The sequence below is a fragment of the Chenopodium album genome, chromosome 17 (assembly GCF_948465745.1).
Source record: "Chenopodium album chromosome 17, dcCheAlbu1.1, whole genome shotgun sequence".
NCBI lineage: Eukaryota > Viridiplantae > Streptophyta > Magnoliopsida > Caryophyllales > Amaranthaceae > Chenopodium > Chenopodium album.
In genome coordinates this window covers 29,411,101-29,483,189 of record NC_137850.1, presented here as the reverse complement: position 1 = coordinate 29,483,189, position 72,089 = coordinate 29,411,101, and the positions used below count along the sequence as shown (strand labels likewise).

General features: G+C 38.8%; 4 protein-coding genes across 5 annotated transcripts in view; 3 read left to right on the top strand and 1 right to left on the bottom strand.

Annotated features, from left to right (window-relative positions):
- Positions 1–1,065, top strand: part of LOC145589558 (aspartic proteinase A1-like) — a 9,360-nt gene extending 8,295 nt beyond the window's left edge. Inside the window, exon 14 of the mRNA XM_081646178.1 lies at positions 564–1,065. Within this exon, the coding sequence (XP_081502304.1) occupies positions 564–648 (85 nt within the window). The 3' untranslated portion in view covers positions 649–1,065. The remainder of the gene's footprint in view (positions 1–563) is intronic.
- A 7,198-nt stretch (positions 1,066–8,263) lies between these two features.
- Positions 8,264–10,406, bottom strand: LOC145588798 (F-box/LRR-repeat protein At3g03360-like). The gene is made up of 3 exons (XM_081645401.1): positions 9,552–10,406; positions 9,049–9,237; positions 8,264–8,512 (listed from the first exon to the last, which is right to left on the bottom strand). Exons 1-3 carry the CDS (start codon positions 10,404–10,406, stop codon positions 8,264–8,266), a joined length of 1,293 nt encoding a protein of 430 aa, XP_081501527.1.
- Positions 10,407–24,348: 13,942 nt separating this feature from the next.
- On the top strand, positions 24,349–44,558 carry LOC145589557 (protein trichome birefringence-like 39). Of its 2 annotated transcripts, none has more exons than XM_081646177.1 (5): positions 24,349–24,730; positions 24,931–25,102; positions 41,821–41,993; positions 42,612–42,770; positions 44,081–44,558. In XM_081646177.1, exons 1-5 carry the CDS (start codon positions 24,417–24,419, stop codon positions 44,364–44,366), a joined length of 1,104 nt encoding a protein of 367 aa, XP_081502303.1. In that variant the 5' UTR covers positions 24,349–24,416; the 3' UTR covers positions 44,367–44,558. The 2 variants fall into 2 exon arrangements, with proteins under 2 accessions (XP_081502303.1, XP_081502302.1); XM_081646176.1 differs by lacking the exons at positions 24,349–24,730; positions 24,931–25,102 and adding exons at positions 32,240–32,594; positions 32,687–33,436.
- Positions 44,559–51,387: 6,829 nt separating this feature from the next.
- LOC145588796 (uncharacterized) lies at positions 51,388–52,032 on the top strand. The gene has a single exon (XM_081645400.1). The coding sequence runs from the start codon at positions 51,388–51,390 to the stop codon at positions 52,030–52,032; it is 645 nt and encodes a 214-aa protein (XP_081501526.1).
- Positions 52,033–72,089: the final 20,057 nt, after the last annotated feature.

Genomic DNA, 72,089 nt, shown 5'->3' with positions numbered 1-72,089 from the left:
CCCTTTTCGACTAACTGCTTCTAGTTCATGTCTTCCTATTCTTGTTGCTTATGGTTAGTATCAAGGCCGCAATCTTTCTTGTTGACAAATCAGTTGTAGATCTAGTGATTTCAGGAGTTGTTTTAGTAGGTTTAATTCAAGACTAGGTTTAGTTCAAGGTAAATTAGTTATTAGATTTTTATGTATTAGTTCAGCATTAGCTCACTTTAGAGTTGAAGTAAAATTCTGATAAGCTTACATAAGTTAACTTGGCACGAGACACCGTACGATGCACAGAAGAAGCTCAGTGCTAAAACTGATGATTAAATATTTGTAGTTCAGAGCTCCAACGAGTTCAATTGAGAAAAATGTAAGTGTTTCCTGGCGTAAAGAACAAGTTGTGGCATTTTGTTTCACCTTTTCATAGCTGTTGAACCTTGCTTATGCTCTTCATGCATAGATGAAATTAATACCACACCATCTTAAAGACTTGAAAGGAGATTATTGTAGTGAATGGTATCTGTTTGATTAACGTTTCCTGTAGTCATGTCCAAAGTTAACTTATGTCAACATAATGTATGCAGGATCTTGGGAGATATTTTCATGGGTCGATACCACACTGTGTTTGACTATGGAAACCTGAGAGTCGGATTTGCTGAAGCTGCTTAAAACCTTTTAGGATACAACTACACGTGTACAACTTCTAACCTTTTTATAGGGTCACATGTGTTGAAGTTCTGTGAATGTTTGCTAAAATGACGTTGCCTGTATATATCGAAGGATCGCTGTAACTTTTAAATTCCAGAGATGGATGATGCCAGTACGAAATCAGACTAAAGAAACGACGATGACACTTTGATCACTGTAACTTTTCCGATTTCTGTGTTAGGTTCAGTGCTTGCCCAATACCAAATGATCTCTTGGTGTCTGGATTTGTTTGTTGTCCGTTAATCATGGAAATAGTCAAGTGTGTTTAGTTTGCATTTACTTCCACTGTTTGTTAAATATTGCAATAATTCTGAAATCTCAAGATAGTTTCACATATATTGCATGGTCTCTTTTCAAGGAAATGCAATATCTTTCAAATGCAATTGTCGAATCAGTTGATTTGCATAGTATGTACTTGCACAGTAATACCATTTTACATGTCAACAAGTATTTCCATGTTCCCTTTTAAGGAAATTCAACTTCTATTCTAATAATTTAAATATCTAATATTTCTCTTTTCTAGTACTTCCGCCATTCCATTTTAATTGTAATGTATGGAAGTTCCAATGGTTAGCTATTACCTAATTTTCTTGGCCTAGCTAATTGTATTTTCAAGGTCCAATGGTCAAGTTAGTAGCTGCTAGCTAGGAATTATTTATTAAATAGCAAGTAAGTCCCTAGCGGCTTTAATGGTCAAATTGTACTCTCGTACCATTGTTGAGGCTCGTAACACCAACTCCATAATATCAGTTTGCTTCCTCTCAAAGCCTCAAGAATTCCGTTTTATCCAAATACCTCATTAAAGGCACCAGAATGGAATCCACAATTTATCTCATCTTTTTTTTGTTCCCACCATCTTTATCACCCATCCAAAAAAGAACATTACAGTCTTCAAAGTTCAGCCTTAGTGGGGAGAAATAACACACCTTTTTTTACTCCTCACAAAGGAAAGCACCGTGCTCAGTCGTCTCAACACACAGGATATGTAGAATCAATTTGCACTCCTCTTTTAACAAGGTTTCGCCGCACAGGTACACCTCCATAGCACAAGTTTTTAATTTTGGGAGGAACATTCGCATACCACAATTTCTTCCACACCTGTTATTGTGAAGACGAGCGGCCGAAAATATTAAACAGCCTTGAGCTACATAAGCACTCCTACGTGAAGCGCCAACTCCAAGCATCAGGAGTGACAAATCTAGGAAGCGGAGTTTCGAGAATTGTAGCAGCACAAGATTCCTCAAGAGAATTAATCCTTAGCAAAATATTTTGTAAAGTAAAATAATTTAGTTTAAACAACGGCTGAGAAGTTTGGATATACGAGATATAGTTATATTATCAAGTCAAAGTGTCAGCTTCAAGTTTAGAGGATTATCATTTCTGGTGAAATGCTTCATTATAACCTCTTCACATTGAAAAGATGTATATCAAAGAAGTCTGATAACTTTTCAAAACCAATTCAGGCAAATAACAGCATCAAAGAGAAAAAGGATTGATCCAACCTAATACAAGTGTACGACTAGTCCTACCTAGCATTCCCAGATAGACAAATGGCTAGAACAATCAGAACATTTTTCCAGTTACAACTGATGAAAAAGAACAGACAATGAACATGAGAGACTAAAACTGAATCCATCCAAATGTTTTGTTACATTTCATAAGCAAAAGCAGCATGCTTCCTCCAAGATCGATATCCAACAGACATTTACCGTGCCAAGATCAAACCGCACAGCCAGGGTAAAGCGTCCAATTCCTTTTGTCTGTCAATATATATGAATCAAGTACCCTGAATTAAAAGTTCATCATTAAAAGTGTGTTCTTTCACCTGAAATGACTCATCCAACTAACTAACTTATTAGAACATGCTTGATCTTTATCTATGTTTATCTGAATTTTTCTGAACCTATATGAAGCAGGTATTTTTAAGGTGAAGACAGCAAAGCCGAAACAAGGGATCTACAGAACAAGCGAGGCTGAATTAACTGGAAAAAAATGGATGGACCTATACAATCAATGAACACTATCCAAAAAAATAATACAAACAATAATCAAGCAAACTCTAATTCCTGCACTGCAAATTCCCTTGATTAGACGATAATCATGTCATAGTTAGCCTCCCCTTTAAAAGATGATAACAATGATAAAAATTAGAAGTGAGGACAGTCACCAGAAAGGTGGCGAATAAGCTAAAGGGACAAAGCCACAAGCAATAGATTGTAAATTGAGCAAGTAAATGGACTTAAGTGGAAGTAAAACATGATAATTATTATCCTAATTAAACTTTGATTCTTGCTTTTTAACTTACTTTAGGCTTTTGTAGTGTCTGAATACAAAAGGTTAAGATGCATGCTTTCCCTTTGGAAAGCTTGCAACTTATTTGAAATTTCAAACAATTCTCGGCCAGTAAATCCAATTGCTTCTTGAGATTGAGCATTACAATCTGCAAAAATGGTTAGCTTATCCAAAACTAACGCGTTTTTTGAGAATAATTCTAGCAAGGTCAATCTGTGCATCACATGAACTCCGGAGCAAACCATACATGGTAACATTTTTCAAACTTTGATTCAAGCACTGAAAACTCCACTTGTCCTCTTCATATGGTCTGTATTCACCATTCTCAAGCTCGACCAGTTCAACACACTGCAGATAAAAGAAAGGGTGAAAATCCTAACCTCGCAATATTAAGACTACATGACATTGACAAAGTAACACCTATAAAGTTATAGACTAACTACTTCAATGTAATGCAAGCACAATTTAACACACTCAAGCATAGAGAAGGACTGCTTCTTCATTAACAGGATAATGGACGGATACAAGTAGCAACTTTAGGCTGCCAATCTCCAAGCAACTTTAGGTTGCTACTCTCCAAGTGTTTCCCCACAATTTTCTGAATACCCTCCTCATTACACATACTAAATTACTTATACTAATGGTCAAGGATGACTTTAAGGTTTACATGTGATTACATTAACGAAAATGGAAAAACCATATTAGAACATACTAAAAGTTGCTTGCTTTCCTTCCCTCTCTTCTTCTTAATTAAACTTGTCTTCTAGTTAATTGGAATTGCCCCACCTTTGCTGCTGCCTGTTGATGCCCGTGTTTGACCCTCCTAGTGTAGACTTGCATAGGCTGACCGGAGTCCATCACATTACTCCCCGCCACGAGTTTCACCTTGTCCTCAAGGTGGAAGGACGGGAAATGATCATTCATGGCATGGAACTCCTCCCATGTTGCTTCGAAATCTGGCAGATTGGACCACTTAATTAGGACTTCCAAAAGCACCACATTCCCTTCTCGTTTCTTGCGAACATCCAAAACCGCCTCTGGTTCCGCCACGAACACGAATTCCTCTGTTATCTGAGCTGGGATGGTCGGGCTAGTGTGGCGGTCTCCCACTTCCTTCTTTAATTGGGACACATGGAAGGTCGGATGCAGCTTACATCCGACCGGTAAGTCGAGCTTGTAGGCTACCTCACCAATGCGTTGGACGATCTTAAAAGGGCCCATAGAAGCGGGCTGCCAGCTTCTCAAATGGCCGTCGAGCCAAGGACTTTTGTCGATACGGTTGCAGCTTTAGATATACCTCCTCTCCTATCGCTAATTGTTCATCTCGTCGGCTTTTATCCGCATTTCCTTTCATAACTTGCTGGGCTCTGAGCAAATTCAACCTCAACTTGTCTAGCATATAATCACGCTCCAGCAGATGCTCTTCCAAGGACCCTACCGGAGTTTGACCCCGGCTAACCCGCCATAGCCTAGGTGGATCGCGACCATAGACCACCTTAAAGGGAGTGGTTCTGGTGGCTGAATGCGGGGAGGTATCGTAGGCATATTCGGCCCACGACAACCACTGAGCCCACCGCCGCGGCTGAGTAGAGGCAAAACACCGGAAATAAATCTCCAAACCTTTGTTCACAATCTCCGATTGACCGTCGGTTTGGGATGATAAGCCGTACTTCTCTTCAATTGCGTGCCCTGAATTCGGAACAATTCCTTCCAGAAATTACTGACGAAAATTCGATCTCGATCGAAGACGGAAATCCGTGCAGTCTCACAATCCCCGTTACGAATTGATCGGCCACTTTCTTGGCGGTGAAGGGGTGTTTAAGTCCGATGAAATGCCCATATTTTGAAAACCTATCCACCACCACCATTATGGTGTCCGTACCTTGGGAAAGCGGTAACCCTCGATGAAATCCATCGAGATCTCCTCCCAGATCGCCGCAGGCACTGGAAGCGGTTGCAGGAGGCCGGCCGGTTGCTTTTGTGACCTCTTGTTGCGTTGGCAAACATCACATTGACCCACATATTCCCCAATCGCTTTCCTCATCCCCGGCCAATACCACTCGGCCGCGCGGAGGTACGTCTTCACTTCACCGTCGTGCCCACCGGTCGGAGAATCGTGGTATTCATGAAGTAATTTTGGAATAACACTGGCCGACTTAGGCAGCACAATCCTGCCTTTGTATTAATACCCGTCCATCCTCCAAGGAGAATCCATTGGGCCTGGAATTTGTGGACTCAAGGCCCTTCTTAATTTCAGCCAACTAACCATCTCTTGACAGCTCCTGATCCAATTTGTCCCACTTAATTCCTTGGGTGGAACACATGGATTTTAACTCACAACCCATCCTTGAGAGTGCATCCGCCACGCGGTTCGAAGCTCCCGGCCGATATTGAACCTCAAAGTCGAAACCCACAAGCTTGCACATCCACTTTTGATATTCGTTACCCACCTCACGTTGTTGAGTTATGTAACGTAAGCTTTGTTGGTCGGTTCGAACTATGAATCGCCTCCCCAAAAGATAATGCCGCCACTTGAGAATAGCCAAGCATATGGCCATTAGTTCTTTCTCGTATATTGACTTAGCTTGGGCCCGGACCCCGAGGAGCTTGCTATAATATGCAACGGGTCGATTCTCTTGCATTAGTACGGCTCCAAGGCCATACCCGGAGATGTCGGTCTCAACAACAAATATTTTGTGGAAGTCGAGCATTGCCAAAACCGAAGCGGTAGTCATGGCCACCTTCAATTTCTCGAACGCAAGTGCTGCTTCATTCGTCCACCCGAACGCATTTTTTTTAAGCTAAGAAGTTAATGGCCCAGCAACTTGGGCATAATGGGCTACGAATTTTCTGTAGTAGCCCATTAAGCCTAAGAAGCCTCTTAACTCCCTCAAATTTCTTGGGTTGGCCCAATCAAGGATGGCTTTCACTTTCTTGTTGTCCATAGCTACTCCTTGCCTTGAGATGACATGGCCCAAATAAGCCACTTCATATTTGCCAAATTCACACTTTTTATAGTTGGCATATAATTCATGGTCTGCCAATTTCTCGAGGACTTGTCGTACATGATCACAATGATCTTCTTCATTCTTACTATACACTAGTATGTCGTCAAAGAACACTAGTACAAACTTCCTTAGAAATGGCCTAAAAATGTCATTCATAAGTGATTGAAATGTTGCCGGGGCGTTGGTCAACCCGAATGGCATAAAAACTCATAGTGGCCCTCGTAAGTATGCAAAGCCAACTTATGAGTGTCTTCGGCCTTCACGCGGATTTGGTGGTAACCGGACTTTAAGTCATTTGAGAAAATTGCCGACCCATGTAGCTCATCCAATAATTCATCGATCACCGGAATGGGGTATTTATCCGGCACCGTTTCTTTATTGAGAGCCCTATAGTCCACACAAAACCGCCATGAACCATCTTTCTTTTCAACTAGCAACACCAGACTTGAGAAGGGGCTCATCGAAGGCTTGATAATTTCGGCCTCCAACATCTCCCTAATTAATTTTTGATCTTGTCTTTTTGTATTTGCGGGTAGCGGTATGGCCTTACGCTCACCGGGTCGCTGCCTTCCCTCAAAGTGATGGTGTGCTCGTGTCCTCGAGATGGTGGTAGTCCGTGAGGTAGATGAAAGACAGTGGCAAACTCCTCCAATATCCCCTTCAAAAATTCTGGTGGCCCATCCTCTTTATTGGGCCCAGATTGCATTTCTGGCTAAACCTCTTGTTACCCCATTTGATTAATCTCAACCCAAACTTCTTCTCTTTGCTTACTGAGGGTTCTAAGCATTGCCTTGAGGGATATTTTTGCCGAATCCAAGGACGCATCACCGGTCAATGTGATCGGCACTCCGGCCACCGTAAACTTCATTTCGTGTGTCTTCCAATTGGTGGATACAGTTCCCAACTTCTCCAACCATTGGACTCTAAGGATAAGATAGGTGTTCCCTAGCCCAAGTGGTAAGAAATCCTCCACGACCGTTATCCCTCCACCTAACTTCACCTTCATACCTTGACACACTCCTTTTCCCCGCACCGTTTCTCCATTCCCTAGTGACACCCCAAATTTGCCTCCCTCCGTTAAGATAAGCTAAACCGCTTCTACTATCGCCGTCGAGATAAAATTGTGTGTGGCTCTCGGGTCTATCATCACCACTACGGTTCTCCCTTTTATCTCCCCCTTCAATATCATGGTTTTTGGGTTCGATATTCCCACAACCGAACAAAGAGACACCTCTACGGGTGGTTCGGGTTCATCATTTTCGAGCCCCCCCATCATTTCCCACGTCTATCTCCTCCACCTCATCATCGGCCCCTGCCAACAAGACACTCAATTCCTTCCGTTTACACTGATAACCAATCCACCACCGTTCATCGCACCGAAAACAAAGCCCTTTGGCTCTCTTCTCTCGCAACTCACTCTCGGTGAGACGTCTTATTCCACTTCCTGTCTTCTAAGGGGTGTGATACGAAGTGGATTGGCCCACTTCCACTAGGTAACCCATACGTCTGAACCAACCCACCCTTGTTGAAGGGTTGGGTGTTTTGAGTTGGGCTTGAATTGGAAGGCCCAAAACTCAAGCCCCCTTACCAGCCACCCCCAACCTTCTTACTCTGCTGCACTCGATTCTTTTCCTCAATTCTTCCTGCCATTCCCATGGCCTTCTCCAAGCTTGTTGGGTTGAGCAACCTCAAATCGGTTTTAATATCCACTCTTAAGTCATTGATAAATTGACCAAGCATGAGACTCTCGGGGATGTCTTCTAGTGGGGCCGCCAATTCGATGTAACACTGGAGAAATTCCGCCACCGAGCCCCCCTCTTGAGACGTCGCCAGCCATTGCTCGTGCAAGCTCCTTGAGTGTGACGGTCGGAACTCGTTCAAGATTCTTTGCTTGATATCCGGCCACCCATAAAATGGCCGCCGTTTCTGCTCCCACTGGAACCACTTAAGGGCTGCGCCATCCATTGCGACCACTGTGGCCTCCATTTTCTCTCTCTCCGACAAATGGTAAAATTCAAAAAAACATCTCAGCTCTTGTGGTCCAACTGTCGGGGTCAGTTCCTTCAAAGATCGGCATTTCTAATTTCCTGTGCTTCCACAGGCTTCGCCGCCACGCCATCCACTTGGTCAGGTGGTGGCCATTCTTGTTCATCGTACAGCCGGTCTCCGATTGGTGTGCGGATTCTGTCCATCTCAAGCCGTGGACTATTTTCCCCCGTCAACGGAATCGGTTGGTTGATGGGTTGTGGAATGGGTTGAGGATGAGTTTGCTTCACCTATTCTAACTCTTCTTGTAGCTTGGTGATTTTTCCTCGGTCAATTGCGGCTTGTGTATCCACGGTGACTCGGAACCGATCGATGCGATCCTCCAATTTGTTGATAGTGGCTGCGACTGCCTCCTCTGTTTTCTTTCGCTCTTCCTCTATCTTCCGCCGTTCTTCCTCCATGGCTGCCCTGATAGCCGCTGTTACAACCTGGGTAAGGTCGTCGTCTGGCGTTTGTAGTTTCTCTACTATAGTCGTCATCTGAGTTTTCAAATCGGTAAGAGTCTCTTCCATGGTGTCCTGCCTCTGTGACGTGCTAGCCTCCATATATATATATATATATAATTAGTGTCGGGGTGGTGGTTTCCGGCACCAGTCGGCCAGGAACACCGCTCTGATACCAAGTTTGTTATAGATTAACTAATTCAATGTAATGTAAGCACAATTTAACACACTCAAGCATCTCCAAGCAACTTTAGGTTGCTACTCTCTAAGTGTTTCCCCACAATTTTCTGAATACCCTCCTCATTACACATACTAAATTACTTATACTAATTGTCAAGGATGACCTTAAGGTTTACATGTGATTACATTAACGAAAATGGAAAAACCATATTAGAACATACTAAAAGTTTCTTGCTTTCCTTCCCTCTCTTCTTCTTAATTAAACTTGTCTTCTAGTTAATTGGAATTTCCTCACCTTTGCTGCTGCCTGTTGATGCCCGTGTTTGACCCTCCTAGTGTAGACTCGCATAGGCTGACCGGAGTCCATCACATATAAACACTTCGGAACATACCTTCGGTGGATACCCTGATGGATCATTGATGTTAATGATGTATATTATTAGTTCTTCTAGCCATGGTGAGTATCTTAGTAAACTACTAACTCCTTCAATAAAGGCCCTACTCAACCATGTGTGTAGTACGACACGTTTCCACTTGTTCCGTGGACACGGATGATTTTCCATCACAAGGTAAGTTAGCACCTGAAACATGAAGTCACTAGAACTTAATTTTCAGAATCGACAGAACATATAATCATCCTAACAAATTTTAAAATTTGAATCATAGGCATTGAACCTCTTATAATCCTTTTCTAACCAGAAGCATCTAATTACACTGATCATAGCCATGAAATTTCTTATGCACTTTATAGTTTATACCAAGCTCAAAGCAGTTACAGTTCGCAAATGCAAATTTTGGACATGTTACATGTACAACAATTTATTATATAGGGCTAAAAGTGCATTCAAAATACAAAAGATTAGGAACATACTAAAAATCGAGGAGAATTACTTACTGTAAATGGCACACTGCCAAGCATCAAAATTTCAGCATGTTGAACTTGTTCCAAAAATCTTTTAAATTGACGAAGACCTTTGTACCAAAAGAATTTTACTATTAGGTTTAACTTGTGATCAAAGGATACCTTCTTCACCGAAAAAAGGTTAATCAATTCTATAAACTCCACACATCCTGAAAAGCAAAATAACTTTACATTTGGACAGTTAACAGTTAGCTTCCAGTGCCTATAATTCATACAAACTCGTAAATTTCTAATGTTAGGAGCAGTAAAACTCAACTCACTCAGCTCATTACAATCAGTTATTCCCAAATCTTGAAGCAAAGGATAACAACCTATAACCAAACAAAGCGACTCTTTGTTGATGCTTACCTTATTAAGTGTCAAAATCTTTAGTAAACTCGTGCAAACCTTCTTGGGAGGTTTTACTTTACAGTTTAACAGTCTTAGTTCAGCAAGAGAATCACTAGCCCAAACAAAATCAGGAATCTTAAACTTCCCTTCCACTTGGCGTAATACCCCGAAATTCAAATCAAGCACTTCAACCCCTCTAGTTAAGGCGAATTTGATCCACATTTCAACTTCGCTAACTAGTTTATAATCCATGCACTCATGGTATACAATAGAGTATCTTGCACTCAAATATTTTAGCGAGTACTTGAAACTCACTCTGAATTTTCGAATTTTAAAGCACTTATGGAGCATAATATAATATCTAACAAAGCGAATGAACTTTAGGGTGACACAACCTTCGTCTCTAGTACTTTCTTCATGGAAAGGATGATCGTCAAAATCTAGTAAATCGACTGTAGTCCATAGATTAGCAAGTGAATTGCTATTCGTCGCTCCCATTTTACATAGTAACGCTCCCATTTTGACTTGAATGGACAAAGATGCCCTTTATGCAAGTTATACTATTTAAAAAGGACTTTGTTCCTTTCATGGACATTTTATATACTAAAGGTCCCCTCAAAGTAGTACACCGTGAATCCCGAGCCCACCACATCGGTCCCCACGTCCTTCAAACCAAATTGGTCCCCACGACCACCTTCAATCGTTTTTTTTTTAAAATTTAATCATCAAGTTTTTTCCGACGGGTCTTGGATGATGGATGACTGGGACATCCGTACGCCGGAGAATGCGTCGGAACATTCTGTAAGTTTTTTTTTTATTTTTTTTATTTTCTGAAAACGGTACATCCGCCTAAAAATTCCGGATGCCCCATGGTGGATCCGCCTGAAATTTCCGGATCTACCATGGAACATCCGGAATTTTTGGGCGGATGTCCCATTTTTCAGTTTTTTTTTTTTTTTTTTTTAAAGTTAATTATTATTATTTTTTTTAATTGTTGTTGTGATTTAGTTTTTAATAATGTTATTATTGTTTTGTAATTGTTGTTGTTATTAGTAGTAATATTATTATTATTATTATTATTAGTAGTAGTAATTTTATTTTTTGAAACCTTATTATTACTATTATTATTATTATTATATTAATTAGTAATTATGTTAGGCTATTAATTGTTTTGTTATTTATATTATTAATATTGTTATTGTTGTTGGTGGTGTTTATGATTATTGTTGTTGCTATCATGATTGTTGTTATTATTAGTATTAGTTATTAATGTTGATAATATTATTAGCTGTAATATTGTTTTATAAATATTATTATTAATATTATAAAAAAGAACATAATGACATAAACCGTTGTTTTGTTTAATTTGTATAGGATATAGAATCTGAAGACAGTGGTGACGATGTGAATTATAGTGGAAATTTCGTCACGAATACGTTATTTCCAACGTTTGAGGATGCGGTTACATGGGCGGATGCTGTTTCCATAAATCTGGGATTTATTTTGGTGAAATCGTCTTATAACAAAACCAGAGATGGTTGGCCGTATCGATATTTGAGATGTGATCGGTCACGGAGGAACAAGCCGAGAGATTTGGAGAACGCGATACGGAAAGACACAAAAACCAAAGCTAATAGTTGTCCTTTCTACATCAAGATATATTATGAAATCAGCACTGATAGTTGGAAGATCCGTGCGAAAAATGATCACACCGGGACACATAACCACCTAATGATTGTGTATGAAGAGGGTCATCGTAAAGTGAGCGGATTGAGGCCGGGTGCAAAACAGGTTGTGCGTGACATGACAAAGTCTAAGGTTGCGCCCCGTAACATCATGGCAACTATTGCAGAGCAATTTCCTGATGATCATCCAAACATTAGGCACATTTACAACTGTCGGAATGACTTCAGGATGGAGATGTCCGAAGGAAGAGGAGTTGTTCAATAATTTCTTCATTTGACGAGAGAGAGAGTAAGTACATTTACTGGGTCATGTCCGATGATCTCGACGTCTTGCAACATGCATTTATGGTGCACCCGATCACAGTCAACATACTCCGCACATACCCACACGTCATAGGGATGGATTCTACTTACAAGACCAATCGATATGGCATGCCGTTCTTTGAGATAGTAGGCGTGACACTGACAAACCAGAATTTTCTAGTTGGTTATGTTTTCATGCGCAACGAGTGCACGGCTAGCTATCGGTGGGTGTTGCAGAGATTAAGGGAATTAATTGGGTTTGATAAAGAGCCATCGGTATTTTTGTCAGACCGTGAACTTGGGCTATGTGCGGCTTTGAGAGAAGTGTTTCCAGGGACGTCGCATTTACTATGTCGATGGCACATTAACAAAGATGTGGAGGCTAGGGTGACGAAGATGTTCAAAAACAAGAAGATTGGTGCCAGTTTTAAAAATGGAAAATGGAAACGTATTATGGATGCATCAACTAAGGCGGAGTATAATCATGCTCTGGCTACCATGAAAGCAAGGTGGGCAAGTTTTCCGACAGTGATTGAGTACGTTGAGGGAACATGGCTGTGTCATAAAACCAAATTTGTGACGTATTGGACGAACCAAATTCTTCACTTTGGTAACACCACCAACTGTAGAGTTGAGAGCCAACATTCAGCAGTGAAAACGTGGTTTGAATCATCCACAGGTTAGTTGTTTTACTATATTAGTTGTTGTCTTTATTTCGTAACTGTAATTATAATAAATAATAGCAAAATGTTTTTACTAATTGGAATCAATGGCAGGTTCTTTAGATACCGTATGGGCCCGAGTCCATTGTCATATCGGTAATCGAATTATTGAAATTCATAATAGTTTGGAGGCATCAAGGTCTAAAATTGGAGAGATGTACAAACAATTGCCACTGTCACGTATAAATGGCAAAGTGTCTCAACATTGCTTGAAATTACTTCATGCGGAGACCAAAAGGATGCGGGATTTGAGTTACCAGGTTTATGAACGCTGTGGATGTGCTATGTGTGACTCATGGTGTACCGTGTGCCTGCCAGATACATGATTCGCTAGTTGCACAGACAGGCTTGTATAGCAGCCAAATTCATTCTTTCTGGAAGACTTTGGTTATTGGTGATGGTGTTAACATTCCAGAATTTGTTAACGATTCGACCGAGGAGCCTGCACATTTTCGTTCCCTAGTTGATGAAATCATGGAAAGTGATCCTGCTGTACGTTGAAATTTATCGCGCATCATTGAAGAGGAGCTGCACCCGAATCATACACAACTTGAAGAACCACATGTGAACCTCAACGTTTGTGGTCGACGGAGGAACAATGACACCAGGCATGATCGAAGTTATTTCGAGCATGTGAATCGTCAATACAGTCAACGTGGTGGTGACCAAGAAACAGGTAACATTAAAAGTCCAGTGATTTTAAAAATTATATGTATTTCATCTTGTAGCTTTGCTAATAATTAATCTTTGTAATTATGTGCAGCAGATCCGTGTGACATTAGTCAGTGCAGGTATTTGAACCAGCTTCCGGGCCCGATGTTACCGTACATTACGTCTTGGAAGGATGTCATTGGTGATGGGAACTGTGGCTTTCGTTGTGTCGCCGACTTCTTCTTTGGTGATCGGGGACTATGGTTTGATGCTCGGGAAACAATAGCGAACGACATCGCCGGTCATCTTGATTTGTACGAACGGATTTACGGGCTTGGACGACTATAGATGAACATAGAGCGTATTCGATGGGATGGTGGGGCTGTTGAGGAGCGGCATTGGATGGTAACTATTCAAGATTTATTTCCTATTGCTACGTGGTTCAACGCAAGGGTGATTTGTCTCGGGGTAGGCCTAGTACCAACTTGCTACTACCCATGCATCACAGTGTTACCGCTGAGGGCACAAAATGGGGTCCTGTCACCAAGTCAGGAGTTCGTAATTGCTACAGTTGGTGGATCACATTTCATCCGTCTTGACCTTGCACCTGATTCACCTCTCCCGCCGATCGCCGGTTGGTGGACTGAGCACCGCGAGGCTAGTGTTAATGGATGGGATCAACAACATGAAGCTAGAAGGAACATGTGGGATGCATTAGTTAGATAGTAGGTGCAACAAAAACTAAGAAATATACACTGTCCAGTTCTTATTGTACATGACTAATAAAAAAGAAATATAAAGCAATTCAAACAAGTTCACATAAAAACCACTAACACGACCAAAAAAAGCAATTTAGAGTCCCATTTTTTACTTCCAATCAAATACAAGCTGCTCCGTGATTGTCCTAGTCTCACTAGACATGTGAGGATACTCAGCCAGTGCTCTTTGGTGAATCTCCATGGACCGACTCATCCACTGCAAATCACATAATAACATATTATATAAACAACAACTATTATAAGTCATTCTAAATAGTAAAATAAACGCAAAAACTTACATAATCAGTGTTAGTCCGCTCTGGTAGATTGCTTGTAACTGCTGGACCTGGAGATACCCGAGGGTGAGAAAACCTGTACAGCCACTACATGTAACCAGGCATAACAGAAGGAGCTCCAGCACTAAGTCTGGTGAGGGCACCTAAAACTACACTCTGAGATACCCCAGGGACAAACCTCCTCCACATCACATCTATCATCTCGGTCGGGAAGTCTCCCCGGTACATCTTCAAGTTAGTCGGCCTCTTGGTCTTCTCTGGCCTGATAATGTCACGTGGAATGCCTTGCACGAAACCAAGCCGTCGAACCACTCTATCAGGCATGTACGGCTCTATGATGTTACGGTATTGGATGCAGCCAATGAATAAAGTGGGGGGCACTCCAAATCCAGGATCAACTCCGTATGGTAGCCAGTTCACCTCACGATCAGTCAGCGCATCAATTCTAGTACGGAAAGATATCAGGCGCTCCAAGTTCTTACTAGGACATCCCGCTCCAACATCCCAAGCAGACGCACGAGGGATATTAAGGTCCCCCGTCAAGGTACCTTGCTGAGGCCGAAAGCACGGAAAGTACTCGTAAATCCACGCTTGCAGAAGCGTGAGACAACCCGCGATGGAATCAGCACCTTTCCGTGATGTCGTGCCCAATTGCCTAAACAAGTAAGCCAGTGCAGCTGTGCCCCAAGCGTACTCGTTAATAGGGACATCCATATAACATAGCTCGTAGAGGAAGGAAGGATGCGTACGGTTACCACTCTTGTCTATAAACAGTGAACCTCCAAGCACTAACCACAAGTACGCAGTATACTGAGCACTAAACTGCCTCTCAACCTCCAATGTCGACTCAAAAATCTTATCAGTCAACACCCCACTATCCTGCCAAATCGTCTTTGTGCCGCAAATCTCAAACAAATCATCCGGAGTCATATCCATGGTAATCGAGCACGCGTCCCGTAAGTAGTCCGTGCTAGGTGTATTGGTGACCATCTTGCCATGTACACGTAGCCCAAGAATGTTGTACACATCGTGCAACATGATCGTGATCTCCCCAAATGGCATATGAAAAGTGTTTGTATCTGGCTGTCATCTCTCAACAAAAGTAGAAATCAACGGCCAATCAAGTTTTTTAAACATCAGGCCGAGCAAGTGAGACAACCAACTACCATCAATCAATTGGAGGTTCTCCGCTGATTGACTACCTCGCCACGTAACCAAGTCAGAACACAGCTTTGACCTACTCAAACACCGCAAAACACCTCGCTCCTGCTCGATCCATATATATCGTGCCACGTGACCACCAAAACTAGGGATAACAGTCCCATCCTCAAGACCACCCGGCATCGGCTCCTGCACTAATCATGCCTCTGCAGAGCTGGTAGTAGGCTGACTCGATCCACTACCAACAAATCTCCGATACTGACCCCTATATACCATATGATAATCCTGAGGGGGGCTCGATTCTTCATCCCGGTCACCAGCATGACTAGCCGAGACTTCCTCCTCATCAGATGTAGGTACTCCACCTGGCGAATACATAGGCCGACTACTTCCTGACTGTTGGTCTCCCGACCAACCACTAGTAGACCCGTATTGCTACTCGGGCTGAAACGGTGCTGAACGAGATGATTGTCTCCTAACAGACGCATTCAAACGTCGTGATATTGCATGTCGAGCACCAGAACCCTCGATCTACATAAAATAAGTACAAAATCCAATTTCAGTAATAATTACAAAAAATACTACTTGTTTAAAGTTGGACTACAAAAAATACTATTCAAATTAATTAATTTCATACCAACACACCATTAACAACAACAACAACAACAACAACAATAATAATAATAATCATACTCAAAAAAATAATCATACCAACCACAAATTTTAAAATATAATCATAATCATAATAATCACAATAGCAAAAACAATAATCATAATCACAAAAATAAACTAACAATAACATAATACTACTAATAATAATAAGAATAATAAGGTTTCAACAAAAAAAAAAATAAGAAAAAATAAGAATAATAATAAGAATAATAATATTAATAATCATAATAACAACAATAAGAATAATAATAATCATAATCACAAAAATAAACTAACAATAACATACTACTACTAATAATAATAAGAATAATAAGGTTTCAACAAAAAAAAAACAAAAAAAAAGGAAAGAAAGAATAATAATAATATAAATAATCATAATAACAAAAATAATCATAATAATATAAATAATCATAATAAAAATCATAAAAATAACAACAATCATAATAATAACAATAATAATAATAATACTATTACTAAATATAACAATAACATTACAAATAATGTACTACTAACATAATAATCACAATAACAACAACAACAACAATCATAATCAGAACAACAATAATCATAATCACAAAAATCATGCTAACAGTAACATATTATTACTACTACTACTAATAATAATAATAATAACAATAATCATAATAAAAATCATAAAAATAACAATAATCATAATAATAATAAGATTTATTCACGAAAAAAAATAAAAAATAAAAAATAAAAAATAAAAAAAGAAAATTGGGACTTCCGCCCAGAAATTCCGGAAGTCCCTTGGAGGATCCGCCTGAAATTTCCGGATCCTCCAAGGAATTTCCGGAAATTTCAAGCGGATATGAACTTCCGCCCAGAAATTCCGGAAATCCCATGGAGGATCCGGAATTTTCAGGCGGATCCTCCATGGGACTTCCGGAATTTCTGGGCGGAAGTCCCAATTTCCGTTTTTTTTTTTAAAAAAAAAAATTTACATGTTCGCCGCCGCCGCCTAATCCACGACCACCGTAAGTCACCCTAATTCGCCTCGGATCAGTCATCCCTTTGCCTTGTTTTTCAAGTGGTGGTTGTAAGGTGGTTGTTGGTGATGTTTTTTTTTTTTTTTTTTTTTTTAGAAGTTAAATTTCAGATTTTTATAAAATTTTCAGATTTAAATTTTTAGAGAGAGAAAATGAGTGTGAATGAGGTTAGAGAGTGAAATATGTGACTCGTTGAGTAGAAACTCCGTAATTATATGCTAGGGGTAGAAAAGGAAATTTCTTATAAAAATGGGAGCGATACTATGTAATTTACGAGCGACGTTTAACAACACCCATTAGCAAATCTACGAAGCTGGACAGTTCTAATGACGTCGCGAGTCGGCAAAAAAGAAATAATCCGAGCAAGAATTGTATCAGGTAAGGTGTTCAACCATTTATAATCGACACTTGACACAATATTCGATCAACAACTTTATTTTCAATGAAAAATATGATAAGAGCACCAAAACCAATAAATGAATAGATGTTAACTTAGGAAATGTGGAAAAGGCAACAAACAATTGATTACGAGTACATAAAATGAAAGAGGAGATGCTGATTATTATACTTGGATCTAATTTAATTATCTCATGCTCGTATTCTCTAAATATTAGAGGAGATGATGTTATTAGTTATCTTCTTCTTGTTTCTATCTCTTGTAAGGGATTGATATGAATTGACCTCCTTAATGTTTATAAATTTCTATCTTTTCAAGGGAAGTTAAATCTCCTATATCCTATTTTGCATTTAAAAAAAATAAATAAAAAAAGCGCTCCTGATTATTATACCTTTTAAAATGATTAGTCTTGACCATTTATTTTTAATATTTAATCTTAACCATTAAACATACTACGTATTTTTTTTCTTCAATACTTCCTCCGTTTCTTTTTAGTTGACACGTTTCTTTAGTCACGTTTATCAATGCACATATTTAACTGTTAATATCTTTTATTATTGAAAAACAAAAATTATAAAAAAGTTGATATTTTGAAAATATATATCATGAAGAATCTAACAAGACCCCACATGACTATATTTTTCATTACGTATACATCACAAAACACGGTCAAAGGGAAATGTGTGAATAGTACTAAAGTCAAAACATGTCAACTAAAAAACCGGAGGTAGTATATAAATTAAAATTAAAATTCTTTTTTTTCCTTCAAAAACAAAATCATTTTTTTTTATAAAAAATTGTACTATCTGGATTTGTTATTATTATTATTATTATTATTTTTTTTTTTTTTTTTTTTTTGTGAAACTATGGACGTGTTTGGCAAGTGTATTTGCAAATTGGGGTGTTCGCGGTGCGATTTGGATCCTGAACCGTACCAAAAGTGCACCAAACTGCACTTCTAATCAAACCGCACCGCAAAATGCGATTTGCGATTTAACCATATTTTTGTAAATTATAACAATTTTTTTAAACCAAATTTTTTTTTTTTATTTTCTAAGTATTAATTTATAATTAAAATATTAAACTCTTTTTTTAACCTTTAATTAGCTAATAGTAAAAAATTAGCTCATATATTTTAGTTCTTTTATATTTTTATTAATAGAAATATAATATAAAAACCGCAAACTACATTAAAGTGTGGTTTGGTCTAAAATTTTTTGACCGCACCAAATCGTAAAACCGCGGTTTGGTCCTTCCCAAAAACCGCACCGCAATTTCCAAATCGCAAACCGCACTCTGCACAGCCCTGTTTGCAAATGTTTTTTTTTTATTTCTTTTTATTTTTAATAGAAGCAAATTAAATGTGTATTTTTTTTAATAGCAAAAATATTTCATTAATTAAAAATCATACTACATATACAATAGAGATTCGACGTTAACAGATACATAAAATATTGAATCAAATAAAATTTTCCTTCATAAAAACTATGATCGTCAAGTAGATCTTACACTGTGGAACATCTCCCGCTTATATCGCTGGAAAATATAGCCTTGTTGGAGAGACAATCTAACGATCCTTTGTAGCCATGAGAATGTTTTCCTTGTGATTCATCTGTCTGTATTTGAAAACTTGAAAACTTTTTCACCAACAAAATAATTTCACGACAAACCATTAGATCTAATATTATGGATTCAAAACTAAGAAATTTCTCCCCCGAAAGAAGGAGATAAACCTTGTCTTTCGAATGAGGTCGAAAAACCTTTATCTTTTGACGGAGATTGGAAACCATTAGATCTATTATTGTGGTAAGTTGTGTATAAGTTTCAAAGCTATCTAATATAAAATGATTATTCATATGACTTTTTACTAAAAACAAAGTACGTACGTATGAACTCTTTCCGTTACTTTTTTATAGTTACTTATTTTACTTTTGACGTTTTCTTTTAATAGTTACACCAGCTCAAATCCCGTGCAATGCACAATTTTTACTAAATTATATAACAAATTACAATGTTAATTTAACAAATATATTATTATTATTATTATTATTATTATTATTATTATTATTATTATTATTATTATTATTATTATTATTATTATTTCTCAAAAATAGACGAAGTCATACAACCTGCAAAAAATTAGTGGGAAGCCGAGATACAACCTGGGCCCCCACTCCTCTAGTTATAACAAATCCTACCCTAGTAAATATATGCGCAGCAGCATGCGTCCTAATGTCTTGCGTTGTTGAGAATTTCTGAACCCGTTTAAGCAATGCAACAACCTCCTTCTCTAATTCCCCAAGTGAAGAAAAGGAGAAGGGAATGAAACCATACCAATCACCTGACAACTAGATTTGTACTTGACCCGCTTCTAATGAGTCGCATCAACCTCAACTCGTCTAGGAACAAAGTCAGATAGCCCACACCGTGTCAAAGGAAAAGACCTTGTCAAGTCAACTTAGACATCGTGACCACGATCCCAGGAATAAAGTAACACATCTGCAGGTCTGAAGGCCCCATCATTCCCTCCAGACAACCCAATGTCAACCTCCTTTCTTGCTGAAATCCCAGATCGATAGCAAACATCAACAAGGGTATCCCGAACAATATTATGCCGATGCTTAATACCCACCATATCAGCACACGACACCGCGTGATCACCAAAAATATCCCCAGAAAAAACCCTTGAACAAGTTGAGCATGACGTCGATACAGAGAACAATGGAACATCCAACCGGTAGCACAACACACATCGGTAAGTCTTTACGTTCATCTTCTGACCCAACCCTCGAAATAGGGACCGCCCAAAATCAAGCAAAGGAGTGATCTCCCTGCTGCGATTTCCACAAGGCTGAGTAGAACAATTAAAAAAAACACATTTCTATATGTTATGATGTTATCAAAATGGGTTTTCTTTTTTAAATGAAATAAATTTTATGCCAAATTAATAAAATTGGAGAAAAAAAAAATTAGAATTAATAAATTATATGAATCTTATACTCCCTCCATTTCATAATATTAGTCGCATATACCATTTTGAGCGTTTCAGAAAAATCTACTAGTATTGAATATGTTCCATTTTTAACATAATTTTTTTGGAATTAATTAATTGTGGATTGATCACATAACACTAAGTAAGGAAATCTCTACCTTAAATTTTGCATTATGACTTAGGGCCTGTTCACATTTATTGAACTGGGCTGAACTGAACTTAACTTAACTGAACTGAACTGAACTGATTAGAGCTGAAATGAACTGAGCTGAAATGAATATTTTATGAGAGAAGGAAATTAGGAGCTGAACTGAACTGAACTGATTGGAGATGAACTAAAACTAAACTAAACTGAACTGAAATTAAGTAAATGTGAAAAGGCCCTTATGATTTCCCAAATAAAAAAAAAATAAAAAACTTAAAAAAGGTAAACTAATTATGAATTATTTTGTACTTTAATGTTAAATTTCAAATATTTTTCTTTTCTTTTCTTATGTGATTGATTTTATATGGGATTAATATTATGAAACGGAGGGACTATATAATATTATCCTAATATATTCCATAATTATACTCATTTTTATATAAAACAAAAAAAAAAACAATATCACTAAATATGAAATATATGTATAACATTCCATTTTTGAGTGTATATGGAAAAAGAAACATAATTGCCAAATTGGAAGGAAAATATTATAGGAAATAAATACTAATCATGAAGGTTTGACCAAAGCAAAGAAGGAAATATAAAGTGGAGGGAAATTTTTTAACCGGGAGATGGCATATTGGCATGTGTTATCCTTACTTTAGCTTTTAATTTAGTTTAAAACTAGCTTAAGTCCCGTGCAACACACGATTGTTACTAACTTCATATTGTAACAAATTGCAATGCTAATTCAATAATACTTTATGTAAATAAAGGTATACAATTTATTTTTTTTTTAAATAAAAGTTTAAGGTCTATAAATTTTTTTTATTAAAAAAAATGAAAATTTTGATTAATATTTGTGCTATTATATATTAATTCGAATATATATAGTATATGCATATGTAAGTTTCTAAAATGAATTTTCTCTTTTAAATTGAAATAAAGTTCAAAAATAGTAAAGTGAAACAAAAAAAAAATGATAATACTATATGAATCTTTAATAGTGGTATTATTTTGATAATGGAAAGAATATTGTTGTCAATCGGGAAAGAATATTATGGGTTATAAATAGTTTTCTTGATGTTTTTGGAAAAAAAAAAGGTAAAATGGAGGGAAAATTTTTAACCGGTAAATGACACGTGTCATTTCTGGTTTTGCTTTTAGTATAAAGTTATTGACTAGTGTGTTATCCGAGTGTTGCCTCGAAATATTACTTTGAGTAATCATCTATAATAATATATTAAAAAACATTTCTAAGAAAGTTTATGTGTCACGTAGACCCCTTATTATTCCACATTATCCACTCAATTTCTTATTACGCCACGTAATTAATAAAAATGTTCTCCACAAGATTTGAAGATACAAACCTCTCATTCTATCTAAAACTAAGCACCTTACCGCCAAGCTATGTAACATTATATGTCATCTTTTAATACAAAAATGTTAATATCTATAACAAATTTAAATGTAACGATCCAGGGCATTGCCCGGGATCAAATATGAGTTTCTTTTATTATATAAAGTATTTAAATTTTTAGTTTTAATAATTTGGAATATAATGTTGAATAGTGAAGAAAATTTAAAGAAGTTTATGAGTCTGTTTCCTTTTTAGTTTGGATGTTATTTTTATTAGGAAAATGTGATATATAGCCCTTAGAGCTACATATAAGCATTAAATACACCTACACTAGAAAATCGTATAAAGTTAGAAAATAACGAATATATAAACACTAATGTCACTGATTTACGCGTGTTTTTGTCATGAATTCCTAATTTTATACAATTTTCAAGAGTGTATTTAATGCTTATATATAGCCCGTAGGACTTCATATAGCATTACCCATTTTATTATACATTTAAATATATTTATGTGGATGACAGGATGAGTAGAGCATAAATTATTGGTAGTTGACTAGTTCAGATTTCTTTTTTTTTTTAGACAATGACTAGTTCAGATAGCAAGACGTGTGGTATGCATTCAATGAAGTTAGGAGTTCAAACATCTTTCTATGTGTTTTTTAGATAACACTTCCATGAGTTATTGAGTGATGATGTGACACGATACTAATGCAAAAAAGAGGTTATTAAGTGGTGATGTGGCAAGATGGTAGTGCAAAAAGGACCACTTTTTAGTATCAAAAGTATAGATTATTGATTTCTAAACTTATAATTTCTAATATAGGATACCAATTTTATACATTTACCCCATATTTTTACACTCCCTATTCACTTGCACAGTTACACTCACATTACCAACTTTCAATGCAACTATTTTCATTTTTCAAAATATTTACATCAAAAGACCTACTTATTTATCAAAATATTTACTACTCCCAAAGCAAATTTACGTATACTTTCTCCTAAATAATATCTTAAAGTTTTTTTTTCCCTTAATCCCATGTAAATGAATCTATATCTATACTATATATTAAAAAGCGTTTCTAATGAAGAATACACGTCACGTGTCACCCCTCTTTTCCACCAAGAAGATGCCACATCACCAAGGAGAATTGGTACATGTCAATTAAAAAATGTCTACGTTAAGAATTGAACTCGGGTTCATTAGAAAATAAATAAGAAGTCATACCAACTTTGTTATCTAATACTTTTGTTTATCAATTCTTCTTAAATATAGTTAATGTATGGCACAAGTTTTTTTTTTTTTTTTTTGGTACAAATTTAATTTCTTCAACTAAATCTATAATAAAAGTTTTTAAAATTATTATAATACATAAAACTATAATACAAAATCAAGAATTTTAAACGTATAGATGCGGAGTATCGCCTGGACCAGACACTAGTGTAACCATTAAAAAGTGATGGATTGACTATTTTTTTTGGTGCAAAGTGATGAATTGAAAATTGAGTACTAAAGTTGAATTCTTAAAAAATAAAATAAAATTAAAAAGAAGGATATATTGAGATTATGTCATTTAGACATTGACCAATACATGTTTGTCTCCCCAAGCTAATTCACCCTATCTCTAACCAAGGCTTTCACTTTTTAGTTTTTAACCTCAGCCCAATTCACCGTATTTTAAAAGATTTTTTGACTTTTACCACAAAAAAAAATCACAAAATTGTTTTTTACTATCAAAAATTTTAAAAATTTTATTTTACCACAAAAAAATTGAAAATTGTTTTTTACCACCTGCCGTCAAAAATCTAACGGAATATTTTTAATACTTCGATTTTCGTGCCAAACACATCATATTTAGGGGTTTTGGAGAGCATTTTGGCCCTTTGGGCCCAATTTGAGGTCGGAATCGAAAAAAAATGATCGGAAATGGTTCCTTTTGCGTGTTTAAAATTTTTTTAAACGCGTAAAACGAGACATTTCTGATCATTTTTTGTCATTTCTGACTTCAAATTGGAACCGTAGGCCCAAAATGCCCCCCTAAACCTATGAACAACATATTTTGCACACGAAAATTGAAGAGTTATTTTTTAACCGTTAAATTTAACAGTTTTCTTGACAGTAGGTGGTAAAAAACAATTTTTAGAAATGTTTTTGGTGATAAATTACAACTTTTAAAATTTTTAATAGTAAAAAACAATTACGTGATTTCTTTTTGTGATAAAAGTCAAAAAATCCTATTTCAAATCATTTCCTCCCTTGAAATCCTCTCTCATCAACCCTATATAAACCAAAGTATTGCTAACATTTTAAACACCCATCCTCTGCTTTTATTTGGACATAAAGATCCAACATCATGGGTACTATCTTACATTATTTTATGTTTTTATCCTCTCTTTTTCTGCTAACTTTACTACTTTCACAAAATACAGCTAAAGCCCAAAACTTCTCCAAATTAGGCAACAATTTTACTACTTCTGTAAATCATGAATTAGCATCAAACAGAGGAAGATGCAACCTTTTTCAAGGAAAATGGGTGTTTGATTCTTCTTATCCACCATATCTTTCTTCAAATTGCCCTTTCATAGACCTTGAATTTAATTGTCATACTAGACCTGATAAAATGTTCCAGAGGTATAGATGGCAGCCCTATAATTGCAATTTAAGAAGGTACCTTTCTCCCTTTCTCTATTTGTATTTTTTTACTTTCGCGCTTGATAGAGTACAAAAACCAACTTTGAGTTTTAACCATAACTCAAGCTTTTGGTTGAAGTTTAACAAGTTCCAATCGGCTAATATTGATGTAGACAGAATCTGATCCCATGTTTCGAGTATAAATAATACTAATGTGGTTCTCTTAATGTTTGTAGGTTCAATGGACTATATTTACTAAGGAAATGGAGGGGAAAGAAGATAATGTTTGTAGGTGACTCACTAAGTTTGAATCAATTTGAATCATTGGCTTGTATGATTCATTCTTGGGTTCCAAATACAAAGACTTCATACATTAGAGGTGGTGCTTTACGTTCTCTAACTTTTCAGGTACACTGACTGTTCATTCCCCTGCTTTTTATTATCATTATTAATTTTTTTTTAAACGAAGTAGGCTAGTAGTAATTTATTGCTCCTTGTGTTATGGTGTACAACTGTTAGACTAATTATGGAGTAGGGACCAAATTTATTAATCATTCCTGTACGGTTTAAGTTTATTTACTGTTGAGATTTCTTAAGCTAATTTTAATGAAATTTACTAAGAAAATTAATAGAAGTTTTACAACTATGGAAGTAGATACTACATTGAATACGTTTTATTATTACTACAAACAATTGTTTTTTTTTGTTTTTCAAACAACCCGTATTTATCAATATATAGGTAGGGGTGCTAAAATTTCTTTGAATGGTCCAAAATATCTACCAATATCCAATCTTGTTGGAGCAATTTTTTAATTTTTTAAAATTTAAAAGTAGGGGTAAAAAATACGAAGTACATAATAATACTATCGTTGTTTAAGTGAGGTTGTATAATTAAACAATTTTTTAACCCATTACTTGGTAAAATACGTATTGTTATTTAATAATAATGATGACTTTGTAGTTTGTAAGTATTTAGAACACTTTAAAATAAGTTGGGATTCTTGTGAGAGGTTGTAGCAATATATTCTAAGGAGGAATAGTTGTGTAATAGGCTAGTGGAATCTTTGGTTTCAAAGGGTTGATGATTTCAACATGTCATTTATGGGGTTTCATGCAGTTGTGCACAGGTCATTTGACTAATTTCCATCTTTCCAGCTATTTGGAAAAGAAAAAAAAGTATGCATGCCTTTTAATCTTTGGCATTTTTGATGTTTTTTTTTTGACAATTTAAGTTGTTTTATTTAACTCATGCATGATTGCATCAAGAAGTACCCTATGTATATGCCTTTCCTTTTTTTACTTTTCCTTTGATAAACTTAGGTTTAGGCTTTTTTTTTTAATTATTTTATGGTCACTTTTCATGTAATAAGGAAATTCCTAACATCTCAGTTTTTACTTTAGTTTATTTGGTTAGTTTGATTTGAAATGATATGAGGGCCCTCTCTAGTCTATAGTATAGTAGTACTTGAACAGTTCACTTATTGAAGATAAGGTAGGAATGGTAGGATTGTCTTTTCTTTGTCCTCCATAAATGGCTGACCTTACATAGATTCTATGTTGGATACATAGATTCTTAAACCCGACCCGAATTAATATCTTTTCTTGATATCTTAATAATCTGAATAGGTATTAATTATGAGGGACAATTAATCCTCAATGTCCTCAACTAATACTAACGGAGTAACGGTACAACAAGTTTAGACTAGATAAGTCCAAAACCCCTAATACAAGTTATTCTAAAATAAATAAAGTTTGGATCTGATTAAGTTCAAATCAAATTAAATTACATTTAGAATTTTTAGATATGTAAAGTTCAACCTAAGAGAACACACCTACATTAATGAGAGATAGTAAAAATAATGACAAACGAAATCCAACTCATACATACAACAAATTAAAATGAGTCAAATAATTCATTTAAAGAGAACACTCCAATTGAAAGGGGAATAATGAAAGCATTCCTATTAATATGAAACCTAGAAATTTCAAACCTTTCCGTACTTTACGCGACACCCCGAAAAATACTTTTTAGTTATTTTTTCGGTTTGTTGTGCGCGCTGTGTTTGGCGGGAAAGAAATAAGGACTTAGGTGTCAGGTGTGCATATTTTTCTACCAAAAAACATAAAAATCTTTATTAAAAAAATAAAAATAAAAATAGTGGAGTTTGGGACCTCCAATGCTTGTCTTTAAGGGGATTACTTTTTAAATTAACAGTAATGTGGTTTTCTTCCCACGTTTTCTGGGTGAGCATTTGCTTTCAAATTTGTACATTCACCACCAAATAGTGGATAGCCATTGAGGTTTATAAATAATTACAATAGTTTGATTTTTGCGCTTTATATATACTTCGTATAAAATTTAATTATAAGTATTCGTTTTCAAATTTTTGTGTATTAAATTGATTCGACTACTCTTATTATGACTAGATCACGAACCTAAATTTGATTTGATATTAAATTATTGATCAAAATAAACAATTATTGACCCATCCAACCCAATCAAAATAAAAAATTAAGTATAACATATCATAACCTGTTATTGACCCAACATGTGGTTACCAATAATCCAATTTTATTCGACTCATCGATATTAACTCAGCTTGCCATTCACCAGACCCAAATACAATGTATAACTAGATGTCAACTTGACCCATCCATTACCCAATTGAAACTGATTCAACAAGAATTAATCTTGGGTTCAATTTGATTACAACAGTAAAATTTTTAGAATTATTTTAATAATATGTTCTTTAATTTTGTCTTAGCAACATATTAATATTGACTATTGAGTTCATTTTGTTCATATCATATACATCATTTCAATAACATATTCATTATTCTTGATCAAATTATGAAGAGCCTAACTATATAGGTTTGATTTGACCCAATTTAAACTTGACCTTGAGCCAAAACTAAGATTGACCCAAAATTAGCCATGAGCCAGACCCAAACATGACTTAATATATACAGCCTAAATCTGGATTGATTCCAACCCTAATTTGACCTACGTGTCATACATCCAAAAGGGTAATAAATGACCAAACATAACTAATTTAAACTCGAATCAATCTGAACATGAACCTAATTCAAAGGATTGATTGACTTGACATGATTTGAATTTGATCCGACTCAAATTACTCGAATTGATAACTCTAGTAGCAAAGAGGGTTTGGGTGCGTTAGTGTTGCTGTATTTATTCTTAACTAATGTTGTTAAGCCACATAATTGGTTGGATTTCAATAATTTAGGAATTAAATTATGTTAAAACTTTATTTTAATATTTGGCTCATCGGACTATGTTCTTTTTCAACATTGATAGTTTAGTTTGCACAATAGAAGAATAAATTAATAAACTAGGAGAAAATGTACAAATTGAACACATACTTGCAATGAAGACATTGAAAAAATAGCGGGATTGATGACCTAGTGCGAATCAAATTGTTCAGAATTGAGATTTAAACACTTGACTATGTCAGTGGACCACTATAGTCGGTCGTATAAGTTTATAGGTAAAAACATAAATAAATAAATCAATAAAGCTAATAATAAAAATAAAGATAATACAGAAAATCTATGGAATGAATTAAGACGATCACATGTAAAATCTCAACAAAATTGTGCAGTTTTTGCACGGCAAAATTTGTGTCAAAAAAATGACCACTCATTTGGCAGTTGATAATTTACAAGCTAATATCTACCAAGCTCTCACCCATTTGTTTTGATCTCCATTATTGATTGAGATGGTCTGAAAGGAATAGTGATTTTTCAATAAGTTTTAATGACTTTTAAACCCAATATGGTCTACCATTTTCTTTTATTTTTGTCTATTGTAGGACTATTCAAATTGTGTTTGGTTCCGACTTAATTGGTTAGAGTAATATTTAGGTGGTCACTCTTTTGATTAGTTCGATTTGGTAATACTTGAATACGATCATTTTGCTATTGTCTAAAAAAAAAAATAGGATCATCTTTAGGTTTGTAGCCAAAATCAAGAATCAATCAATTTTCACTCAAAATAATTGAATATTGTTTTATGGTAATTCGAGTTAGACTAGAGAAATATATATTTTAATCGTGGCCCATTTATTAGAACTCTTGCTAGGCTTTTCATTACTTGGTACTATATTTAATAATTTTTGTATTTGTTTTGTCTCCATCATGGTTTGAGAAAAAGGAACAAACAAAATAGGCTAAATTATTGAAAAATGAATGATTCTTTTGCTGGTTAATTCAACTGTGACAATAAAACAACTTTTATGTCGTTTGCATACAGACAATTATAATTGTCGAAATGTTAGACTTGGGGGGTTGTGATTGGCTTCGGTGATTATACAATTCCCACAAAAAACGCATGATTTCCTTACCTTATCCTTATACCAGATAATTAGAGTGCCTTGAGGAGTAGTATTAAGAGGACCTGAACTTTGAGGTAAGTTAAATTAAGGTTCTCAAGTTTTAAAAGTTGTAAGACTTCAATATGAACGAAAGTTACCTTTTGGCAACTAGATGTTAACTTATTTTAGCTGTGAAATAAGAAAATTGAAAAGTCGTCCATTACATTTGTATATTGATTGTACATATTAAAAAAAAAATTGTATGAGATGAACTAACTCTTTTTTCAAATCATATCATGTACTAATTACATGTCCATGGATAAAACCGCGTCTTATGTTTGTATTACTTCGTATTTATTAAATAGTAAGAAGAAACTAGCAAGTATTTAGGCTATTAAGCCTACTTGTAGCATAAAAATTCAAATACACTAATGGTGGAAGAGAGGAGTGATTACACTCGTTAACAACTAAAGGCAAAGAGATTAACCAATTAGATTTAGGCATAGTGGCTAAGAGCGAGGGCCTGTGTATTGATAGGCCACATGTTCAAGACTTCTCACCCCATTTTGTATTGTCCTTGTGGTTTATCGGTATTAATTAAAAAAAAAAGTGTAAAGAGACTAGATGACACGAGAATGTAGTTGCACACATAAATTTTAAGCATTGACTATGTCCAAGTGCATAGATGTTTTGAAAAATCTGTTAATAATTATATAACTGGGATTATGAGAATTGAGAAGGGTGTCAAAAAGTAAAACTTGAACCAAAACTTGTTTCTCATTGAATCTTTGTTTAGGGAAATAGAAGTACACAAAATGTGGTTGTAGCATGGTTTAGTCAGTATGCAACTTCCTGGCTCATTTGTCGTAAGAAATATCTGTGACCTGAGATTGGTAGATTAGGTGGGTCCTGAAAGATTACACAAACGAATCTGATATGAAATTTTCATTTTCTTTTACCAATTTAAATAATTGAAGAAAAGTTTACTTGGTCAAAATGGGGTAATAACATGAAAGGAGTAAAAAAATTATACACAAGCTAAGATAGAAGTAAACTGAATAACATGCTTTATATTGTGTTAACTGTTGATTCTGTTGTACAAAATACTTCAGTGTATTAATAATCCTTTTATATCACTTGTTTCGGGTGAAAACAATGGGACCTTGCCGAAGGTCCCGAGAAGTGGTGAAGACTGGGCTCGGTCCAAGTGATGTTGGGCCGAGGGTTTCCTGCACAGCAAACACACGTAAACTAGCCTCGGGGGTGTTGCCGAGGAAGGCCCCTCCGATGCTAAAGTCAGTACAATGTGTAGAGAGAGAAAGCTATGCAAGAGAATTAACTGCTTGAGGCTTTTTTGTGAATCCATGTACAAATGTGATATTGATGGCTTTTATACCTTTGCATATATGGGAGAAGTGGGCCTTGGCCCAATTGACTTGCCTTGTGGACTGATCTTGACCTTAGCACAATTGAAGGGTTGAACCTTGACCTTGGGCTTTTAATTGGATCATTTAATGACTAGGCTCAATTGGACTAAATTGGACCCAAACAACTTGCCCTCCAGACCCGATTTGGAAGTATGACGGGTCGGGTTTAATTAATCAGAAAAAAGGAGGGAAGTAAATGATTTAATTAATCCAAAAAATTTGAATTTAAAACCGCAATTAATGAAATAACGGCTGCTGGATGGATAATTGTGGAAGTTGGACGGATAATGGGCGGTTAACCAAGGGAACATGTGTTTAACGGTTACTTAGTGGAGTATTTAAGAGAAATTAAAGCGCGGACTCCCAAAATTCCCATTTCTGGAAATATAATCAAAGAAGCGCACTATCTCTCCTCACTTCTTCACAAACACGAACCCAGAATTCTCGAGAAAACCCAAGAACCTGCATCGAAACTTCGCAAATTCCCCGAGCATTAAGCTTAGAAACTGAAATTCGTCATTACCAACTTGTAGATCGGCAAATTCCGCTTCAGATTAAGGTAATTTCCTTTGATTTTAGTTTATTTTTCTTCGAATTCGAACTCTTTCCCTTTTTTTCGACTTTTTCTCGAAACTCAACAATGGTGAGAGGAGTAAGAGGCAGAGCCCGTGCTCCAAGAAGAGCAAGGCAAATCCCCGATCCTAGGAACAGGACTGGGACATGGAATGGACAAAGAGTGGGGCCTGACCATGCTGAAGGGATCAGGGCGACTCCAATTTCTTCGGCGCCTCCTGAGGGAACGGAGGGGCCGAGCACCTCTGGGCAGGACGAAGGTGTCCCTGCTATGCTTTGGGATGTCCTCCATGGTTTCACTGAGTGGGAGGATGCTGAGGTAGCCTCAGCTATGATAAAGAACTGTCCCTACCCCTGGTGGGTAGAGCATGCAGAAGAATATCGGTTTGCCGAGCAGATTGAGCTGCACTACGGCATAATGGAAGCCGATGGGTATTGGTGCCGAATGCCCCTAGCATCTGATAGAATCCATCGTCCACCCCCGGAGTATGTGGGGGTGTACACGAGACAGCTTCAGTATAGGCTGAGGTTCCCCTTGGATGAGTTCATCCGAGACATGCTTATCCACTACAAAATCTCCCTCTTCCAGCTAATGCCAGTCAGCATCCGAAGGGTGATGACCTACTTGTGGGTTTGCAAATTTTTCAAATATACCCCGAACATGCACTGCTTCAAGAAAATTCATCGGCTGGTGCTGAATATTCAAAGTGGGCATGAACATCATGGTCCTGGGTGGTATCGGATTGAGTCCCGACCCTAGTACCTGACAACGTGGCCGAATGATTCTTCAGATAAAGACTGGAGAGGCCAATGGATCTAGGTTAGGGCACCCACAGATCCTGACCACCCTTACGTCTTTAGCGTCCCCCGATATCTCTCAAAGCCTGACCTAGAGATGCTCAGCCTGGGCCCCTTGGAAACGATGGCCAAGGAGACTTCAACCTCCATCAGGCCAGTATCTTTGGGAAGATGGATAACCCAGGGGGGATCGGCCGACTGAAAACAATTCCAGCAACCTGGCTCCCAGACAACCATTATGTCTTCAAGGAGCATATGCTTGCTGCTGTCGGCCTCAGCCGAAAGTTTAAAGATGGTAAGCTCCTTCGGCTGGGGCCGAAGCCTTTTCTTTTTATTTTTTTGCTTTCGCACTTATAATCTATCCAGCATTTTGATGTTGCTGAACTAACTTTTGCTCATTTTCTGTGTTCAGAGCTGAACGAGGTCACTGCCAGAATAGACTACGAGCGTCTCGGCGTTGACCAAGGGAGGACCATTCTGACCCGGGCCCCCTCCATCATTGAGCCGAAGGATCGAGACGTTCATCTGGACTTAGCTCACTTTCAAATTGAAGCTTCTGCCCTCTATCAGCGGCAGAAACCTTGGTGGAAAAAGCGAGATCCGTGGTGCCAGCTGTTGGACGAGGAGCTCGAAGCTGCTCGTACAGCCGAAGAGGTTGCACGAGCTATCGAAGCTTGTGAAGGAGGAGAAGGATCCTCCACAGCTGAAGAAGCAGCAGCAGCAGCTAGGGCCGCTGAGGAAGAAGACGAGGCTTTGCTGAAGACCTCGGTGAGTTTTTAGACTTAGCTTTTCAGCTTCTTCTTCTTTTTTTTTTTTTTTTTTTTGTACTCATATTCTTCCTGCCCCCCTGTCTTTTGCAGTCCGAAGAGAGCAAAAGACAAAGAGAAGGGAAAATCCCTGCTCGTCCTGAAGATCAAATACAAGAAGAATCTGAAGAGTCAGACATGGACGAGCAGCCTTTTCTCAAAAGAAGACGAAGGATGGCCATCATCGGCCCTTACGACTTCCAGACGAGGCCGAGGCCCGTCGGCATCGAAATAAGGGAACCTGAGGAAGGCGATGGATTGCTGAGGGTTCCTCAGCCACCACCCCAATCACCACCTCCTGAGATGGAGGTGGATAAAAAAACTCCCGATTCGAAGGGAGGGGTCCAGGAAGAGGTTAAGGAGAATGCTATGGAGCACGATGCTGAAGATGCTGTGAAGCCCGATGCTGAGGGTTTCACAGCTGATATTGCAAGAGAGGTTGAGGCTTTCGTCCTCACCCCTGAAGAGGAAGCAGATGTCATAATAATTGACTCTGCTGAGAAGGAGGAAGAAGCTGAGCCATCTAAGGCTCAAGAAGCTCCATCGTCATCCTTTCCTTCTTTCCAGACGCTGCAGTCTGGAGAAATGGGCTTCTCGGCCCCCCGCATTCCAATTCCAAATCACATCTGGGATCTCATCTTGGGCCAGAACCGAGAAGGTGCTGCAGCTTACTTCGGCAATTTTGCTGGCCTATCCGAAGTAGATAGGGCGAGGATCTGGTCGCTGAAGGCCACTGCTGGGATGGGCGAATCCAGCAGATCAGTTCAAGACCCAGCAAGGTCTAATCAACTGCTGATGATGCAGGTAAATCTCCTTCCTTGCCTTTATCTTTTTTTTTTAGTTCAGCTCTTCAGTTTAGTTTTTTTTTTTTTTTTTTTTTTTTTTTTTTTTTTTTTTTTTTTTTTTACTGACTTGTGCCTCTGTTTCCAGCTTGTGCACAATCAGACTCTCATGTAGAGCTGATAGATTCCCTACAAGATAGGGTTGATGCCGCTGAGTACGACAAGAAAGTGGCAGAGGAGGAGCTGAAGCTTGCTAAGCTGAAGCAAGCAGCAGCTGAAGAGAAGCAGCAGAAGGGTGAAGAATATGAGAAAAAAAGCTGCTGAGGCCCTTCAGACCTTCTGCGCTGCTATAGAAAAGGAAGTTTTCCCCCCACTGATAGAAGGGGAGAAATTCCTTTAGGAGCACATGGGAGTGGAAATCTCCAAATTCAAGGCTGCCATTGAGAGCCGAATCCGAGAAGGAGCTGCTGCACAAGCTGAAGTGCAACAAAAGTTGGAAGCTCTTGAGGCCAGTAGAATGGCTGCTGAAGAGGTGCTCCAAGCTCGAAATGTCCAACTCTCAGAGGCTGCTACTGCTGCTGAAGCTCAGAGAGTTAAGCTCCAAGAGGTTGAGGATCAGCTGAGGGCCAAAAAAGATGAACTGACCCAGACTCAGACTGAAGCTTCCCAAGTTCAGCAGGAGCTGAACGAGCAGAAAGATTCCTCCTCCAAGCTCGCTGATGAGCTGAAGAAATCCAAGGAAGACTTGGAGGAGACAAAGAAGAAGTTGGCTGATGCTGAGGCTCTATTCAAGGTCCGTATCTACTCCCAAGAAGAGTACGGCATGGGTTTTAGAAACGGGTTCAGAGTGTGTCGAAGATTCTGCCTACATGCTGAGCCGAAGTTGGAGTGGTCCAAATGTGCTGAATGGATCCAGGATCCCGAAGACCCTCACATGAAGTATCCAACTCCAATCGAAGCTGAGATCCTTGAGGCTGAAGAAGTCGAAGAAGAAGCTGAGAGAAAGGAGATGGAGGCTGAACGAAGAGAAAGGGAGGCTCAGCAGAGTGCAAAGCCTGCCTCTTCTGCTGCTGGGGCTGAAGTCAATGAGGGACCCAGTACTACTGATCAGTCTGATCCTCGGACTGAAGCATAGGAACTCGGGCAGTCGTCTTCAGAATCTTGCGGGTCATCGTGCGCTTAACTTAAGATTTGCCGCTTTCTAAATTTTTGCCTTGTTTTTTGCTTCAGCTTGCCTTGATGTACAAACTGCTTTCTTGTTTTTGTATGTACCTCGGCAGCTGTAATTTTCCGCTTGTGGGCGGCTGCCGATACTTTATTATGTCCTTTGAACATTTGAACTTGTAGCTCGTTTTCCGAGCATTAATCTCATTTATCTGATGCATTTTCTTCCATTGCTTTGCCTTATTTTAAATGCTTTAATGTTTCTGAACTTGATAAATTTTTGCAAAAATTTGCTAAGTATGAAGCTTTCAGTTTGAAGTATTCTGCTGAAGATAAACTTGCACTGACAGTGCCTCTTGCCCCCCCAGTAATCTGAAGACTCAAGTCTTTTGATTGCTGAGTTGGGTTTTGATCCTTTAACTTTCAGACGAAGCTGAATGAAAAATTTCTAACAGTTGCTGTTATCCTTGATTTTCTGTCTATGTTTAAAAATGGATACCTGAAACACAAGGCCAACTGAAGGCAATGTTTCAGATAATGGCTTTCTGGGATACAAGGCTCAGTTAAGGCAATATCCCAGACTTGTCCATGGACTAATGTCTTTGGAGAACAAGTCTTACTGAAGTTTGACTTCAGCTGAAAGACCAGAGTTCTTTAAAAAAACGAGTTTGTCAGCGATCTGAAACCCAGTTACCCGAAGGCAAAGGTTTAGGCAAAGGTTTCAGACGAGGCTGAATAAAAACCCTTAAAGAGTAGATAGAATAAAGAAAACTTGAAAGAATAAAAAGTTGCAAATAATTACAGAAATAGTGGCTCTAGGGCCTTTCATTAATAATTCAAAATGTACTTACAAAGATTGTTCTGCCCCGAAGGGTTTACACATGATATTTCTTAAGTACATCAGCATTCCAATGATTTTTCAGCTCAGTTCCATCTAGCTGACGGAGTCGGTATGTCCCTGGCTGAAGCTCATCATAGATTTCATAGGGTCCTTCCCATGCAGCTGAGAGTTTCCCATGGATTCGGCCTTTCTGAACTGCAGTAGCATTCCGAAGGACAAGGTCTCCAATTTTGAGAGGCCTTGCATGGACCCTTCGGTTGTAAAATTTGTTGATTCTCTGCTTATAAGTAGCCATTCTGTCTCGGGCTGAGTCTCTTACTTCATCGAGGAAATCGAGGGATTCCTTCATAAGTTGCTCATTCTCAGCCGAGAAGTGATGCACTCGTAAACTTTCAAAGCCGATTTCCATTGGAAGAACGGCTTCGGCACCATACACCAGCTCAAAAGGTGAATAGCCCGTTGCCTCTTTTTCAGTTGTCCGAAGTGACCAGAAGGTTCCTGGAAGTTCCTCTATCCACTTGGACTTTTGATCTTCAACACTTTTCTTCAAAGCATTGAGGATTTGTTTATTTGCAGCTTCAGCTTGGCCATTACTTTGTGGATGACACACTGCTGAATATGCCAATTTGATGCCGAACTGATCTGTGTACCGCCTCAGCGGCAGATTATCAAATTTCTTCCCATGATCGAAGACAAAGACCTTCGGAATACCGAAGCGGGTAATAATGTTCTGCCAGATAAATTTCCTGACAGTTTGCTCTGTGATATTCGAAGCTGCTTCAGCCTCAATCCATTTGCTGAAATAGTCGATGCCGACTATTAACCATCTTTTTTGGTAAGGTGCATCTGGAAAGGGTCCCAAAATATCCAGCCCCCATTGGGCAAATGGAAGTGGATTAAGGATCGGCTGAAGGTCTCTAGCTGATGGATGACTGGTGCAAAGTTTTGACATTTTTCACATTTTCGGACCAGCTCCTTAGCATCTGAGATCATGGTGGGCCAGTAATATCCGGCCCTCAATGCCTTGTGGGCTAGGGTCCTTCCCCCGATGTGGTTCCCACAGATGCCGAGGTGAATTTCCCAAAGGATGTAATCTGCATCTGTTGGTCCTATGCATTTCAGCAGTGGGGCAGAGAAGGACGTTTTCAGAAGCTCCCCTCTGAAGACGATGAACCTTGAGCTGGTTCTCTTCAGTTTGGAGGCCAAAATTCTATCTTCGGGAATTTCTCCTCGAAACTTGAAAGCTAGGATGGGATCCATCCAGCTGGGCTCTGGGTCAGCGCAGGACACTTCAGGTGCTTCGTCGACACTTCTTTCTCGGCGCACTTCCACATATACAGATCTGTTCAGCTTAGAGAGAGTTGAACTGGCAAGTTTGGAGAGTGCGTCGGCTTGAGCATTCTGACCCCTTGGGATCAACTGAACTTCAAAAGTTCTCAGCTTTGCAATAACTGATTTGATCTTGGCAAGATAGGCTATCATGGAGGGCTCTTTGGCCCCGTAGCTGCCACCGATCTGATATGCAACTAGCTGAGAATCTGTTTTCAGGCAGACATGCTCGGCTTCCAGAGAGATGCACAATTCTAGGCCAGCAATTGCTGCTTTATATTCAGCTTCGTTGTTTGAAGCCTTGAAAGAAAATTTGAGTGCATACTCAAAGGATTTGCCTTCGGGAGAGGTTATCACTACCCCTGCCCCCGAACCATTTACGGTGGAGGATCCATCCGTAAGTATGGTCCAGATTTTCTTTTCATCGTCTAGCGTCTCCTGGTACGAGCACTCGGCCAGGAAGTCCGCTATTGCCTGAGCCTTGATGGCTGCTCTCGGCTGGTAGCTGATGCTGAATTCGGTGAGCTCAAAAGCCCACTTGGCCAGCCTACCGGATTTTTCAACTTTGCCGAGAACTTTTTCCAGCGGTTGATCAGTTAAGACCACTATCTGATGGCAATCAAAATAGGGCCCCAGCTTCCGAGCAGCTACCACCACTGCAAAGGCGACTTTTTCGAGTAGAGGGTAGCGGGTTTCGGCATCCGTCAGAGTGTGACTGACGAAGTAGATCGGTTGCTGAATTTTATTTTCTTCCCTCAGCAGCACTACACTGATGGTGGCTGGGCTGACAGCCACGTACAGATACAAAGTTTCTCCCTCTACTGGGCTAGCCAGTGTTGGGATTTGAGCCAGATGCTCCCGAAGCTGCTTGAAGGCTTCTTTTTGCTCTTCTTCCCAAACGAGCTCTTTTGTTTTTGGAAGTTTCAAGGCTTTGAAGAAAGGTAACCCCTTGTCCGAAGCTCTGGAAATGAACCTCGAGAGGGCCGCCATTCTTCCGGTGAGCCGCTGAACGTCCCTCTTTGTTTTCGGCTCAGGAAGATCGAGCGCTGCTTTGACTTTGGAGGGATTGGCATCAATCCCCCTCTTGCTGACCATGAACTCCAGGAATTTCCCTGGCTTCATGCCGAAGACACATTTCTTCGGATTCAGCTTCATTTGGTGTTTTCTTAAGGTGGCGAAGGTTTCAGCCAGGTCCTTAACACGGTCTTCAGATTTTTTGCTTTTGACGATTGAATCGTCAACATAGACTTCCATGTTTCAGCCTTTTTGATAGGCAAAAACTTGATCCACAATCCGAAGGGCATCATTTTATAATTGTACACCCCGACGTTCGTGACGAATACCGTCTTTGCTCGGTCATCGGGGTGCATGAAGATCTGATGATACCCCGAGAATGCGTCCATGAAACTAAGCAAGGCATGGCCACTTGTCGAGTTAACTAGCTGATCGATCCTCGGCAAGGGATAGAAATCCTTAGGACAAGCCTTATTTAGGTCCGTGAAGTCAACACACATTCTCCAGGTACTATTGGCCTTCTAAACCATCACCACATTTGCCAGCCATTCTGGATATTGACAGGGTTCGATGAAGCCTGCATCCAGCAACTTTTTGACCTCGGCTGCAATGTCTTGGTTCTTATTTGCGGAGTAATTCCGCTTCTTCTGCTTAACTGGCCGACACGTTGGGTCGACGTTAAGCTTATGGGAGATGAGGTCTGGACTTAGCCCAGGCATATCAGCTGCCGAGAAAGCAAACACATCTCTGTTGTCCCGAAAGAGTTGAATAAGTTCACAACGGGTGCTCGGATCAAGGTCCATCCCGATTGTTACACATTTCTCAGCATCTCCTTCGGTCAACTCAACCGTTTCAGTCTGCTGGTCCAGGTCCATTGTTGATGGGCTGGACTCTTCACAATCTGGCCTGCTGTCTATATCAGCAGGCGTCCTAGACTTTTTTTTCTTCGACTGGCTCTCAGAGTCTTTCAGCTCAGATGAAGAGCTAGCCTTTTCTTTTTCTGGCCCTTTTTCTTTGGGCACAGAACCTTGGGCCGAAGCACTTATACCTTTCTGCTTTTTTGTGCTCGGCTCTCTTTCTTTTTCTTTCTCCTCCTCATCCTCATCGTCGTCATCTAGGCGACTAGTGGATGGCTTGAGGTAATTGCACCTTCGGGCCTCCTTTTGGCTGCCCTGGATCCTTTCGGGGAAGCCGGCGTTTGAAACGTAGATCATCAGCTGATGATAAGTTGAGACGACCCCTTGGATTTCGTGAATTATGGGTCTCCCCAAAATCACGTTGTACACTTAAGGAGTGTTGATGACCAAAAATTCAGTCATGACGTTCCTAGCTGCTTCATCGCAGCCGATGGTGACAGGAAGTAGAACCTTCCCATCAGGATAAGTTGAAGCCCCATTGAATCCGGATAGTGGATAGGATACCGGCGTGAGGTGCTTGGGCTTCAGCTTGATTTGATTGTAGGCCTTTCGGAATAAAATATTTGCTCCGCTACCACCGTCAATTAGAACTTTGCTGACGTCGTGGTTGGCCACCGTGGCGATGATCACCAACGGGTCCTCATGAGGGTACGTCACCCCCCGACAGTCAGCGGATGTGAACGTCATGTTCGACACCTGTGACTGGGGCGGCTGAATGTCAGCATGGTTCACCTGATGGGTCAGAGCCCTGAGGTGACGCTTGTGTTCCCTCCGAGAGCACGCTCCTCCCGAAATAACATGGATTGGAGAGAATTTTCCTTCCGCAGTTTTGCTGTTCTTTCGGGGGAAGTCAATTTCTTGCCGAGAGTCCTTTTCGGACTTCTCAGCCTCTTTTTTCTCGCGATGATCCGCGATATATTTTTTCAAGTACCCCTTTCGGACCATATCCTTGATTTGGTCCTTCAGCTGGATACACTCCTCAGTGTTGTGTCCCGGTGATTCACGGAACTCACACCACTGATTTTTATTTTTCCGCTGATACCACTCTGGGAGTGGTCTCGGCTTTCTGTAACTCTGCTCCTTCGTTACGCTGTAAATCTTAGCGCACGGAAGAGAGAGTGGAGTGTAGGATTCGTATCTGCCAGCAAAAGGAGCAGATTTTCCCTTCTTCGACTCGTTGGCCGAAGATTGTTCCGAGGCTTTCGCCTTTCCCTTTGCCTTCTGGCCTTGGCCTTCAGATGAGGGTGCTTGTTTTTGTTTCCCTCCCCCAGATTGAGGTTGAGTTTTTGTTTTGTTCCACTCTTCTGCTCGGATGAACTTATTCGAAGCATTCAGTGCCTCCTCCAAGGTCCTGGGTGGATTCATAACCATGAAGTCGAAGAACGGTCCAGTTTTGAGACCGTGCTGAAGGGCGAAAACGGCCAGCCCTTGGTCCAGCTGAGAAATGCTGGACGACTCGTTGCTGAAGCCAGTCAAATAGTCTCGGAGGCTTTCAGCCTCCCCTTGCTGCAGACCCATGAGTTCTGCAGTGGTCTTCTCTTGGCGGTTTGCCGTAGAAAACTTGCTCTTGAATTTGGAGGACAGATCGTCCCACCCGGTTATTGAGCCTTCTTTCACTCCCTTGGAGATCCACGCTTGCGCGACCCCCTTGAGAGTGGTTGGGAAATATTTTCACCAAGTCGCTTCGGACCTGGGGCAAAGATGCATGTGTGCCTCGTAAAAGGCAATATGGTCCTTCGGATCTGAAGTTCCATCATAAGTAATGTGCGACGGGATTTTAACCGTCGGCACATGGGCTTCCAGTATCCACTGCTCGAATGGAGAACTGGAGGGCAGCATCACAGCCTTACCCTTATTCCCAGCCGAAGGGACCGTGCTCCGCTCTCTCAGAGAGGTAGAAGTGGTTTTCGTCCCTGGCTGGGAGGTCTGGGCCTCGGCTGCAGGGTAGGAGAGGCGGCTGAGCACGCTCCGTTCCCTGTTGCCGAGACGGTCGTGAACGCTTCGGCAAACAGTTTCTGGTCGAGAGGCAGAACTGCTACTCTTATGGGCCCTGCTCGCGGTGAGCTGAGTGGATGAAGGTTTCCCCCCATCCTGGCCGGGGTTCCTCCGCTGATTCCTGGTTTGCGGAGGGGTTCGGTCGCGTGGAGGCGGCATATTTTGGGCCTTCATGGCTTCCATGAGGACCGCTAAGGCTCTCACTACCTCCTCCGAGTTGGGCCCCGTCAAGGGTGTCCTCGGCTGAGAGCGAGAGTGGGTGTGAATGCTCCGAGATTGACTCCGAGCATGGGATTTGGTCCTTTGAGTGGACCGGTTGTCCCCATTTGACAGAGGTGGACTCGGCGGATGATTGGACTGAATTAGAGGAGATTCGGATCTCTCCCTAAGCTCTCCTTGAGATTCGGGTCCCGTGGAGGGGCTCCGATCCCGAGGAGGAGATGGACTAGGAGTAGGGCGTTCTAAGGGACCCCCTCCCAGTGATTTTCGGCGTTTCCTCAAAGGAGAAGCACCGTTGCTCTTGTTCTTGCGATTCTTAGCCATTGGAACTAAGATTAGGGTAGAACTAATGAAATTGGCTTAAAGATTTTTTGAAAGTCTTCCCCACAGACGGCGCCAAATTGTTTCGGGTGAAAACAATGGGATCTTGCCGAAGGTCCCGAGAAGTGGTGAAGACTGGGCTCGGTCCAAGTGATGTTGGGCTGAGGGTTTCCTGCACAGCAAACACACGTAAACTAGCCTTGGGGGTGTTGCCGAGGAAGACCCCTCCGATGAAAAAGTCAGTACAATGTGTAGAGAGAGAAAGCTATGCAAGAGAATTAATTGCTTGAGGCTTTTTTGTTAATCCATGTACAAATGTGATATTGATGGCTTTTATACCTTTGCATATATGGGAGAAGTGGGCCTTGGCCCAATTGACTTGCCTTGTGTACTGATCTTGACCTTAGCACAATTGGAGGGTTGAACCTTGACCTTGGGCTTTTAATTGGATCATTTAATGACTAGGCCCAATTGGACTAAATTGGACCCAAGCAACACTTAAATCATCATTTCAATATGCTATTGGTTACATGTGTTGTGTATGCATAATTTTATAAATTGTAAAGGGAAATAATGTAATTACTTTGATGCAACTTTAACGCACAGGAATTTGGAGTTACTATAATGTTGTATAGAACACCATTTCTAGTAGATCTTGTGAATGAGAAAATTGGACGAGTATTGAAGCTTGATTCTATCAGTGGTAATGTGTGGAAAGGAATGGACATGCTTATCTTCAATTCATGGCATTGGTGGACACACACCGGCCGAGCTCAGCCGTATGTTCCTCCTACCTCCTCTGTCATCTCCATACTTCAATTAATTCCATCTTCTCTATTTTTTCTTTGTGTTTCGCTTTAGTATTAGTTTGCTCATGATGCAATTCTGAGACTCTTTCTACAATGACTTTAGTTATTGTAAATGGAGTTGTTTTACCTTAATGTAATACTCCGTAGTAATGTATGATTGACTTGTTCTAAACTCGTTTCTAAGCTTTCACATACAATGACGAAAATATGTGAATGGTTTAAGCATTTAATCAACAAGGTTTACTAGTTTGGTGCTCCTAGATACATTTAATAATTTTTGTAGTAGCATAGATTGACATAGTATTTTGTACATTGTACATCGTAGTTGTATATCATAAAAGATTGCGGTAGTATGTCCATATCATATTTTCGTGACATGAAACTAAAGACTACATGGGATTCATTGTGACCTCATTATGTCTTCCATACAATTAACTTCTAGGTTAATTTGTTAATTTTTAAAGCAAAAGGAGTTAATTCTCATCATTGAGCTTTCCAATCTTGTTTCATGAAGCATGTTTTAGAATTATGACTTTGATCGTAATTTGATTGAAAAAAGCAATTATCTAACAGAAATATATGACGCAGGTGGGACTATATTCAAGTGGGGAACAAGTTATATAAAGATATGAATCGTATGATTGCATATTATAAAGGCCTAACAACTTGGGCTAGATGGGTTAATCTCAATGTGAATCCTTCTAAGACTAAAGTCTTCTTCGTTGGCATTTCTCCTTCACATGATTTGTAAGTTCTTTCCACAATTTCTTTCTTTTTCCACCATTATCCAACCTTTTTCTATTCTTTAACTTATCATTAGAAAATTCGATCATAAAGTATACTGTATACATGATTACATATATTAATCTTAATATTAATCTTAATGTCTCTTAGATATGCCAAATTGACTTTTGTGATCATATCTTACTACTATCTCCATTTGGAGAGTGTTTGATAAGGTGAGTGGTTGTAACAAAATGTTTGATAAAGCGCGTGTTAAGAAGGGGTAGATGTTAATATAAAAATAAAAAATACATGTACAGTAAGAGAAATTGATTTTAAGGTGTAAATATTGTATTTTAAGAGAAATAACATAGTAAAAGGGGTTTAATACAAATGGAATAAAGTAAAAGTATCGGCAACTTTTATAATAAAAAATTAAAAACCAAAACAAAAAGAGTTGGGGTCATTCATAACAAAAAGGGTTAGGCCCAATTTAGGATAACTTTTTACCGTTTTAGGATATTTTCTAATTTGTAAAATATTTAGTATACATCATTTTAATAAAAAAAAAAGTTTTATGAAGAATAATATGCTATGTAATTTCCCTCAAATATATATATATATATATATATATATATATATATATATATATATATATATATATATATATATATATATATATATATATATATAAAAATTACGCTACATAATTACCTTATATTTTAGGAGTAGTTTTTACAAGGTAAATTTACAACCTTGTCTCTCCTTAATAAAGTGAATATGGGGCAATCTTGTCTCCTTAAGGGACAGGGGAAGTATAAAAATGTGTGGTTTAATTTTTATATTTTTCAATAAATTGAATGTAATAATAGTGTGGTCACATATTAGGCCCAAGCTATTTAGAAAATACCATGCAATAGGTGAGGTTAACAAGTTTTAAGTCCAAAAAAAGTCAATTTTAGTCTTGTTATAAGAGAGGAATTATTAAATAAAAGGAAGTACCTTTCTAACTCTTATCACCAAATTGTAGGTAAGTTAAATCATTATCAAATCAACAAAATCACCAACAAATATTCTTTAATCATAAGAAACATCTTTCGAATACTCTCCTTAATTAAAGTAGCAATACTATGATGATTGTAATTTGGTAGTAATAATCATGATAACAAGAGGATCAAGGAGTGGACGAAGGTATGGTTAGTCCCTCTCTCCTCCTAGTGTGATCAAGGTTCCATCCTCATCCCACCCCTTATATGATAGGTGGGGTACCCCCTATATTACCGTATATAAAAGAAAAATCATGATGACAAATTATATGTTATTCGTTAATGCAGTGGAAGTGATTGGGATGAACCATCAAGATCATGCTCGAGTGAAAAGGAGCCCTTCTCCGGCACAAAATACCCGGCGGGCACCCCGCAAGAATGGGCTGTGGTGGAGAAAGTAATAAGCAGAATACAAAAACTAGTGTTTTGGCTTGATATAACATCTCTATCACAATACAGAATTGATGCACATCCTTCTAAATATAGTGGCCGAGGAAAAGATTGTAGTCATTGGTGTTTGCCTGGGTTGCCTGATACTTGGAATCAACTTCTATATAATGCTCTCTTTCAATGATTTGCTACTTTTGAACAAAAATCAACAAGTAATTAAGTGGAGTAAAGATAGAACATGTGCAACTAATTGAAGTTGGTGTATGTTATAATTGGTGAAATTAGGTTGGGTTTTGTGTATGATTTGTTTACAATTTTAAATTTTGTATTTGCCTCTTAGAATTTGGATTTCAATTTGATATTTTTTAAGTGGGAAGTTGGGGTGCATAAGGAAGGACTTTTGCTTCAAGTGTAAAAAAGTTGTCCATCTTTGGTCAAAAAGGTGCAGCATTTTACTAGTATTATCATTGCGAGTTTACATGAATGAAGGAACTTGATTTCTTAATTTTCAAATAATCTTTGGGTATTTGTGTATATTTATTTTTTCTGATTTGATTTCGCTGGATGAATCTAGATAAAGAACCTTATTTATACTTGTTTTGATGTTCAAAAATTTGAATTTGATTTGTATTTGTAAGGATTTGGGATCTTTCCGTTGTTTAAATGGAAAAGAAACATACTTTGTAGTAGAGGTGTCAAAACCGAACCGATCCGAAAAAAGCTATCCGTTTCGAACTGTAACCGATCTGATTTGATCCGAGAAATTCAAGACCCAAACCCGATCTGTAACTGAACTGAACTCAACCCGAATCCGAATTCGACCCGATCTGAACTCAACCCGGCACTGATTTGATTCGACCTGAACTCAACCCGAATCCGGTTTGACCCGACCTGAACTCTAACCAAATCGATTTGATCCAACCCGAGCTTAACCCGATCCGAAATTGACCCGGCAAATAACCGATCTAATCCGATCTGTTTTGACCTGAATTGATATTAACCCGACCCGATTTTAACTCGATTTGATTTTTACCCGATCCGAATTTAACCAGGCCATAATTAATTTTTGACCTTTTTATTCAAGTTCTTATACTGCTCCGTTATTATTAATAAGTTTACGTTTTTTACTACAAAGAAATAATCCGAAGTAACAAGCTTACTTCATGTATATACCAATTACATAAAATTATTTTCTAAGCTTTATATTCATCTCATCTAAAATTTGCTACAAATAGTTTGTAATACTTGAACATCAAAACCTCTTCTTTTAACTCGATAAAATATACTCTGTATGATACATGAATGACTTGATATTGACCCAATATTAAGGTAAAAACTCAATAATAACTCTAGTTTAAAAATAACCTTATTTAAATATGAATTGGGTCAACTCGATTAAAATCCAGCCAAACACAAAAAGGAATTGAATTGAAATTGACCAATTTAATGAATCAACGGATCAACCTTATCTTAATCAAACTGAACTTGACCGAACCGAAATCATCCGAACCGAAATCAACCCGACCCAAATTCATCCGACTCGAAATTAACCCGGTTAAACCCGTTTTGAACCCGATCCGAATTTATCCGAACCAAACATGAACCGATCTGGAGTTGATCTGACCCGGACTCGATAGACCATGACCCGAATTTGATCCGACCCGAATTTGACCCGACCCGATCTGATCCGAATTATAAGAATAATTTTGACCCAAACATATCCGACCCGAACAGACCCGACCCGAATAGACCCGACCTAAACTCCATCCGGTTATCCGAATTGACACCTCTACTTCGTAGTATGTGACAATTTTGTACTGATAAATTGCACAAGTTTCTGTGCCAGCTCATTAAATAAACATTTCACAATAATAATAAAATATAAAGCAAAACTAAAATTGTCGAAAGTTTACAGTCAATTCATCATGCTGTCTTTAATGGAGGAGAGAAAGCTCACAAGCAACTTCAATGGAGGATAGAGCTTCAAGTCGCTTCAATGAAACTAACATGAACTACCATTTTCAGTGGTTTTGACACTGAATCTAATGAACACCTTAAGAAATATATACAGAGTAATTAAAGTAAGGGAATGATCAACCCCAAAAGGATAAGTCTTTGTCGTTAGCTACTCGTGAGTTTTGATTTTTCCATTGAAGCTGGTTCAAAATTTCCATTTTGTGGTTAATACAGTCAATTGCAATAGTTTGAACTTCTGAATATGCCCCAACATAATCTAAATAAATTCCCGAAATTACCCCGAGATAAACAATACTAGTTTATGAGTCTGTTCGACGTTAGCTTTTAAGGTGTTAGCTTTTAGATCTAGTCAAAATACTACGTTAAAATAATATTAGTATTTGGTAAAGTAGTGTTTTAACTAGCTGTTAGAGGTAGAGGTAACTTTTGAGTAGCTTTTGTTGAAAGCTAAAAAAGATAGCTTTTGAAATTTTAAAGTACCATTCAACCTTATATTTTAGTTTTAATTACTTTTTTTTATTTTAGTTTTTCTAATGAATGTATTTTTTTTTTTTTTTTAGTTTATATCTTTTCGACCCACTATTATTTGTTTCAGTCAACCATAATATGAACTGCTACTTTTACCAAACACTCATATTATGAACCGCTACCTTGACAGCTGACCTCTAATAGCTACTACTTGACAGCTCACAGCTACTTCTACAACTAACAGCTACTCAAAAGCTAATAGCCAAGAACTACAGTTAATTTTGCCGAACATATCTATTACTTCAAGCATAGAAACTGTTGGGAGGCTGATGTTGAAGAGTTCCTAGGTTCTGAGAAGAATTCTTAAGTGTAGACAAGTTATAAATGATATTAGTGGCTTGGATAATTTGAGGGAAGGGGTTAGGGTGCAGATTAAGAAGATTTATAGGCTCTTGAGACCTCAAGCTCCCAAAGTGCCTTAAATAAGACTGATCTGTAATAACCAGGCATCTCCAAAGAGTATTTTTATTCTGTGGCTGGCTCTGTGGAATAGATTGATGACTAAAGACAGGCTGCTATCTTGGAATATTCATTATGATCCAGTTTGTGTTCTTTGCCTTGTAGATGCTGAGAGTATTCATAACCTATTCATTGAGTGTAGTTACTCTAGAAGAATCTAGCAAATGGTGATGAATGTTTTAAATTGCAGGAAAGCTGTTCAAGGTTTTGGCTCTAAGACTGTTTGGAGTTTGAAATTTTGCAGGAAATCAAGCTCAAAAGGGAGACTGTATTTGATGTTTTTAGCTGAGATAATTTACAGTGTTTGGATTCAGAGGAATAATACTCTTTTCAATGGTTGCTGTGTTCCTCCTAAAATTGTTTTTAAGGAAATTGTCTTTAAAGTTGCTTGTAGGTGTAATGAATCTGATAGATCATTGTTGTTTCTGTAATTGTTTTGGTGTTTTAGTTGCTGTCTGGTCCTGCTGGTTGTTGTTCTAACTGTGTTTAGATTGTTTGTTTGATGTTTGGGCCAGGTTTGTGGGCCTATTTTGTCTAATCCTTCTGTAAGGTATGGCCTACAGTTAATTGTAGGGTCGGCCTTTGGTTTTTTGTGGTTTTCCTGTCCCCTTTTTCTAGCACCCTTCTTAGAAGGTGGTTAGATGTCGGGGATAGGTTTGGTTCCTGTTTCATTAGTGAACCCTTCCTAGAAGATGACACTATTGTAAATAGGAACTGTTGGGGTGTTGGTGTGCTTGGTTTGCAGGCTTCTGTAGTTTTGGGTTTTGCAACTTAGCTTCTGTAAGTAAATTTGCCGAACATATATATAAATTATTAAATTTGTACTTGTGAAGGTAGTTGCTCTTTTTTTTTTTTTTTTTTTTTTTTTTTTTTTTTGGTAAATAAGAAATTTTATTACCAAAGAGAAAGGAAACAACTCACAAAAAGCTAAGTTGAGACCAACACAAACTACACAAGACCAATAAAGGCCACACAAACACCCTACAAACACCACAAGCCCCTAGAAATGGACAACCAACCCAAGAGGCAGAAGAACAGTTAAGCCACCTTCTAGGAAGGGTTCAAAATTGCCAAAAGCCCCAACTCTTTTTTACCAACAAGCAAGTAATACTTTCTAGGAAGGGCCCAAAAGCAGAGGCATAAAGGAAAAGCAGAGGGAAACAAAGGAACACCTAAAACAAGACACAAAACTGGGCTCATTGGGGACAGAACACAGACTGTCACCCCAAGGACCAGACAATAAAAAATACAACAACTTCCTATCAACATTAGTACATCTAACGGCCACCTTATACAAAATCTCTCTAAAAACCAAGTCTGCAGGTTAACAGTTGCCAGTAAACATTAAACTGTTCCTCTGAAGCCAAATGCTGTGAATAGCTTCAGAAAAACACATCATATAAACCCTTCCTTTGCTGTTAGCTCTCCTGCAATTCCTGAGAATCCACTGCTGCTCAAACTTGAAATCATGAGCCGTTCTCTGAATTTTCAGCAAATCAAGCACGTGCTGCTAGATACTTCTAGAATAAGGGCAAAGAAAGAACAAATGAGAAACACACTCATTACAATTCTGACAGAAGAAACAAGCAGGGTCACAGTTCAAGTTCCATTGAATCAGCCTATCTTTGGTGACCAGTCTGTTCATCAAAGTTAACCAAGTAATAAGAAACTTTTAGGAGAAGCAGAGTTATTACACACAATTCTTTTCCAGCCCACTTTAGCAGCCTGAGGCCTAATCTGAGCATACACTCTAGCAATACTCATCTTACTAGAATGCATAACTGAAGACTAACCATCAATATTATCAATAATATTCCTGCAACACAGAATTTTCTTGAGCACCCAGGTGCATTTCTTAGGAACAAGAGCACACCATAAGTCTTTATTGTTAAAATAGTATGTATGAACCCCTTTAACCCATAAATTGTCAGATTTATGAGCCGAATCCCACAGAATCTTACGGATAGCAACCTTATTCCAATCACTAAGCAAAGTGATATTCCAACCTCCACAGACTCTAGGAGGAGCCATATGAGCCCAAGAAACAGGAGCTTTTTTAGAATAAGTGCTTTTACCAGTCCAAAGGAACACCCTGAACCTGGATTCAATTTGCCTAAGAACCTTCTTTGGCAAAATAAAAATTTGAGCCCAGTAAGCCTGGATACCAAAGAGAACACTTCTGTTTGCGGCAAAAATTACCCCAACGCGTGGACTAATCCCCTGGTGACATGTGGCCCAATCGGAAGGCGACACGTGTCACTATAGGAAGAAGCCACATATACAACTCTATTTAAGAGCACCTGAATAAGAGAGAAAAAGGGCCTCCTTACATCAGGAGGCCTAAATCCCGAGAAAGCAGCAAAATGGCACTTCCCAAGGACACGTGTCCCTACTTGATTGCGCCGCCAATCAGAAAACGTCATTCTAGGTTACAAACCCTAAAAAATTCATATCCCCACCCTATAAATACCCAAATCATTTATGATGGGAGGGGTGGAAAAATACAACATATAATATAGAGCACAAAATAGCTCCAACTTCTCTCTACTTTCTCTCTCTAGCCTTTCCGATTTCAGGCTACTAACTTAACCGTCAGAGGCGAATATTCCGTCACCGGAATATTCGTGTTTTGCTGGTGTCCAAGTCTACTTGTCCGAAGAACGCGATCAGAGTCTGAGGAAATCACAAAATCACCCGAAACATTTGGCGCCGTCTGTGGGGACTCTCGTCCGTTATGGCAATAGATGGTCAGACACCAAACACAGGTCCTGCTCCCGGTGGGGATGGACGTGTAGAGGATATAGTTGCAATAATCAATTCTAGTGATCCTCTGACCGCTTCGTTTCATGAGGCCGAGGATCCTCTAGTTACTACTGGTTCACTTAAGCTTGCCTTGAGCAAGCTCCAAAATGAGCTTGAGGGTAAGATGCCATCTTCCTCTAGGCAGCCGCCTAGAAGAGGAGGAGAGGGCACTCATAAGAAGATCCAGAGCAAGGCAAAAACGCCGAAGATGCTAGAAATGCCCCTTTCAGACAACCTGGAAGGTCTCCTAGGGTGCCACGGACGAATCTGTCTAGGTTCCTGGAGAAAACATAGTCGGCTGGGGGGCAGACCAGATAATCTCGAAGAGAAGAGCCTAAGTCGTCTTGACGCTGGAAAGACGGAAGGGAATACATTCGGCACAAGCAACGGGAACGAGTAGCCTACTCGGACACTACCTCTACTCCCATAATGCCGGATGAATTCTCAGAACCCTCTCTTTCCAAACATACCAGTTCGGCCAGGACCAGTAGAAGCTAAGCTCACCATACTCAAACTCCTATTCCAGTTGTTCAACCGTTTCAATATCAGACCCCCCCAGAACCTTAATGCATTTTTGTCGCCTAACCCTCATGTCTTCGAACAGTACGGGCAATACGGCCAGCCGTTCGACCAGGAAGCTTACCTGGCCGGACCGTCTACACAGCCTCAGCTAATTGATTGGCAAATGCGTTTGTTAAATCTCAGTGATAAGCCGCCTCCGTTTTCTTAGGAAATTCTCAACTCCTCTCAACCAGCAAAGGTTAAGAGTGTACTTGTGGGTGCCTATGATGGTACATGCAACCTGGAAGAGCACGTCACTTCGTACAGAAATCTGATGTATTTGCAAAGTGTGGATAATGCCACATGGTGCAGGTGCTTCCTGGCCACCCTTAAGGGCGTGGCGCAGGACTGGTTCAACAGTCTGCAGACCGGGTGCATCAATTATTTTACCACTCTCAGTCTATTGTTTGTTGGAAACTTCTCATACAGCATTCTCCCAAGGAAGACCAGCTTGAACCTAGCAACAATCGTTCAAGGGAAGAATGAAGGATTGCGTTCGTACGTCCAGAGGTTCAATCAAGAAAAAGCCCAAATTCAAAACTGCCGGATGAAATGGCCTATTTGGAATTTCTCCGGGGGTTAAGGAATAAAGGTTTCAAGTTTGATCTAGTCAGGAAAAAGATTCGGACATACGCAGGTGTATTGCGGGAGGCCGAAGCCTACATTAAGGCATATGACTTTTGTTCGCTTACCAAAGCAGAACAGCCGACCAAGGGGGCTGAGAAGAAGAAACCTTTTCAGCAAGACTCGGCCGGAAAGAAAAAAAAGGAAACAAGCGAAAGGAAGTCTGGGTGGCTGACAGCTAGCAGCCAAAATCAAAGAAGGTCAAGACGTACAAACCACAGTACGAGTTCAACAAGGATTGTTACTCAATCCAGATGGAAATCAAAGATAAATTTGAGTTCGAGAAGCCCCAACCTCTAAGAGGTTCGGCCCAGTATCGCAACAAAAACAAATACTGTCATTACCACAAGGACGTAGGACATAACACCAATGAATGCATCAACTTGAAAAGATTGCTGGATAAACTGGCTGAAAAGGTCATGTTGAATTCATACGTCCTTAAGTCAAAATTCACGTACATTAGGACAGACAACAAATCCAAGAAGAAAAAGCAAGCTGACAAGGAAAATGATGGAAATAGCACTGACTCTGGTTTTGTGGCCGTTATATCAGGCGGCCCTACCATGAAGGGAATCAAGCAGGACGCTTGGAAGCTGGGGAATGTGATGCACACCGAGGAGGTGAAGGACGAGCCCTTCCCGAAAGTGACTGCCTGCGAGACAGACCGAGACGAGATAAGAGCCCCTCACAATGACCCCATGGTGTTCATCATGAAGGTGGCTAACATGAAGGTTGGTCGAGTGCTAGTTGATACTGACAGCTCCTCCGACATAATCAGCCTAGGATGTCTGAAAAATTTGAAGTTTCCAGAAGATGTCCTCCAGGATATCTCCCATCCGCTTGTTTGGTTTGGTGGGAGTATCATATACCCGATAGGACGGATTGATTTACCCATCTGATTTGGGAAAAAGGGAGAAGGAAAGGACATGATCGTTCGCTTCCTGGTGGTCAAAGAGCTTACAAGCTACAACGCCATTATCGGTCGTCTGACTTTAACCGTAGCTAAAGCAGTAATTATACCTCACTTAATGCTAATGAAGTTTGAGAGGATGGACTGAAAAATTGGTACCATTCATGGTAACCAAAAAATGGCTAAGGAGTGTAATTTGGCTATGAAGCCAACAACTAGTGGACGACAACGGTCGTCCGAGCCAAATTCCGAAGAAGGGTTACTCCAAACACAGCAGGTCGGCCAGAAGTGCATCAAGAAAAAGCAGGCATAGCAGCTAATGGTCGTCGGTCGGCTAGTAGAGTTACGGCCGCAGCCGGCTGGCGATCATACGAACATAGTGCTTGATCCAGATAAACCTGATCGAATGGTCAAGGTGGGCACTATGGCCATGGGCTTGCTAGGAGGCGACCTGATAAAGGTGTTAAGTGAATTCAAGGATGTTTTTGCATTTGATATTCATGAGATACCAGGCATAGATCAAAGTCTGGCCGTTCACAAATTGGCGGTAAATCCAATGATGAAGCCTGTTCGACAGAAAAAGAGAAATCATGGAGAATAAAGGAATCAGGCGGCCACAGCAGAAGTTAAGAAGCTGCTAGACGCCGGTTTCATTTGGCAATGCTACTACCCTGATTGGGTAGCAAATGTAGTTCTAGTGAAAAAGCCGAATTGAACATGGAGAATGTGCGTAGATTACACTGACCTCAACAAGGCGTGTCCTAAGGATAGCTTTCCCTTTCCTAAGATTGATTGACTGGTCGATTCAATGGCTGGACACACCCTGATGAGCTTTATGGACACATACTCCGGATTCCACCAGATCCCCTTGTGGAAAAAGACCAAGAGAAAATCGCATTTGTGACCGAGCAGGGTCTGTACTGCTACAAAGTAATGCCATTCGGCCTTAAGAATGTCCCTGCCACTTTTCAAAGACTTGTCAACACTGTGTTTAGAGATCAAATCGGCCAGAACATGAAGGCGTACATTGATGACATGATTGTCAAATCAAAGCTGCCGGTCGACCATCTTAATGATCTTCGAGAAATGTGTCTTTGTGTAGGGAATATTTCAATCCATCCCAAACTTGAGCCCCACTGTGATCATACACTTAAGTATGGTGGCGTCCGAAGGGAAGGAAGCTAGAGCAAAAGAGTCGCCAACAAGTTTTAGGAACTTGTAAGCCGTTCATAGGGTGAAGATTACACCCCTTTACGATCCATGAGATCGCTAACTCCATAGTGGTATGGAACCATGACCGGGGATGAAGGTACAAATTCAACCTAAAAGAGATTGAACTTGCCCTAAAAATAGGCCTTTACTTTATTCTTCTCATATTCATATGCGCTTTATGACTAACATACAATCAATATATTAATCCTAAACCTGTTTAATCTTGTTTGTTGAATATTAATGCACAAACAAATCTATTATTGGCGATCACTTGAATTATAATCATATTAGCCTAAACAAGATTATTAATTATCTTATTAAGAGTGATTACAAATACAAATTCCCTTTAAATCTGCAAGAGAGGGCGTGATCAAGCAATAACAATAATATATCAAGCAACACAATAACATTGATATAAATCATCACTAAAATCTCAATAAAGCTTAATAATATTAGCAAGATCCTAGGCATGATACTAACAAGATTAATAACAAATCCTAGCATGTCACTAAACATTAAAGATCAAAGCTTTATCCCTAACATGATAGAAGAAATAGGAAGCAACATAAGCATGATACTAGAAAGCAATAACATCCTAACATGATACTAGGAATTAAAATAATTTAAGCATGATTTCTATATCAAAAGAATAATTAAGCAATTAAATTACTTACCTCGATGCCTCGTATCTCTTTCTATCAAAACAATACACACGTTAGTAACTTCAAGGAAAATATTAAATTAAACAATTAATTTAAATAATTGAAATAGAGATTTGGGACCAAACCCTAAAAAATTATCAACCTTTCACGTCTAGGGTGAAGGCAATTTCGGGCTTGGCTAGGTGTGTCTAGAACTCGTGAACGCGGTATTTTATTTGAAAAGGGAAAGCTTAGAAAGAATAACTATTAGCTTGAGAGAGAAGAGAATAGAATTAGATGATTGTGAAAGAATAAAATCGGAGATATACGACCCTATTTATAGAGAAAATAGCCCGAAAACGATAAAAAAGAATTAGAATTGGAATCGGAATAAAATTGGTTCTGTCGCAGAACAACAGGGTCCAGCGCGGCGCAATAGGGTTGTCGCGGCGCGCTGAGACAGTTTTTTGCGGATTTTGTTTTTATCATATCTTTTGATCCAGAAGTCCAAATAAGCCATATAATATGTCGTTGGAAAGATCTTGAAGTATAATTTCCAACCCAATTAGAATCAGATTATAATATTTTGTAGATAAAAATATGTGAACAAAATAGTGGAAGGGTGTCAGTTTTGGATAGTGTTTCGTATTTCTTTCATATCTTTTTCGTTATTGATCGGAATTAATATTATAATATATCATTTGAAAGACAATTTCAAGATATATCCAACCATATAAGATTTGGATAAAAATTATGAGTTACAAAAATAATATCTGACTTTCATTGAATTTCTTTCATTTCGAATAGAATTAGGACTTAAAAATGGAAAGTTTTATCCAATTTCAAATTCTTTGATCTTATCTTTTTTTAAAAAGGATAATTAAGATCTTTTAGAAACTTGTAGAAGTTCTAATAAATCCTAATTGTTTAGGAATGGGATTAAACCTTTGGACCCTCCACATGATCATTAGGCCGTAGGTAAATTCGGTTTGAGCCCAGTATAGTATTTTGGCCATAACTTCCTCATTATTCATCGGAATTGGGCTTATAATATATCTTTTAAAAGTTTTTTTCAAGCCCCATCCAACTACACCATTATTGGACCCTTATCATGGATCAAACTAAACTAGACTGAACGTTTTTCATAAATAGGGTACATTTTTGAAAATAGAAAGAAGAGTTATTTTTAATAAAAACAACATCACAAGACTTTTCACACTTTCACTTCGTTCGATAATCAAATGACGTGAAAGGTACTCATCACTGGGTTTGGTTTTTGGGGAGACACAATCAGGTGTTTACACTTTGGTTTTGAGTCCGGCAAGTTTCTCGGATTTCTAATTGATTAACGCGGCATTGAGGCCAACCTTGAAAAAATCCAAACCGTCCTAGACATGAAGTCACCGAGGACAATCAAAGAAGTGCAAAGACTGACCGTATGCTTAGCGGCGCTCGGCCGATTTCTGTCTAGGTCAGGGGATAAGTGCTGATATTTTTTTCAAACAATCAAGAAAAAAGCTATGTTCGAGTGGAACGAATAGGCCGAGAAAGCCTTTGTGCAATTAAAGAACCATTTGCATACATTTACTCGGCTTATCAGCCCCCTCAAAGATGAGAAGCTATACATGTACCTTGCTATTTCAGATCATTCTTTAAGTGCCGTCCTCCTTGTAGAAAGGAATGACCATCAGATCCCTATGTATTTCATCAGCCATGTCTTGAACAATGCCGAGCTAAGGTATCCACCCATTGAAAAATTTGGGCTGGCATTGTTCATGACATCAGAAAAGCTAAGGCCACACTTTCTTTCTCATTCAATAGTGGTCTACACTGACCAACAATTGAAGAAGCCGTTCACAACATTGGAGGCTAGTGGTCGAATGCTTAAATGGGCCTTGGAACTAAGAGGTTTTGATATAATGTTCGAGCCTAGGAAAGCAATCAAGGGGCAGGCCTTTGCTGGTTTTTTAGCTGAAATGACATGGCCGGATTTACAGCCGGTAGGGGATCAGATCTAGAAGGTTTTTGTGGATGGAAGTGCTACATCAACCGGATGTGGTGCTGGTATCATTTGTCAGTCTCCCGAGGGAGATAAGTTTGAATATGCAATGAGATTTCAGTTTCAAGCCGCTAACAATGAGGCCGAGTATGATGCCCTTCTGGTCAGCCTTAGAATGTGTAAGGCGGCCAGGGCAACAAAAATTGATGCTAGTTCGGACTCCTAACTGATAGTTAGCCAGGTGAATGGTGATTACGAGGCCAGGGAGTCGGCCATGATGAAATATCTTCAGATGGTGAAAGATGAGGTCAATGAGATAAAACATTTCACCCTACAACAAGTTCCTCGTTCAGAAAATCTTAAAGCGGACGCACTCTCCAAGTTAGCATCCTCGGCATCATGTGATACTCCCAGATCGGTATTTTGGGAAGTAAAAGAAAGAGGAGTATTGATGCTTAGCCCGTACAGATTATAGACAGAAGCTCCACTTGGATGGACGGGGTGATCTCCTATTTGAGGGATGGGACACTCCTGGACGATCTTAAAGAGAGCTGGCTGATGAAAAGGAGAGCAGCCTGGTTCGAAATGAAGAATGAGGAGCTGTTCAAAAAAGCATTTGTTAAGCCGTATCTGAAGTGTATCACCCCAAAACGAGGGCATGATGTGTTGGACAACCTTTACTAAGGGCAATGTGGATCCCATATAGGCGGACGGGCCTTAGCGGAAAAGGCTACCCATCTGGGGTACTACTGGCCGAGCATGAAGTTGGACGCCATGAAAATGGTGAGAAAATGTGACAAGTGCCAGAGGTTTGCCACCCTTATTCACCGACCTACAAATAGCCTATCGGCCATAAGCAGTCCACTCCCCTTTGTAAAATGGGGCATGGACATCTTGAGGTCGTATAATCCTACGTCCAGGCAGAGGCGGTATATGTTAGTAGCAGTAAACTACTTCACTAAATGGGTGGAAGCTGAGGCCGTCCGAGGGATCAAGTGGACGGATGTGTCCGCCGTTATCTGAAAAATATAATCACTCGTTATGGTGTGCTACAGTCAATGGTGTTCGACAATGGACCCCAATTCGAAATGCCCCAACTCAAAAATTGGCTAAGTGACCAGGGCATCACTCATTGTTTTGCCTCGGTCGGATGCTCGCAAGCTAACGGCAATGGCATCAAGAGCAAGCTTAAGAAAGCAAGTGGCCTTTGGGAAGATGAGTTGGTGAACGTGTTATGGTCTATTCGAACCACAGCTAAAAGTTCGACAGGAGAAACCCCATTCTTTCTAGTCTACGGTGCTGAAGCCGTATTCCCAATTGAGATGTACGAACCTACCCTTCGGGTAATGCTATATGATGAGTCGGCCAATTGGGAGGCTATGAAAACGGCCATGGACTTTCTTTAAGAAGCTAGGGGTAATGCGCCACTTAGACATGAAATTTATCGTATTAAAATGACGAGGGCATACAACCGCAAGGTATCTAAGCATACACTAAAGATGGGGGATCTTGTTCAGAGAAAAATTGAAGCGGTTGGCCGAGCTAATGAAGATGCAAAGTTAACCTCCAACTGGGAAGGACCATACCGAATCAATGAAGAAGTAAGAGATGGTACATACCACCTTGAAGCTTTAGATGGTCGTCTATTCCTCGTACTTGGAATACGGACAATCTAAGAAAGTATTATGTTTGAATGTAGTACTTAGCCAGAAAGTTGTGTATACAACTAGGTTTAGATGACCGAGCCTTGTAATTAAAGCCGTACGGCCCCTCAACAATGTAATTTTGACAAAATTAATGAAAAGTCGAACATTGTTGTGTAAATTCTTGCCATTTATTTACGATTACTTAAGCAGAAATGCCGAATAAAAGTAATAATGATGTTGTTTGCAACATAGTAGCTCGGCCCTTATAAAGGCACTACAGAATGGTCGAGTTGGTGTATAGAAAGGGCATCCCTTAGTTATATAACTTGGCCACAATGACTGAGAAGTCAATCAACTCGTCCGACCTTAACATGGTCGGACGAATGAGCATTAGGAAGCCATCAAAATTGCCCAAGGTATTCTCACCTAAACAGGGACAAGGGCAAGCCTAGGCGTACAAGTCCAACCGATATTCAGAAGTTTCCAAGTTGAGATATTACTTGAAATTTCTTGAGTTGCGTCCGAGCGATAGTATCAAAGGATAACTCAAACAAAGTCAGCTAAGCGGTTGTATACTAAATGTTGATTTGGCGATTCACCTAGCCTAAGGGCAATCATTACTATGATTTGATTAACTTACTAGTCGTCATACCCTTCTAGGTATAAAAACTACTAATTTTATCAAAATCACATGGAATATAGGCTAGGTGAACGTCGACCAAAGGGGCATACCCTCAGTGTGCACGTACGAAGGCAATAAAAGCATAATAAAGTGTGCAAAATTTTCTAAGTATGGAAATTCATAAAAACCGCTCAAAAGGCGACAAAATTAAAATAAATAAAAACCGCTTAGAAGGTGGCAAAATATCTTACAAGACCGCTCAAACATGCGATCAAATCAAAGATTGTTCATCACAAAGAAATGAAAGCAGAAAAACCTAAGTACAGAAAGCTTAAAAATATGTTGCTGGAGGATCTGAGCTCTTTATGCAACCGACTTATCGTCATTAGCAGGCTCCTCCACGGCCGACTCCTTCTCGGCAATAGCATCGACAAGCTTCTCCTCGGCCGCCTCCTCTTCATTGGAAGGCTTTGCTGAAGCGTCCGTTGGCTCCCCCTTGGCTGTCTCCCCTTCCTCAGTTGGCTCGGCCTCGTCGTCCTCCTCCTCCTCCTCCTCCTCCTCCTCCTCATCATCATCATCACCCCCTTCGTCCTTAGAGTCGGACGAGGTAACTTCAAGTTCCGGAGAAGGTTGGCTGGCCTTCTCAGCTTCCTCTTTGAGGCAGACATACTCCTGGCACTTGGTAAAGCGCTCCTAATGATAGGCAGTTGTGCCTTCCTCGCTCATCAGCTGGAAGGCCTCAAAGAAATGATTCTCCAGTCTCTCCTCGGCCTTGTGCTCAATCTAGACGATTTTCATTGCACTAGGCGGCCGAGGGCCCTTCATCTTCTCAGACAAGTCAGCCACGAACTTGTTTAGCTTATCTACCTGGAGCTTGAGAGAGGCTGCCTCATCTTGGGCGGACTTGAGGGTCGTCTGGGACGAGAATAATTCGGCCTTCAGTTTCTCGGAGGCTTCGAAGCCCTCTTTCCACTGAGACGCATTTTGGATAGCCTCGTCCCGCTCCTGCTTGGCCGTCTGCCTTGCCAGGTTTTCCCTCTCAAGGGCCTTCCCTATTTTGACGATATTCTCCGTCTGCTTAGCTGCCTTTCTAGTCAAAGCGTTTAAGGCTGTCTCGTAGTGAAGCTTCAGGAGGGCCGCGTTGCTAGTGTTTGCGTCCTCAGCCTTCCTGATTTGGGCCCAGGCCTTCTTGATTCTCTCGTTCTCTTTGTCCTTTCACTCCTGGAAGGGAGAGAGACAAAGGAAGAGCTGCAGGCGGACGAGTGAAAGTGGAAAATATACTAAGTAAAAAATAAGAAGTAGACGCAAGAATGAAAGATGGGATTACCTCGGTGGTGCAGTTGACCATGGGGCCAAGGAAGCCCTCGTTTATTCTGCTGAATTTTTCCTGCTGCTCCTGAGGGACGGCTCGCAGCATAGCCTCCCTCCTAGCCTTCCGGTCAGAGCCCGTAAGCGACTGGCCAGGTGGTTTCATGTACATCTCCTCGGTAATATCTGCACACGGCAAAGAAAAAAAAAGGGTCAGAATGAACAAAATAAGTTCAAAAAGATAAGTTAAAAAACCATGACAAGACCCTTACAGTCCGAGAAAGATGGTGGGGGTGGGAAGGTTGAAAGCAGGAGGAGGAATGGGTTTGGCCCCCTCTCCATCCTGGCAACCGAGTACATCCTCGGCCAGCTGAGAGGCAGCCGCCAGCCAATCAGACTTTCTTATTAACTCAACATGCGGAGTCGAGATGGGGCCGGTCGTTTGTGTAGGAGTTTATAGGTACTATAAAGCGGAAAAGATGAATCATATTAATAAAGCACCTAATCCTAAGATCGCATGCATAACACACAAGACACATAATCATACCTTTGAAGCATGAATTCAACGTAGCTAATTGACTGGCAAATCAGGGAGAGAATAGATCCCCAAGCGTTGCTCCTCTACGTAGTCCACGAACTTCGAACGAGCCGTCCACTAATACTAGATCGGTTGAGTGAAAGGGAAAACCACGATCACCACCTTTAATGGACTAAATCGACCATCACGAACCACCACCACCACGAACCACCACAACCAGCGTCGAGGGAAGAGGAGAGTGCCGTGAGAGAGAGAGAGAGGAGTTTGAGAGAAGCTGGTTTCGTGTTTTCTAATTAGGGTTTCAACTTAATAGTAAAACTGTTCTATGGAATAACCTAGGCACCTAGTCTACTTATAATCATATTATAATTAGGCTAGGTTAGGAAGCCCGAAACCTCTCTAAACCCTTTACATGGCCGGCCATAATAGGGGATGAGGCCCATCATGGGCCTCGTCCTCTCGTGCTCGATCTAGGCCCTTTGTGTGACCTTATAGGATCCGTCCAAGTGGGCTTTGGCCTATTTTACTAGCCCAAAGATCGTTAGTACCTCTAGCCATGATATAACGACGACCCAAATATACGAACTTAATTATCTCCATGATTTGATCCATTTATATAACTAGTAATTGCACACGACGAAGACATATATCCTTCAATCTCCCACTTGTCTGAGTGTGCAATATTCAAATTCCTTAAGTCAATGTGTGTCGATTTGATAATATGACTGCATCACATGTCGAGATCATATTAATCTACAAATCGTTTCTTGAAATCTGAGATCGAATTATAGAACCAAATGATTACTGAGTAATGTATTTGAACGCGACCACGTATTTTCTGAATTTTCCCTCTTTAAGCGGCCATGACACATTCCCTAATTTAATAGGTAGACTCAATTCAATCTTGTAGCAACAAAGCTCCCACTCAACTTTTGAATTAACTAGGAAACATCCTTCATAATCTCCAGTTACGGGTAGACGTTTGAATGTACCACAGTTAAATCAATCATTGAATGAAACCAATGTTCCACTCATGTCAAAGTAATCCACTAATATATCCGAAAGCTCTATACTTGAACTTTAAAGTACGTCATTAGTTCGATCATGTATCATTCATGCATATCCAAGTGATTGATCAAGCATCACTATGCCCCTATAGCCCATGAAACTGCACTATCCAATCAATCTTACATGCTAGTCCATTTATTGAAATCATTTATGTCCACTTTAATGATTTCGAACTAGGAATTTAAATAATATATGAATTTTGTTCACCTGTGGAGTTTCATTCACCAGGTCATCAGCCTGATGAGCCCATCAATTCATAATTATTTTGGACATTTTATTTAATTTCCAAAACCATAATTAAATAAGAGAAATAATAATTTATTATAAACATAATTCTGCAAATATATGCATTCCTTATGTAATATGTTTTCTCAAAATATACACAACTTGAATTAATATAATTTGCTACAATCCAAGACTTTAATATGACTCTCATATTTTAGTCCGTGGAAGGGGTTTAATAAATGATATTCTCATTCATAATAAGACTTTGTAGATCACGACATCCCGCTTGTCATTGATCTCATAAACGAGGTGATATCTAATATCCTATTTGTTTGGATTTGTGACGTGACCTTGGCTCCTTTATTTTGGCAAAGGTGACCTTTTAGTCACAAGACAATTTGATCCAAACTTCCTCCTTAACTACTCTTACTGTAGCGAAATACACATATTTCGACATTGAGTATGCGATAGCATTCTGCTTTGAACTCTTCAAGCTTACTGTGCTTCTCCATACAGACACAAAATGCATCTAGATCACCATCTAAAGTCATCTTGCCTGTTTGGAGAACTTGCATCTGTATAATCTTTTGACAACTTGTTCACTTTTACCATCATAAACCAGAAACATTCCTTAAGTGCTTCTCAAGTACTCAAGGATTTGTTCTTAGTAACTTTCAGTATGCTTATTCTGAACTTTCTTAAAACTTGCTACACATGCACAAGTCATATGTAACACCTTGCTTTGTACATTTCATGGCACATATAATGGACCCTTTTGCAAAAGCATAAGGTACACTATCCATACGACTCAACTCCACTAGCTTTTGAAGGCACTGAGTAATACCATGAAACATGGGAAGATATCCTCTCTTAGAGTCTTGCTTCATGAACTTGTCAAGAAACTTATCAACATAAGTCTCTCGTTGTCCAATCATTCTTTAAGATTCATTTCGTGGATCTTGATTCCCAATATGCACTCAACATCTCTAAGTATTTCATATAGAAAACAACTCTTTAACCATTACTTGACTGATTCAAGCATTGATATGTCATTTCACACAAGAACTGTATGTCATCTACATACAAGATTGAGAAGACCAATTTCTACCACTAAACTTCTTGTCTCTACAAGATTCCTTTTCATTCTGTGAGGGAATCAAATAGTTTTATTGCCTAATCGAAACGAATGTTCTAACTCCCTGATGCTTAACTTCAATCCATAAATGAATTTCTGAAGTTTGCAAAACTTTCTATGATTTCTGGATTTCAAAACTCTTAGGTTGTATCATATACATATCCTCCATCAAGAACATTTCGAGAAGCTGATTTTGATATCCAATGCTAAACTTCGTAGTCGAAATCAGCAATCACTAGAAGAATCCAAATAGGCTTACGCATCCAATAGGTTTGACCCCATTCGTAAGGCTATCATGGACTGACACATCTTTATAGACATGGAGTCCATTCTGGATTTAATGGCTTAAGCCAATTCCTAAGTTGGCACTCACCCAAAGCTTGCTTGTAGGGTATGGGTTCCAACCATTCTAATAGGAAAATTTTAGAATCCACCTTTTCTCAGAAGTTCAACAAACTATTTTTTTTTATCCCAAGTAACCTACAATAGATATGAGCAACGATAGAATTATTCTCTTCAACTCTTTAAAGCCTTTCATTCAAGTGGGACGATAGAAGCCTCGCTAGTTGAATTAGCTTGCTTCAACATATGATTTATCAAATTAGCTGATTTCATACGCCCTCTTCTCTGATGTAGTGTTATCCACAACCATTTTTTGCTCGTCTCGAATCTCATCGAGATCTAATTTTACTACCACTTGGCTTTGTAGGAAGAGATTTCTTTCTATAAAGACATTATCGTGAGCAACAAACACTTTGTTATCTACGCGATTGTAAGAATAATACCTCTTAGTTTCCATGGGAAAACCCACGAAGAAATATTTACTTGATTTAGGGTGCAATATGTCATCTTTGTAAACATTTTACATCGATTTCATAACCCTTAATCTTGTTTAGAAATGACAACTTTTGGACCATTTCCAAATCATAACTTTTATGACGTCTTTTCAATTGCTTTGGTTGAGTTTATGCTTAGTGTATTCGCAATTTTGTTCTAATATATATCCTCAAAACGATATTTGTAAATCATTAAAGTTAATCTAGGATCGAACCATGGAAAGCAAAGTTTGATTCCTTTTGAACATACATTTTTAATTGTATTGCTTCTGGATTGTGAATTAATTCAACAATTCCCTTTAGATGATCTTTAATTTTGAGTTAAATGATTTTCACAACAATCACATTTTGGTGTTAATTATTTATCTCAAACTGATTTTACATTTCTTTTTGGAATTTTGAACTTTTCAATGATTCCAAGCTTTACTTCATTAAGTAATTATCGATATAGTTACTTAAATCGTTAGTAAAAGCAATGCAATAGTTAAATCTCTTTCTAATTCTAGAACTTATTGGTCCACACACATCATATGTATGAGTTCCAAAAGGTCATTAGCTCTTTCACACTTTCAACTAAAAGGCGACTTGGTCATTTTACCTTATCAAGCATGACTTTTAATTGTCAAGTGATTCTCAATCAAATAAGAATAAGAGTCCATCCAATTGTAACTTTGAATGTGCAAATGGTTTATGTGACCTAACCTTACTTTGTTATAAGTAAGTTTATTTTAAATCATGTAATTTTTCTTTTGTGATTTACTTATATCAATGTCATAAAACAAAATTAACTCGTATCTAGCAAAAGATGAAAACAATTTATTACCTTGACCATGGATCAACACTTGTCCATTCCAAGTAAAAACCAATCAATATTCAAACAAGAAAACCGAAATATTGTCTCATCAAAAACTGAAAATTGTCTAAATCATCATAAAATAATCAGAAATTAAAACATCGAATCTTTCTTGGTCACTCGAAAACTTCTAGTGCACCTTCAAGCTGCACTTCCATGCTAGCCTCACTTCTTTGCAACTTCTGCACAACATTAATAATATTAAGCACTGCAACTTGGTATCACATACCTAAGTGAAAGTTAAAATGTTTATAACATAATACCTGAGGTGGATGCTCCATTTTTCTTGAGGAACTCAAGATACTTGTGGCAATTGCGCTTCCAATGCCCCTTCTTCTTGTGGTAAAAGCATTCACTTTCATCTACAGCCTTGGCCTATGGAGTTTCTTTTGGCTTTTCAGGAGTCTTGACAACTTTCTTGCCCTTTCCCTTAGCCTTTTTCCCCTTCTTCTTGAACCCCTTTCCCTTTTGAACCATAAGAACCTCTTTCTTAGGTTCCTTAGGGATTTGCTTCTCATCACTAACCAACATAGCATGCAACTCATTCATAGTCTTTATAGCATCAGACATGTTAATGTTCATGATAAATTGGTTGAAAGTTTCTGGAAGTGAGTGGAGAATGATGTCTGTTGCCATCTCATCACTATATGGGTGCCCTAGTTTTTCCATATTTTGAATAAGGCCGATCATTTTGCAAACATGATCATGAACTGTGGTACCCTTCTCCATCTTACAATCCAGAATCTCTCGATGGAGCTCGTACCTCTCAACTCTAGCCTGTTTCTTAAACAAAGCCTTGAGTTCTTGCATGATTGTATATGCATCCTGGTCCTCAAAACGCTTTTGAAGGCTCCATAGTAGCAATCATTAAGCAAGTGATAGGCACAACCCTATATAGTGCTTCCTTGCACTTACGGACTTCTTTTGCAGTAGCATCCTCAGCCAAAGGTCCTGGAAATGGGGTGTCAATGACATCCTCTCTACCTTCATATTTCAGAACAAGCCTTAGCATCCTTTCCCATGTGGAAAAGTTTTCTCCTATCAACCTATCCTTCTCAAGGAATGGTCGTAGATTGTAAATATTGTTGTCATTGTTACGGCTACCCATCTATGTCAAAATAAGGCAAAGTTTAATAATTATGTTTAATTAAGTAATTAAAGTATCATAAACAAATTACGTAGGTAACTTTAAAAGCACTTTATTCAATATTAAATGATCACAATTGAATTTTTAAGTGATTCTAAGACCCTTTATTTGTGTATAGTTGACCGGACTGAGGCCCTACCATCAACCATTACATTTTCAAGGTGAGTAAACTCTTTACTGATTACAACTCTTGTAACTCTTGGTTGAATAATTAACCATCACATGTTTAGTTATTACCCTTTGCTTCAAGGTTCTAAACGCTTAAGGTAACCTTGTTGAGCACAACCAATTAAATATGTAGAACGTGATCTAACCCAAATTACCCAAGATAACATGTGACACTCTGCTGAGGCCAACCATCACTCACGATCGAAGGATTGTTGGTATCTAATTGGAAAAGCAATCTCAATATTACTGGGACCTAGATTTATTATGTTGTGATTATTTAGTGAACTCTAGCGCATCATCAATCAACATAAATAAAATCTAACATGCATAATCTAATAATGCAATGAAACATGTATAGTATGGCCCCTTAGTCCTAAGAAAACTAGAAATGAAAAAGGTCCCACTTGAACCATCATGGATCTCCATCCACCTTGCTCCTTTGGGCCTTCACTTCATGGGCTTCTTTGGACTAAAATATTTAAATAACTAATCTATTTACTTTAAAAGTTACAAAAATACTTTACGGTTCGCAGACCGTATTTATATTACAAAAATACATCACGATGCACAGATCGTATTTAGAATCTAAGGGCCATACTAGTTTATATATAGCAACATAATATCATATATTATATAAAATGCCGCATAATAAATCACTCAACATGCTTGTCTAAGCTACAACATCGAATGTTCATAATTAAGTCAGCGCATTTCCTAAAATATCTCATATTTTAAATCATAATTAGATAATATCATATATTATTCATGACCAATTATAAAATATCATATATTTTAGTTTCGGCATGAGATAGAATCAAATCATATTTTAATATAGAAAGATAAATCATATTTAATCTTCCAAGATTATCCTAACAACTTTAGTAGATTCTAACCTAATTATTAGCCAATCAAATAATTTTAGAATCAATTATATCCTAATCTAATTATGGAATAATCATATTATTTAAATCAATTATTATCCTTTTGGAATATGCTCAGAATATCCTAACAAATCTTATCCAATATTAACCACTTTAATAATGGATAATTACCAAAATTAACAAACTAAAGATGGATAATATCAAATACAACAACTTTTGAATATTTGATTTTACCCTAAAACAATAGATTTTATCTCAAATTAAAGATTATATTTCAAAAATTTTATTTTATCCCAAAATAAATCATATTTATTTTGAAATATTTTTAAAATAAAATTAAATAAATTAATTTTTTTTTAAAAACCGAGCCACTACCGCTGGCCACCGTGGTTGGCTAGCCGAGGCTAGCCACGGTGGCTGTCTGCTTTAATAGCAGCCACTACCGTAAGGCAGCAGCGTGGAAGCTGCTTGTGCTGCGCTTCAGGCCACGGTGGCTGGCCGCCTTACGGCAGCCACTGCCACCGAAGCAGCAGCAACAGCAACAGCACAGCCGTGGCAGCAGCTGTGCAACACTTGCACGCTGCTGCCCCCGCCACCGGACCTGCTGCCTTCCCCTTCCCCTCCCTCTTGGACCGCCACCTGGTCGGCAGCCGCCATGGCTGCGCCACCCAGCCGCGGTTGCTGGCCTTAAATAATTTTTTTTTTGGTTTTTAATTTAATTAAAACAACATTTATAAAAATTAAATTAAATCAGTCCACTAATTAAAAAATTAAATAATAATTCAATATTAAAATTAGGGTTTATCATAAAATTAATTCCAATTTAATTCTAACTCTTAAAATTAAATCGATGATCATACATGTAAGGAATATTTCAAGCATCCCACACTTGTTCCGCACTGTGATCATACACTTAAGCATGGTGCCCCAAAGGGAAGGAAGCTAGAGTAAAAGAGTCGCCAATAAGTTTTAGGAACTTGTAAACCGTTCACATGGTGAAGGTTACACCCCTTCACGATCCATGAGATCGCTAACTCCATAGTGGTCGTGAACCATGACTGGATATTCGGGGATGAAGGTAAAAATCCAACCTAAAAGAGATTGAATTTGCCTTAAAAATAGGCCTATACTTTATTCTTCTCATATTCATGTGCGCTTTCTGACTAACATACAATCATTAGGTTAACCTTAAACCCGTTTAATCTATGTTAGTTGAATATTAATGCAAAAACAAAACTATTATTGGCGATCACTTGAATTAAAATCATATTAGCCTAAACAAGATTATAAATTATCTCATTAAGCATGATTACAAGTACAAATTCCCTTTAAACCTGCAAGAGAGGGCGTGATCAAGCAATAACAATACATTCAAGCAACAATAATAATAATTGATACAACAAATTATCATCATCATAATAATAATATTCCCATCAAAACATAACAATACTAGCAAGATCCTAGGCATGATACTAACAACATTAATCACAAATCCTAGCATGTCACTAAGCAATAAAAATCAAAGCTTTATCCCTAACATGATACTAATATGATAGAAGAAAATAGGAAGTAACCTAAGCATGATACTAGAAACCAATAAAAGCATCCTAACATGACACTAGGAATTAAAATAATATAACCATGCTTTCTACAAAAGATATAGCAATAAACAACTTACTTTGTTGCCTCGTATCTTTTTCTATCAAAACAATACACACGTTAGTAACTTCAAGGAAAATATTAAATAAAACAATTAAATTAAATAATTGAAATAGAGATTTTCGACCAAACCTTCAAAAACTATCAACCTTTCACGTCTAGGGCGAAGGCAACTTCGTGCTTGGTTAGGTGTGTCTAGAACTCGTGAACGCGGTATTATGTTTGTAAAAATGCTAGGCTAGAAAGAGGGAGAAAGAACAAGCTATTGCTTAAGAGAGAGAAAATAATAGAATTGTTGATGATTGTGAATGAATAAAAACGGGGAAATACGACCCTATTTATAAGAAAAATAGCCCGAAAACGATCAGAAAAAGACTGAATCTCATCTGGAATGAAACTACCTCTGTCACGGCACAACAAGGTCCAGCGCGGCGCGACAGCTCTGTCGCTGTGCGACAGCTTTGTCGCAGCGCGCTAGTTCTGTCGTTTCACGACGGTTCACGTGTTTTCTAAAATCCGTACGGAATCCTTAATCTAATTAAATTCGATTTATTAACGTCCGTACTTATCTTTTAAAAACCAGATTTAATCTCTTTGAAACACTTGTTTTAATCCAAATAGAATTCTTTATTTTCCAAAAATATAATTATTAATCCTAATTCCACTAGAATTCAAAATAACCTTCTAGATTATTCTAGAAGATTAAAATCAATCCTAATAACTTTAGGAATATTAATTAATGGGCCCTCCACTAGATCAATGGGCCATAAAAAACCATTTCAGGCCCAATTTAGTATTTTGGCCATAACTTCTTCATTATTCATTGGAATGGGGCTTATAATATATCGTTGGAAAGCTCTTTTCGAGCCCAATCCAACCACACCATTATTGGACCCTCATCATGGACCATACTAAATTGGAATGGACATTTTCATAAATAAAGTACATTTCGAAAACAGAAAGAAGATATTTATATTAAAACTACAGAATCACAAGATTTTTCACACTTTCACTTCGTTCGATAATCAAATGACGTGAAAGGTATTCATCACTGGGTTTGGTTTTTGGGGAGACACAATTAGGTGTCAACAGAAGCCCCCACTTTGACTGAGTTTGGAGAAACGCATGTTTCGAAAATAAAAGTCAAAGTATCGATAGGGACGGTGAATGCTTCAGAATGTTCTGCGATCTTAAATCATTCTTGTAACGCCGATACCTGCAAACTAGCATTAGTTAAACTGATAAAAGAGTTAAGAAACACATATCTTGCACCGTCGAGCACACGTCTCTAGGGTAACCGCTTTTGTTGTGACGACCTTCCTCAAGCCAGGGGATATCGCCTGAAGACTGCTCCGCTTGTAGCTGCCTTTAATTTCCGCTTTGACAGTCTTCCATATCTTAGGGAACACCATCAAAGATTGCTCTGCTTGTAGCGATCTTCTGCCGTTTTCTGATCATCTTCCGTGAGCTAGGGAACATCGTCGAAGATAACTCTTCTTGTAGCATCTTCAGTTGTTTGTGACAACTCTCCTCATGTTAGGGAACGTCGTCGAAGACCATTCTGCTTATAAAGACCCTTAGTTTTGTTGTTATGGCGATACCTCGCCACTGTTGATGCTCACTCGTCTTTGAACAATGGAGATTCGAATGATATGTCCACGCGTCTCTGAATAAAAGAGCTTTTGATGAAGGATGTTCACTCGTCTCTGAATAAAAGATCTTGATTGAAATGTCCACGTGTCTCTGAACAAAGAGCTTTGATGATATGCCCATGAGTCTTTGAACAAAAGAGCTTTGATAGGATGCCCACGCGTCTTTGAGCAAAGAGCTTTGAATGCTTGAATATTTGTTGAGATCATTCGGTTGGTTGCGAACAGGAGCTTTGTTGAATGGTTATATCCTGTAAAATTAAAAGATTTCCAAAAGACTTTAGTAGTGTTTTTCTTAGGGTTGACCTAAGATTTGGTGCTTAACATTGTAATTGCTTTGACTTGAGGTTGACTCAAGGTGTTGACTACCTTGAGGCTGACTCAATGTGCTTTGATATGACACGACATGACTCATGACTCGTGTGTGCATTGTATTATAATGTGATGTGCTTGTTCAACTCAAAATGCAGAAAAGCAAAAAATTTCTGTCATTTTTGTGGAGGGTACCGACTTTCTCCAGAAAAAGAAAGACACGAAAAAGAATCGAAGTGAGTGTTTGAGCATTTGCGGTGCATGTTCAATGAGCTTAGTCAAATGTATGCGTTGATGTTATATCTCATGGTGCAAGGATTATTTTATCCTAGGTTATCTCAATTGTTGACTCGATGATGAAAGTATTTGGGCACGGAGGCTAAGTACTTCATACTTTGTGATGCAATGATGTTTATGAGTGATTTTGATATGACAAGGCATGCTTCAACATCGTGTTAAGATTTCATGACAAATGGTTCCTACGAGAAGGATTATTTGGTCATGTATCCGTGACATGTGTGAAACTGACTCTAAGGTTAGGCCGTAAGAGCTAAGTGTGTGGAAAAATACTTTGAAAAGAGTCAAATAGTGGTGACTCTTAGGCTGGGTAGGCTAATGATGTACGGATCAAGCCCCCAAGTCTAGCTCTAAATGGATAGGGATGAACATTGGAGATCCCTTGATATGATCATGTATGAATGCGAATGTGGATGAATGCATTTTTATTACGGTCGTACCCTAATGTGAGGTTGCCTACGTATCCGTTAGGAATCAGGCCGAACGTAGCTCTAGCCAAACCTCGCACAAGTGTGTGTATACCTCAAAGAGGTCTTTTATGGGTTGTAACGTGGTTAGGCTAAAGGTTGAAGAAAAAAGGGGACAAAGGCTCAAGACCCTAGATAAGCCCCCAAGGTGTGCAACCTTGCTTTTGAAATCTTTATATTTGTATGCTTGAGGTTTCTCACTTTTAAACTCTCTTTTGTTTATATTTTTGCTCTCTCTTTTTTTGGTTTATCATTTTTTTTATTTTGATAAGTGTGGGAAATCCCGATCATGCGGACTATCACTCACTTGGAATTCATGTTTCTCAGGCACGGTACCGAGCACTCGATAAGAGACACAATCTGAGACGTGTTCATATCAAAGACATGTTTATGTCAAAGGCATTGGAACACTTGCCCTTTTGCACACTTTTATTATTGTTTGAATTTTTTGAATTTTTGAGATCTAGGTAAAATCACTCAAGCTTTTGTATTTAGAACTTGCATAAGTTGCACAATATCCCATCCCAAGGTTAGGTAGATGTAGGTTGAAAAAAGAAAGGTATATCGTTAGACGAGGCTCAAAGTGGCTTTCCAAGAAAGGATTGTATATTTGAAAAGGTGAAGGTGATATAATATGGCTACAAGGGGTGCCTCAAATCATAAGTATACCTTGTGCTTAGTTCGGTATGATTTTTTTATTTTATTTTTTTTTTTTACTTTTTTTAATGCAATGCAATGAAATGATCATATGCAAGAAAAAAAAAATGCTCATTTTATTAAAAGGAAAAAGAAAATTCCTAAAAAATAAATCTAAGAAAAATATGAAGGTGCCTATGCTAGACTTATTGAGGAAAGGAGGAATCAAAGAAATAGAAAAAAAAAGGTCACGAAATCTTGTCGTTGAAGCCCGCCATTTGTCTTGTGCTTTATCATCACTCGGTCTTCTTGCCAGCTGAAAATATGGGAAGCTTGTTATTATCAATCAAATATTGGATGGCCTCTTTTAGCTTCCAATAGCTCTCAGTAGTATGACCCCTACCTTGATGGTACTTGCAGAGTTCATTTGGGTTCCAACTAGGCAACCTCTTTTTGGGTGCGGGATCTTGATTAGGTCCAATGGGAGTAATGAGTCCCTTGGCATGGAGTCGATCGAAAGCAGTATCATAGTTCATCTCGATAGGGGTAAACTCTTTCTTTAGTTGCTTTTAAGGTCTTTTATTATCCATGCAACTTCCATTCTAATAGGAAGAAACGGAAGAAGGATTGTCGTTCTTCCTACTCTTGCCACCATTATCATTGATTTTGACCTTCTTTTCTCTTGGAGAAATACGAAGGCAATTCGAATCAAGAAGGTCTTGAATTCGATCTTTGAGGGTGAAGCAC

Excerpts from the sequence above, each read along its gene's own strand:
- LOC145588798 (XM_081645401.1), bottom strand. The coding sequence starts at position 10,406 with ATGGGAGCGACGAATAGCAATTCACTTGCTAATCTATGGACTACAGTC. Across the intron at positions 9,238-9,551 it reads TTGGCAGTGTGCCATTTACA|GTGCTAACTTACCTTGTGAT; the intron begins GTAAGTAATTCT and ends TTCATGTTTCAG. Across the intron at positions 8,513-9,048 it reads CATCAGGGTATCCACCGAAG|ATGACGACTATAGTAGAGAA; the intron begins GTATGTTCCGAA and ends TTGAAAACTCAG.
- LOC145589557 (XM_081646176.1), top strand. The coding sequence starts at position 32,771 with ATGGACGAGCAGCCTTTTCTCAAAAGAAGACGAAGGATGGCCATCATC. Across the intron at positions 33,437-41,820 it reads ATCAACTGCTGATGATGCAG|GAATTTGGAGTTACTATAAT; the intron begins GTAAATCTCCTT and ends TTTAACGCACAG. Across the intron at positions 41,994-42,611 it reads CACACCGGCCGAGCTCAGCC|GTGGGACTATATTCAAGTGG; the intron begins GTATGTTCCTCC and ends TATATGACGCAG.
- LOC145588796 (XM_081645400.1), top strand. The coding sequence starts at position 51,388 with ATGGAAATCAAAGATAAATTTGAGTTCGAGAAGCCCCAACCTCTAAGA.